Source organism: Oryx dammah, unplaced genomic scaffold (genome assembly GCF_014754425.2).
Source record: "Oryx dammah isolate SB20612 unplaced genomic scaffold, SCBI_Odam_1.1 HiC_scaffold_10, whole genome shotgun sequence".
Classification (NCBI taxonomy): domain Eukaryota; kingdom Metazoa; phylum Chordata; class Mammalia; order Artiodactyla; family Bovidae; genus Oryx; species Oryx dammah.
In genome coordinates, this window is record NW_024070194.1 from 27,672,705 (window position 1) to 27,744,405 (window position 71,701).

Consider the following 71,701-nt stretch of genomic DNA (forward strand, 5'->3'; position numbering starts at 1 on the left):
GAGCAAATTACATCAGATCAGGCAGAAACTGCCTTAAAAGGGAGTTAATATTCTGGCTAAAGTTCCTGCATAAGATGACCACACTAGTCAGGCCAGCTGTACTGAACCAATTTTGTGGGTCAGACAAGTGAGCACATCAGTGGTGGGGTGTCTTTTTCAGAACTGGCCCTGGGAAGTCCTCTCACCTTGCAGCTCTTGGTTTTGATTTCTGGCAGAGGTGAGCTGTCCCCTGGTGGATGGTGAGGGGCTCTGAATGGGTGTGTGTCTGTTCAGAATGTGGAAAACATTGTTTGGGGAGTATTTAACATGGAGGCAATGATTTTTACAGCTAGAAACTGGAAAACTCTCAAAAGCCAATGGGAAGGGGTAGAGAGGCAGATTAGGAGAAGTGAACCAGAAGTGAAGTCGCCATCAGAAATGATGGCTGAAAGGCTTGTGCAGACAACTCCGGGTAGCTGTGGGTACCTGCATGCAGCAGAGTACTGTTCCCACAAACGTGCCCACATCTGAAGGCCCCAAACTTATGAATTTGCCTTCCATGGCAAAAGGGGGCTTTGCAGCTGTGATTAAGACTGTGAACCTTGGGGCTTCCCTGGTGGCTCAGTAGTGAAGAATTTGCCTACTGATGCGGGAGATACAGGTTCCATCCCTGTTCCTGCAAGATTGCACATGCTGAGGAACAACTGCTCTTGTGCACCAGAACTATGGAGCCTGTGCTCTAGAGCCCATGCTCTGCAACAAGAGAAGCCATAACAAGAGAAGCTTTTGCACAGCAGCTAGAGAGTAGCCCCTGCACAGAAACGAAGACCCAGCACAGCCAAAAATAAATAAAATTATTTTTTTAAAACAATTGCAAACCTTGAGCTGGGAGATAATCCTAATTATATGGTGAACCCAAGGTCATGGTTCTTTGAGAGCAGAGCACCAGCCTTCACTGTGGTCGCAGAAAGAGAGACGCCATGATAGAGTGAGTGACAGAGAGACGGTGTGGAAAGACTTGACCCACTGCTGATGGGTGTGAGGTTGGAGAAGGGGACCAGGAACCAAGGAATGCAGGTGCCTTGAGGAGCTGGAAAAGGCCAGGAAGTGGACTCTCCCCTGGAGTCTCCAGGAGGACACAGCTATGTGGACACCTTGATCTTAGCCCCATGAGAACGATATCAGACTTTGACCTCCAGACTGTGAGATAACACATCTCATTGTTCAAAAAAATGTTAGTCGCTCAGTTATGTACGACTCTTTGTGACCCCATGGACTGTTAGCCCACCAGGCTCCTCTGTTCATGGAATTCTCCAGACAAGAATACTGTAGCGAGTTGCCATTTACTCCTCCAGGGGATCTTTCCCACCCAGGGATAGAACCCAGGTCTCCTGCACTGCAGGCAGATTACCATCTGAGCCACCGGGGGAGCATTTGTGGTAATTTTCTCCAGCATCCAGAAGAAAACTAACACAGCTCTGCCATCGGGCTGCCCCAGTAGTTTGGACCGCCCACATTCACTCCTGCAAAGTGGGGGCAGTGGGCGTGTCTACACTGCAGGACTGGAGGGTTAAATGAGATATTGCATGAGAAGTGCTTGCTCCAGTGAGTACTTCCTGTGAGTTAAGCTACAATTTAGAAAGGAAGTTTAAAAAAAAAAAAAACGTAAAAAGTTTTTAAAGGAAGGGTCTATATGCCTCAAAATGCACAATGTAGAATTCATGATACTAGGAAGGCCTTCAGTGCTGATTGTGGAGACAGCAGGCTTATTGCAGAGTTCTCTGTAACAGTTATAGATTTGTGGGTCAGTTATTCCCTGTGAGTGGAGCCGAGGAGAACTTTCTGCCTCAGCCTCTGCACCCCTAGCTTCACTGTAGGTCCTGGGCTCCACCCTGGCTGGATGCTGTGCAGACACAGCCTCACTGATCTCCATGCAGTGCCCGGGGCCTCAGCTGATGGAACAGACACAAAATATACAGAGCAACTGAGTGAGAAAATAGCCTCAGCCCCAATCTGAGGTCAGCCCTCTGCCGTCTCCTGACAATGCTGGAAGCAGCGGTATTGTTCCCTCCACGAGAAGGAAAGATGTTTCATTCCCATGCGCCTGAGCTTTGTGAAACGTGAACTATTCTGTTTTCTTCTCACTTCCTGGAGATAAAAACCAAAGGCCTCGTACTGGGGCTTCACCATCTCTGCACTTTATTTGCCCTTCGCTGCTTTATGCAAGTAAATTCCTTCCTCTGCTCAGTTTCCCTGCAACCTGCGCTTCTGTGCATCTCATGCATCTTCATTTCCTTTGAGAACTTCCTCCTGCCGCCTCCTGTCTGGCCTGACTGGGACCATCTCTGCTGGTCTGATGATGATGCCCAAACTTCTAACCCCCTGCCAGGCCGGGCAACCCCTCCAGACCCGGTCGAACTGCACATATCGCCACTTAGTGGCTGAGAGCCCCCGGCACACCCTGCTGCCCAGTCTGGTGAGGCTCTAGGGCTTGGGGAGGATGTTTTCATTAAGGTCCTGTGTGGCAACCCCAGGGGCTGGGACGAGTCACATCCAGGCTGAATGGACCAGGTCTGGACTGAAGTTATCCCTCTGATGCTGAGTGATTGTGATGCTGTCACTGATTGAGTAGGGTCTCTGGTGAGTGAGGAGCTGGAGCTCAGGTCCGGACTCACCAACAGCCACCTTTCTCACTGCATCACAGGGCAGCATGAACCAAGATTCACAGTAGTGAGCAGTGGGGTGTGTGTGTGCACGTCCCGACTCTCCTGACAGTGAGAAACTCATCACTCATCACTTCCGAGGCAGGTGCCAGGAGGCCCCCCAGCATTTGCCCCCCGGCATGCAGGTCCCCCGGGCTGCCTGCACTTTCAGAGCCTGGGAGTGAGGGCTGCCACACACCTGCACCCTGGGCACCTCCCTGGCCTCACCTGGTCCCAGTCCCAGCCCTCAGTGTTGGACTCATGGCCCTCGGATTCATATTCATCCCAACTGCCCGGGAGGAGCCCCTGGCATCTCCCATGCCCAACCCAAAAGCTCTCCTGAGTACATTCAGAGAAGGTGTGGAGCCCCAGGAGAAACACCAGGTCCAAGAAGTCTCAAGGGAGGGACCTCCCTGGTGCTGCATGGCCACGACCCCATGCCCTCAATGCAGGCGGCCTGAGTTCAATCCCTGATCAGGGAAACTAGATCCCACAACTAAGACCTGGCACAGCCAAACAGATAAGCATATATTTTTAAAGAAGCCTCAAGGGAGACTTGGAGGGAGTGAATGGTCAAACTCAGGCCAAATCCAGGTCAGCTCAGGTCAGTGCAGCCCACACCAGGTCAATTCACTCTGAGTGGCCTCAGCAACTTTGTCATCAAGTGAGTAGATCACTGAATTCCAAAGACAGGGGAAACTGAGGGTGCAGCCCAACTCTATCCTGTCTGAGGATCTCTGACTGCTCATAAAGAGTACATCTTCCCCAACTAAATGCCGCCTGCTGAAGGGTCTGACAGAGATGGGCACCCAGTAAGCACCAAAACAAAGGCCCCGCCAGGCCTGCACCCTCAGAGCTGCTGTTTGACAGCACGTCTGCCGCAGCATCATTACGCTGCCAGCAACTTGACATCACTTTCAAACCACGGCTTTATTTCAATAATTATAAAGTGTTCTGGCCTCTGACAAATAAATGGGAGGCCTTCCTGCATGCCAGCAGAGCGGGGAGAGGCAGTGTTACTAGGGCTGGGCCGCGCTCTACCTCCTACTTTCTGTTCGTCCTAATTTGTATTTGCCCAGAACCACGGGAAACCCAGAGATTGGCAGACTCGTTACTCACTTTTCACCCCCATCAATCTCGGGGAGATTTTACATGATTGGATATGAGTTTGGGGTGAACTATTCAGATCTCATATTTTGATGAATGAGGAAAAAATTGCCCAGAGAGAATACAGAATCCTGTTGAGTTTGCATGTTTCAGGAAAACAAACATCACCTTCGCCAATCCCTATTTTTACCTGCTGTAAGAATTTTCTGCAGATCTTCAGTGTTTGGTGAGCAAAGATCACTGGATGTGTGTCCTGTCTGCCGCGAGCTCACGGAGAGAGACTTGTCCATCTCTGAGCATCATCTGCCTCCTCAGTAGTAAAGAATCCACCTGCCAACACAGGAGACACAGGTTTGATCCATGGGTCAGGAAGATTCCCCGGAGGGCATGGCAACCCACTCCAGTAATCAAGTCTGAAGAATCCCACAGACGGAAGAGCCTGGCAGGGACTACAGTCCATGGGGTCACAAAACAGATACAACCAAGCATGCATGCATGCCCTGAACTGTGGGAAGGTTATTTACAACGTGTCCCCTCAAGGACCCAGGCAGACCATCCACCTGGTGGTGGGGCAGGAGCCTCCCCCAGCACTGTAAGGGTAACAAGGTATTGACGCTGAATGAAGCTGGAGAGCTCCTCAAATCTCACAAAGCTCAAATGTAGCTGTGGACAAGCATCAGACCCCTGAAGGCTACTAGAAGCACAGCTGTGTGGCTGTTCTCAGATGACAGCTCAGGATCACCAGCCCCTCGCATTGTCACTTCTGAGAGGCGGGAGCTGTGCCCATGGACGCCGTGCCTAAGTTTTTCCATCTGTAAATGAGGGGCAGCCTCGTGGTTTCATGTCAGCCTCCTTGGCCAGAAGACAGGATGGAGGGATGCAATTTTGTCTGATAACTTCCCCTCCTGGAAGCATCAACTCAAACTAACCACCTGCAGAGACACTCTCTCCTCTTCCTAGCCAGGTAGCCCCAGGGCATTGGGGTCAATTGGCGGTACAAGGCAGTTGTTAGAAATCTCTGTCTCCTGAAAACTAATCTCTGGTCTCCAAGCTTAGCCGGCTTCAGCGATGTGCTATTACTACACCTCCTCCACCTCGTATTATTAATTTCATTTATAGCAGAACCGATAACTCACACATTCAAGGCAGTTTGTCATGCATACCTGTAAATAGATTGAAAGTCTACTGAAGCATGCTGGGTAAACACGAAGCCAGTCTGCTCGTCTCCTGGCCCCGTGCCAAGTGCTTTAGAGCCAGGCGATATTTTCTGTAATGCGTGTGAATTTATGCCACCCCCAGGCCCCCACCTCCGTCACCCCTGAAATTCCATTTAGTCTTGGCGTTACTGCTCTCACCGGTCTGTTGGAGCCGCACCCTGTGAAGGTGAAAAGTCTCACACGTCATCTTCCTATTGATTTAGAAGAGACACCTCCACACCGCCCTCTCTGCTGGTCGCTGCTCAGTGATCTAAGCTGAAAGCTCTCTGCCCTGTAGGAGGGGCGTGCATGCTGCTGGGCTGCCTGGGCAGAGGGGATGGGGCAGCAGAAGTTGCAGAGCTGGGGGGGGGGGCGGGAGGCGGGGGTGCAACCCTCCACGCTGCCCCAGGGCGGCCTGGAGTCACTGTCACAAGGATGGTCCTCAATGCCGCAGTCTGAATACTTAAACTGGTTCTGGCCAGAGATGCAAGTTGCTTGCTTAAAGCAAGTCTTTTATTTATTTTTTTTCTTTTAGGGCTGCTACTAAAAAGAGCAAAATGGACCTCTAGGTAGTTTATATGGACCTTTTGACCCCTAGAGCCTGTACCCTGACATTTACCCCATAGATATACTCGTATATATACTCACAGCGGACACACCTATGTGGTAAGGGCTGCCTTGGGTTGTGAGGGAAGGACTGAGGCCCAGGCCTGAGCACTTGGGCTCAGAGCTACTGTTCTATGGGTGTCTGGGTCCCCCATTTCCAGCATCTACCCCTCTTCTCCTGGTAACAGACTCTCAGTGTTCACTGGAGGTAATTTTCCCATCAGTGAGATTCAGATACCCCTGCCTCCATGTGGCCATGTGACCCAGACCTGGCCAATCAGAGTACTGAGTCACCCTGGCACAATGACTAGTTCAGGGAGCTAAGATCACCAGCTTGGTCCATTGTGGTTCATCATAGGATTCTTGCTGCTGTATTACTGGAAAGGCAGGGCATACACATTGAGCTGCTAACATAAACAGTAAACATCTTGCTACTAGAAGGAGAAAGCCTCTTTCAGAATGAAGTTGTATGTACAGTACAGAAGGGGACAAAGCCCAGTGGTCAAGCAAAGACTATCCAGCACCTGGATCCAGCCATGCCTGAAGCCATTTATGTCTTGGTTTATGGGTTACCTGAGCCAACACATATTTTTCTTAAACATAAGCCTTGGGATTATGTTTGACTTGGGATTCACTCACTTCTGATTAAAAAATAATACTCTGGTAATACAGCTTAGAATCCAATCACTAAGCATCAGAATTTCCCTAACCCTTTGCTATTGTTTTAATTTCCTTGCAACCATGAGAGTCTGATTCAAAATTCTTATAGTTTTAGGATTCCTTCAAGTGCTATTGTTCGTAAATCCAACCTCTCAGGCAGTCAGATGAAAAAGGATCAGTGTATATGGAAGAAATGCACTATTTTAAAATGAAAAGGGGAAGCAGGTTTTCTCCAAGGTCTTTTCTTTGCAACTGTGATCACCTATTCCTCTCTTATCCCCAACCCACTTTCTCTTGCTTTAGAGGTAACCCAACACTCCAACAGCCTCTGAAAAAAGTCAAAGTGTTGGTTGCTCAATTGTCTCTGACTCTTTGCAACCCCATGGACTGTAGCCTGCCAGGTTCCTCTGTCCATGGGATTCCCTAGGCAAGAATATTAGAATGGGTTGCCATTTCTTTCTCCAAAGCATGGGATCAAATCTGGGTTTTCTGCATTGCAGGCAGATTCTTTACCATTTGAGTCACGGGGGAAGCCCATCCTAGCCTGTAGATTTTATTTCCACCTCTCCCAGCTCCTGACCTTGGATTCAGAGAAACGGGCAGATGACTGAACTCTCAGCCCAGCGGGCTGCCACTGGCCCCATTCTCCCAACAGAGGAAGCATGTACAAATACTATGCGTGAATACACTTAAGTTGAACTATTAATGTTACTCTTTTTTACATAGCTGGAGTCCATGGCGTTTTGAACACAACAGGAAAGTCTATGTAAATAAGCACACATAATTACACAGAAGGCCCACAACATGCCCCTACATGTGGTAGGTTTGTCTCGAATCTCGTGACACAGGAGGCTCCACGCCTGACTCTGTTCTAACCTCAGGGAATCAGCCAGAGCTCAGAAAATATTTGGGTTTCTCATTACAGTAAAAAAATGCCAGCTGGGCTGGAGGCCCATGTCTCCTGATGAATGGAAGATTTCCTTGACTGAGATGAGCCTAGAATGTAAGAGGCCCAGAGTCAGATGGCATGTCCGACTCTTTGCCGCCCCACAGACTGTAGCCCACCAGGCTCCTCTGTCCATGGGATTTCCCAGGCAAGAATGCTGGAGTGGGTTGTCATTTCCTACTCCAGGGCACCTTCTTGACCCAGGGATCGAACCTGCACCTCCTACATCTTCTTCATTGGCAGGCGAATTCTTTACCACTGAGCCACATGGGAAGCCACAATGTCAGCTGAGTGGTTAGTAAACCTGGATTTGGACTTTTAACATATATAAGTGTGGCTTAAACTTTCTGTTTGCCTCTGCCACACTTTTTAATGAGTTTCAGTGCAGCCAGCAACATGGTTTTGCAGAGTCTATTGTTGTCGTTGTGGAAGACACAGGGCAGTCTTTCCTGATGCAGAGACGCCCCGAGGGAGGAGGTCCCTCTGAACATCCATGTGGACCAGGTCTTGTGTCCTCTAGTCTCAGCTGGATTCCCTGAAAGCAGAGCCTGAGACAGAACTAAGATGCAGACAGTTAATTTAAAGATGGTCTCTACTTATTTCTGTATGTTGGGTTTTCTCAACCCTGCAAGTTTACTGAATTATTCATTCTAACATGCTTCATGTGTGTGTGAAGTCTTCAGTTTTCTACAGGTAAAATCATGTTATGTACAAACAGAGATAACTTTACTTCTTCCTCTCCCATTGGGATAGCTTTTCTTTCTTTTCCTTGCCCAGTGGCTCCGGCCAGGACTTCCAGCGCTGTGTTGAATGGAAGTGATGAGAGTGGGCATCTTTGTCTTGTTCCTGATTGTGAAGGAAAAGTTTCAGTCTTTCACCCTTGAGTATGATGTTAGCTGTGTGCTTTTTATATATGGCCTTTATTATGTTGAGAGGGTTTCTTTTTACTCCTAGTTTCCTGGGAATTTTTATCATAAAAGGATCTTGAATTTTGTCAACCACTTTCTCCAAATCTACAGATAATAATCATGTGATTTTTTTTTTTTTACCCTTACTTCTGCTAATGTGGTTTTTGTTGTTGTTCTGTCCCTAAGTCACGTCTGACTCTTTGCAGCCCCATGGACTGCAGTGCACCAGGATTCCCTGTTCTTCACTATCTCCCTGAGTTTGCTCAAACTCATGTACATTGAGTAATGCCATCCAACCATCTAATCCTCTGTTGCCCACTTCCGTCCTCAATTTTTCCCAACGTCAGGGTCTTTTCCAATAAGTTGGCTCTTTGCATCAGGTGGCCAAAGTATTGGAGCTTCAGCTTTATCATCAGTCCTTCCAATGAAAATTCAGGGTTGATTTCCTTTAGGATCAAGTGGTTTGATCTCCTTACTGTCCAAGGGACTCAAGAGTCTTCTCCAGCACCACAGTTCAGAAGCATCAGTTCTTTGGCACTTAGCCCTCTTTATGGTCCAACTCTCACATCTGTACATGACTACTGGAAAAAACCATAGTTTTGACTATAGCTTATAGAGGCAGCTATTGGGACAAACCACCTCCACAAAGTCACGCTTGGAAGGTTTCCTTCCTCAACTGTGCAACTGGACTATTGGGTTGCCAGCCTCCCAGAGGTCGCTCCTTCAATCGGAGGTCACTCCCCAGGGGCTGGGGTCAGTGTCATGGGGTCTGGCCTCTGATGTTGAGGAAGCAGGGCGTTTCAGAAGGATGGAAACACATCCCTGGCTTGGTTCCTACATAAAGACTATGCCCCACTTTCCCCAACAGATTTTCCTCTCTGGAGCACATGTCTGTGCACGGAGCAACAACCAGCAACGAGTGTCCCCAGTTCCCTCTGTGCTTGCTTCAGGCCCCACTCACCACAGCCAGCCCTTGTCTCCCAGGAACCAAAGGACCTCGTCCCAGGCTGCTCAGGGCAGAGTCCCAAGGAGGGACGTGTAACCAGCACTTGTTCTCTTGAAGTGCACCGTTTCGCTCTTTTTTCGGGTCTTTCCCCACCTCCTCCCTGTCTCCTCCTGTGGTTGGAGAAGACATGAGCTAAGATGCACAACTCTCGTTTTGCTTACCCTGCAAACAGGAGTGTGACCAGAATAACGCCTTCCATATGTGAAGGGCAGGTGTGAAAGGGCTGCTGGCATGCTGAGCTGAGGCCTCCTGGGGACGGCCACTTCCTTCCAGCTGCACGAGGAACACAGCCCTCATTAGGGGCACGGTGGGACATCCAGGGTCCAAGTCTTGTGATTATGGCTGAGGGGCCGAGAGGCTGGGCTGACTTGGCTGTCTTGGACTGGCTGTCCTCTGTGGGCTGTCCCCTTCTCCCTCCCCCACAGCACAGCCTGTGAGCTCACGTGCATCATGAGCCGTGGAAGTGTGGGTGTGTCTCACCCACGAGCAGCTAAGTGAGCCAGCACTGGAGGCAGTCTCCCTGCCTCCACAGCAGGTGTGTAACAGTCAGCTAACCACTACTGAGTAACAAGTCACCCACGGCTCAGTGTGTTAAATCATCCACCTCAGATTGTACCTCACAGTTTTGCGGGTCAGGAACTCTGCTCCATGTGACGTCCATGAAGGTCCTTCAGCCATACGATAGAGTGTTGCACACTCAGTTGTGTCTGACTCTTTTGTGACTCCATGGACTGTAGCCCACCAGGCTCCTCTGTCCGTGGGATTTTCCAGACAAGAATACTGGAGGGGGTTGCCATTTCTTCCTCCAGAGGATCTTCCTGAACCAGGGGTCAAACTCACGTCGCCACACTGACAGGCAGATTCTTTACCACCAAACGACCTGGGAAGCCCTAATTTGGTGATAAAAAGATATGGGGGAAACGTGAATGCGAATGCATGTTGCCAAGTGAAAGAAGCCAATCGGAAAGACTACATCCTGCCTGATTCCAGGGCCACCTCCACCAGTGCACCCAGCACCTGCCTCTCCTGTGAACAGCCAGTGACCAGTCCTAGGAGTCTTGTTCCTATGGGTCAAGTCTACAGAGTTTAGCTTTAGAGCTGAGTTGCCTGCTGAGTAGACCCGTGACCATGCCTGTACTATCCCACCCTTTCTTTCTTTTCAGGCCTCTTCCCATTACACACACAGAGCCCAGCAGCCCTGAGATGCTCCCAGTCATTCTGAGAATCCCCTGCCACACCCCACCTGAACAGGTGACCTCCCTGCCACCTCTGGACCCCTGGCCACTTTTCCCTCCCTCAAATCAGGCAGTTGTTTGGCCAACCCATGGGAACCAAATGAAGTCACAGTAAATCATTCAAGATGGAAATATTCGGAAGTGGTCTCACGCCTTACCTAGCTGGGGAAGTGGTGAGCAAAGTACCTGATATTCACTAAAAGGGAATCTCTGGGGCTGGCTGGGGTCCACCCACAACCCATATTTTAAGACTCTTGTCACGAGGTTTGATGGCTTACCTAAAGTGTGAGAATCTGGCTTTATACCAAAGAAGTACGTCTCTAATGGAGGTCATGTTTTTTAGGGGCAGGTGCTTCATCCATCTGCCTCTGCAGCCTCCTCTCCATCAGAGCTTCAGATACAGACTCAGAAAGAAAGACGAGTGGAGGGCTGGCTCCCTGAGGAGAGGACAGTGTCCCTGGTCCCCTACACTCAGCAGGGTGTCTGCAGCGGGGTGGAGGGGCAAGGGGGGTGCCTCCGAGGGACGTCTCCCCACATCTGCGCAGAGTTGACCAGGGCTGTCACCATCCCCACAAGAAATACAGGCACCTTTTGACAGACTTGCTGGTATTCCAGAGACAGTGATCAGTGGTAACCCCTGAAAGTTCAATAATAAAACCAGGTTAAATATAGCTTGAAAGGATCTGACCAGTGACTGTAGGCGGAAGCCAGTCCCCCCGAGAGCCCAGACAGGCTGAAGCCAACAGGACACCCTCCAGTTCAGAGAGGCTCATAACTCCAGGCAGATGCTTTAACTTGTAAAGCCATTTCCCATTTCCTTTCCATTTCCTTGGTCTCTCTTGTGTTTTATTGCCACTCTCAGTCTACTCATATTTCCAACATCTCCCCCGTTTTCTCCTTCCCCTTGAATCTCATATTATCTATTTTACCATTTAATTGGTTTCCTCTCCTCGGACATTTGTTTCTATCATTCTCCCTGCAGCCCCTCCCCCACCCAACCTCCAGACTCCTTGCTGCCTGAACCTTCCTAGCTGGACCATCTCCTCTGGCCCCAATTCTCCTTCTTCTGCCTGGAGTTTATGAGATGAAAGAAATCACCCACATTCGCATTACCAGGAGTCGGTAATGCGAGGGTTCAGGCACAGCATCACGGGAGCCTCCCCTCTCCTCCAAGGTTGCCCAGGAGGAGCAACATCCCTCCCAGATTTCCCATCATCCACTGCGACATTTGCTTATTCAGAAATTTCCTGAAGCTGGTCCAGGGCTGGGGAGAGCCAAGGGTCAGGTAGAGGTGCCCCCACCCCACTGCAGACATGAGATAAATGGAGAATCAGGTGCGAAAGGTCCTGGCTAAGCGGGAGGTGGTTCAAGTCCTCTGCTTGCTCCAGGCCTCAGTTTTCCCCTCTCTCTAATGGGGGCATATAGGAAGGCACCCAGGGGCTCAGGAGAACTGCTGATTCAAGCCAATTGTCATCACTACTTCACTCATCCAAGCCCTGGGGACAGGACCCTGGGCGACATGGGGAGGAGTGACTACATTGGGCCCCTGCCCTCAGGCTCTCAGAGTGCCCTGTGAGTGGGGTGCACACAGAAACAGCTTCATGACAGTGAGACAGCATGAGGTGTGTACGAAGCCAGAGGGGAGCCAAGCCAGCCTCTTACCCCTGAAGAAAGGCTGACTGAGACAGAGAGAGGGGTCACTTCCCACACAAAGGCTGATGGGGTCCAGACAGAGGGCATGGTGGGGACACAGGCCCAGGAGCTTGGAAGGATGCCTGAGCTCTTGGTGGGGCCAGAGACCAGGTTGCTGACGGGGAGGGGGCAGGCGGTAGGCGGGGCGGGGGTTGGCATGACTGAGCCCAAGGCTGGAAAAGGAAGAAGATGGGGTGAGGCTGGAAAGGGACCAAGGGACCTGTGCACCTTTCCTCCTGGGGTTCCTGCCCCGAGAGCGGCCAGATCGTCTCACTGGCTTCTGTCCACTGCCCGGAGCGGAACTGCAGCCTGGCCACCCCACCTCCACCCTCAGCTGTGACCCTGGACAGGCTTGCCCACATCTGTGACAGGTGGGAAAGACCACCTCCTCCATTCGTGAGGATTACAGGAGGTAAAGTTCAAAAGCCCCCATGTGGGCCACCTGGCCCACCCTGAATGTCAACGAGTGTTAAGGGAGAGAGATGACATCAGTGAAAACAAAAGCAGTAATAACAGCAGCCTTCCTCTTTCTTCCCAGTCAGCAGGCTCCAGGGTTAACCTCCGTGGACTTGAAGGTGGAGGTTCCTTGTGCTGGCCTGTCTGTTTCTTGCTTTTTCCTTTACAATTGTTCTGGCTTCCATTCGAGGAGATTTCCTTGAGCAGGTGGCAGGCTGATCGCACTCGTTTCTGTAGCGCCCAAACATCTTCAGTCCTCTGCAAAGATCCTGCTTTATTCTGGGGACCCGCCTTTTGCTAACTTCTCCCTGCTTTCTTTACAAAACAGCTTTTTGTCTAACACTGAAGTGTCTATAAGGATAAATGGAGGAAAATCAAATTAACATTAGATGAAAAGGCAGGGAAACGATCCCCATGCAAGCACTCAATTGGTTTCCGAAGCTGACCTTTCCGCAAGCATCCTCAACAAGTGGGAGAGAGGTGTCTTTGAGAACATCGACAGCCGCACCGCAGTCGGGAGGGGACCATCACTCACAAGCTACCCTCCCCAGGGAATTCTCATAATCTCTCTTAGAAACAAAAGCACGCTCTTCTCCAGGGTTCTTTACCCAGCAGCCTGATGGCATAGCTCTCCTCCAGGTGGGCTGAGCCAGCTGGCCAGAGTGGAGCTGGCTGGAGTGCCCCCTCAAGGCCGGCTGTGTCTCCAACCTCCCCGCTGACCTCCCACCACCGCCCCACTCTGTCCTGTAACGCCCAGATCCAGTAGGTCCAGTGTGCGATCCAGGATGGAGCATTTATACGAGCTTCCAGGAGATACATATGGCTCGTGGGATACATGAGGGTTTCTAAACACTAGGGTTCAAGTAATCCAAGAGGCTGTTAAAAGGCCAGGTCCCCATCCCAGTGGTCCAGTGGTTAAGAATCCGGCTGTTAATGCGGGGGACATGGGTTCAATCTCTGGTCAGGGAAGATCCCACATGGGGCATGAACTAAGCCCAGGCACCTACTGAAGCCCGCATGCCCGAGAGCCTGAGCTCCGCAACAAGTGAGAAGCCCTAGCACCACAACTAGAGAGTAGTCCCTGCATGCCGGAACTAAAGAAAACCTGTAGAGCAACGAAGACCCAGCACGGTCAAAAAAAAAAAAAAAAAAGGCCAGGCCCCAGGCTCCATTCCCCAAAGTTCCAAGTCATCAGTCTCAGGTGGGGCCTGGGGGTGGTTTAGTTGCTAAACTGTGTCCAACTCTTGCCACCCCGTGGTCTGTAGCCCACAAGGCTCCTCTGTCCCTAGGATTCTCTAGGCAAGAATGCTGGAGTGGCTTGCCATTTCCTTCTCTAGTGGATCTTAACAACCCATGGGATCAAACCCAGGTCTTCTGTACTGCAGGCACATTCTTTACCAACTGAGCCACCAGGGAAGCCCTAGGTGGAGCCTAGGAATCAGCATTTTTCATGAGCCTTGCTAGGATGCTGAACCGGATCATCCGAGGACAGGAGGGGTGAGGGGGGGTTTGGTTCCCCTGCAGACTCCCACTCGATGGTCTGGGGTGTGGCTAGAGGGTCTGTAATTCCCACAAGGCCCCACAGGGAGTCGGTGCTGCTGGTTCGAGGATCGTCACCTGGAATTCACTGGCCTGTGCTTCAGCCCATCTTTTCCTCCCTCTCGGTGGATCCTCTCTGCCTCGCTCACAGCAAGTCTGATAAACCAATGCTCTCTGCTGGACCTGCTTCAGCTACTGCAGTGTTTCTGAAACCATACTCCTGAACATGTGAGTTCCCATAAGACATCATATGTTGTGTACCAGAGCTCCTCCAGCAAATGAGTTTGGGGGGGAAATGCTACCCAGGCCAGGTAGGCAGGGCTGGGATGAGAACACTGGATCCTGCCGCCTCCGTCTGGCCTCATCCCACCTCCCCCTGCCTGGGGGAACAACCAGCAGGGATGACAGCAGACCCCACACTGGAGTCAGGATGGCTCTGTGAGTTAATCCACACAGAGCTCCCTGATGTGTGCCTCCCCCAAGGCTGGTTAGAGGCAGGAAGGACCTGCTGGGTCTTCGAGTCAGCACACCCTTCAGCAGACTCAAGACTGAAACACTCGGCAGTAGGAGATGAGGAGGTGTTTCCTCTGGTGTTTGGGCCTCAGGACACCCCCAACCCCTGCCAACATCATTTTCTTTTTTAATTCAAGTTGGCACTTGTGTTGGCACTGAGCAGTTTTGGGAAGCACAGCAGAGCAAGTGCTGGGTTCTGGACCCCTTTTCTGAGAATGAGCTCCATCACACTCTGACCTTCTGAAGACAAAAGCAAATCCTAGGGACAGACATTTCAGAACAATAGCAAGGGCCGCAGCTGGCCTCTGTGAACCACCTGTAGTGATGAAGCACCCTGAGTAAGGGGGGAATTGGTGGGGTGTTTGAGAGGTGTGAGCACAGGGCTGAGGGTGGATCTGTCCATGAAACCTCACTGGCAACAAAGGATTTGTGCTGAGTCTGAGCATAAAGATGAGTTGGGCACACTCGGCACATCCAGAGGCACCCTGGTCCTGTCCCAAGAGGCTGGGGACAGTCGGCTCAGGCCAGGTGTGGCAGGCCAGTACTGATGTGATGTTCCCTTTAACTGCCACACAGGTCCTGGGTAAGAAGCCACAAGTTGACCCGTGCTCTCAGATATAGAACTTGCCTGCCCCTCTCAAGTTGTCTAGAATCTGACTTCCTTTAGTTTAAAGCAGCAAGCTAATAGCAGACTGCCCAGCCCAGGTGCCAGGGTTCAGGAAAGGGGGAGAGCTGTGCGATGACTCTCCTGTCCAAGTCGGCTCTGACCTTGGAGCTCAACTGTGTGCTCTGCTTAGTCGTTCAGTCGTGTCCAACTCTATGACCCCATGAATTGCAGCCCGCCAGGCTCCTCTGTCCATGAGGATTCTCCAGGAAAGATTACTGGAGTGGGTGGCCATGCCCTCCTCCAGGGGATCTTCCCAACCCAGGGATCAAACCCAGGTCTCCCGCAGTGCAAGCAGATTCTTTACCCGCTGAGCCACCAAGGAAGCTTCAACAGTTCACTCCATCTTCTTTCCCCTCCTTGGCAGTGTATTTCTTAAACCAGAGCTAATGTATTCTGGACACAGAGCCCTCCAAACCAAGACAAAGAACATTTGCAATATCTGAGCAAACAAAACCGCTTTTCTTAAAATCTCCAAACCGAAAGGGAATGTGCATAAACATTTACTCACTTTTCAAGCTGTACCTGTTGTTCACTTGATGAGCCCTTAAAGAAAGGTCCCCTCAATTCAGAAATCACCCAAACCGGTCCCGCTGACCGTCCTGACAGCTCTTCTGTGAGGGAATTTCCGCCTTACCTTCTCAAGTCCTCCAATGTCTTTCTTGGCTTCTCAGGCCTAACCGGGTATTTTGATGCACGCACAGGCCCCTTCCTTGGTCCTGATGGGTGTATCGCAACCAGGGCCCGGATCTGAAGCTTTTCCTCACCCTGGGGGTCTATGCAGCCTGGAGCCCCTCCCTCTGTGCTTTTCAAATCCATTTGGGTCTCAAGGCTAAACGCCTGAGAGGCCAAAGACTGCGAGGCCAAGAGGTGGGTCTGGGTTATCGGGAAGACACCGAAAACTACAAGACTGATGGGCGTTCCCAGCCCCCTGTGGGCTCAGGCCTCAAGCTGGATGAGGGCAGCAGAGGGTCCCCGTGCAGATCCAGAAAGCTTTCCCATGGTTTGGGAGCTGGAACGACCCTGCCTTGTTCAGACCTCAGCAGCCTCCCCCGCCCCCACCTTTTTCCCTGTAGACTTTATGTCCTCGGCCCCTGTGGCTGACCGGGGCTCCTAATGCGGTAAACGGGGCTCCTGATGCACTGTCCGAGCTAGGTGGTACCTTGGGGCAGGCGGCTGGGGTGGGCACGTGAGCGGTGCGGGTGAGGCGCCGGGGGCGCGGCGCCTTTAAGGCCCGCGTCAGGCCGAGCGAGCGAGCGCAGGGGCCGGGCGGCGGGGCGGGGCCTCGGCGGGGCTGCCGCGCGGTTTCACCTGCAGTTCCGAGCGCGCGGAACAGAGGCGCGGGCGGCTGCGAGGCCGGCGGACGCACCGGCCCGAGGGAGCGCGCCGCCCGCCGGACTTGGCCTCGCTCCCGGAGCCTGGCGGCGGTCGCGGCGGGCGCAGCCTGGCCGGAGGCTCCCGGCCCGCTCGAACGGCGGCGGCGGCGATCAGAGCAGCGTGATCCGGACGGCTGCGGGGAGCGGGCTCCGGGCGCCGGGCATCGGGCAGGCGCCGGGGCGCGGCGCGGCGGGGAAGATGACCGCGGGCTCGGGCGTGCTCCTCGTGCTGCTCTCGCTCTCCGGCGCGCTCCGGGTAAGTTGTCGCCTCCCGTCCCGGCCGCCCGGAAGCCCAGGCAGCGCGGGGCCACTCCCGGAGCCGGCGGGGCTCGCACTCGCCCGGCGGGGCTCTCCCGGGCTTCCCTGGCCGGCACCGGGCGCCCCTGCCGCGCACACCGCTGCATCCAGCCGGCTCCCGCGCTCCGCGAAGCCGCCTGCCGTAGGCAGGAGCTCGGAGCCGCCGGTGCAGCGGGGAGAGGCGGTGCGGAGCGAGGTGGGAGTATGGGTGAGCGGGGGACGCAGACAGCTCTACCCGAATCGGGACCCGCCGGGCATCCCTCCGCCACCCCAGGTCCGCGGCCGCTGCCCCGGAGCTCGGCTCGCCGGCGCCGGGGCAGGCTGCCCGCTGGCGGAGCCGGCGCGCCCTCCATCGCCGGCTCGCCGCGCTCCTCCGGAGTTGGCGAGCCCAGCCCGGGCCGGGGCTGCGGACGAGGGGGGCTGGCGGTAGCCGGCCGGACATCAGGGTGCTGAGGACACCCGGTCTGGCCGCCCCTGTTGGGGACTGGGTGCTCGAGACGCGGCGCCGCCCCCGTCCTCGTCCTCTGACTGCTGGCAGGGACCATCGATGCGGGTGGGCAACGGATGTGGACCGCTGGGCACCCTAGCCCCGGACTCCCGGCCGCGCCAGCCGCAGCCAGTGTCCGGCGGGGCCCTCGCCGCTCGGAGCCGGGTCGAGGAGCCAGGGGCCAGGCAGGAGCAGGGTGAGGTGTACCGGGAGCGCAGTCCCCGCGCCCGCCTTCCTCCTGCGGAGCCCGCGATCTCTGTCCCCAGCCCAGCTCCGCGTCCGCTGGGTGCAGGGCCGAGGGGGGCGCCGCTCGGGGAAGGCAGCGGGGCCGCGAGAGTTGCAGGAACCCCCTCTCGTGGCCGATCGGCCTCGCTGCTCCTCCCGGGCCGCGCTGTTGTAACCTCGGAAATAAACAAGTGCCCGAGGCCAGAGGCCCGCTCTGAGGTGCACTCGACCCACGCTCGCTCGCTCGGGCGGGTGGAAACTTTACTGGGCCAGTTAGCTTCCCCCCGTCCCCCCTGCCCGCTTTCGGTCCTATTTGGAGCTCGCTTGCCAGGCACGGGGCCGCAGTTTGGAGCTTTACGCGAGGAGTGACCCCGCGCCCTGCTCTTCCTCCCCTCGGTGATTTTCTGTAGGGGCGCCGGGTCCAGGCCCGCGTCAGGGTGCCTGGAGCTCCGGGTCGGGGCGGCCTCCGGAGCCAAGGACTGGCGGGCGGCTGCGCGCCGAGCTGGTGGAGGCGGGCGGCGGGGAGGCGCGTTCCGCTCGGCGGCCCCGCGAAGGCGCGACTGTGGGGTGGGTGCGGGCTGCGCCCCTGCTCCTCGCGCTCCAGGGAGCCGGCGCTGTGGCACTCCTTCTGTCGCAGGGCTGGCTTCCCCGCTGCGCACGCAGTCTCTCCCTCCATTCCCCATCCCTACAGCTGACCTCGCTGCCACTCCCCGCAGCCTGGGAGGGGCCCTTTTCCCACCCTGCCTTCTGGGCGCCCAGGGTTCTAGACCTCCCACTGGGCAGGATACCCCAGAGTGCTGGGATTGGGGGACAGGACAAGAGTACACCCACCTTTTTTCGGTCAATTGCGGGAGCTCTCTAGGCTGGTTAGGCTGGAGATGGGGGCTCCAAGAGTGGACAAGCCTCCAGGAAGTGGGGCGAGAGGACTGGATTGTAGAAACCTCCCCCACCTCCCTGCAGCCTCCCTGAGAGCCAAACTCAGAGCTGAGTCTCTGAGAATCTGCTTTCGTCCCTGCCCCTCTGCCTCCTCTGCGGCACCACAGGGAAGAGAGAGCCTGCTCCAGCTCACCCAAAGCCTGAGCGCTGGGCTGGGAGGGGACATGGTCCTGGCAGGGGCCTGCTCCCTTGGCCTCCCCTCCCCCATATCTTCATTGGCTAACTCCTGGCTCTCTTGCCTCCCTATTATGGACAGTCCTTAGACCTTCCCTTCTGCGACGTGCTGGTGAGGCTCCATCAGGCCCGCTGCCCTGCCATTCACCAGCCTAGCCTCCCTGTTGCATGCCCCTGTCGCTGGTTAATATAGTGACCACAGGGGCAGACCCTGGGTTATGTCTGAGTAGACACTCTGGTGGACCAAGGCTTGGCATAATGGAGCCCTTGAACACAGCAGGCCCTACTAAACTTGGGTTGGATGCAGTTTCTATGAACCTGTGTTTTTTCTAACCTCACTTATTTCCATTCTCAGGCCCACAGTGGGGATCTTACAGCCAGCGAGACCTGCAAGGCTGGATTCTCTGAAGAAGATTACACAGCATTAATCTCCCAGAATATTCTGGAAGGAGAGAAGGTCCTCAAAGGTAAGGCGGATGTGGGAATGAATTCGCATACTGCACTCTGGACTAGGGAGACCTTGCCACCTGCAGAACAAGAGGCAGGACTGGCTTTGAGCCAGGCTGTATGTGAAGCGAAGGTGGAGAGGTCAGTGGACGTGCAGATCAGTCGACCTAAATGGCCTTTTGCATCACAGGTGAATGATTCAGAGTCCCTGTCATTTTTGAGTGAGGTGAATCATTTCCTGGGCAACATTGGAATTCGGATATAGTGTCACCCAAATAATGTGCAGAGAGAGACTTTCTTACCAAGTATTTTTGTGTATGAAATTCTGGATTCTTAAATTATCCCTGCTTTGCAATGCATGATAAAGCAGACGATGTTGTTGGGGATGCGGTAAATAAGCCCACAGACGTTCTGTTCACAGACATGGCATGCGTTCTCATTACTGTCCTACTGACAACACGGAAACACACATGCAGGAGGGAGCTGCCAGTTAGCTTCATTGTCACTGCAGGGCGATACCCACACTCTTGACGGGGAAGTCAGAGGCAGCTTCTGAACTCCAATGACAATAGATCCTCCTGCATAGCGATCTGCTTCCCTCTTAAGACAAACTAGTTAAACTTTTTATTCACATGGGAGGGGGATTAAATCAATTCTTTCTTCCTTGAGGTTTTAAAGTGGCACAGCAAATACCTCGACCCTGTGCCTCCCCTCCCTGCATTAGTTTCCCAGAAGTAGATTTCAGCCAGTTTCAAAGTGATGGAGGGAACGAACTTTAGCAGGGGCATCAAAGCTGAGTTTCAGTATCCATGACTAATCCACACTCAGGCTGCTGACTTTGTCCCCAGTTTTCCGTTTCAGGGAATACAGAATTTCTGCCCACCCCCACCCCCAGCAGATCCTTTGTTGGAAGGGACTCTCACGGAGTGGGGGAATTCTTCAGATCCTCTCTGTGGGGACAGCTCATTGACTTACAAGGTGTGCCTGGTTACATGAATCAAGAGCTTATTTTGCACTCAGTCCAACTTTGCTAACTTATTTGTTGTCATCTGAGTTGACTGTCAAAATAGGGGATGTGATACTATTGGTTCTTTCATTGATTATCAAACAACAAAAAAACAAAACAAAAAAACCCCCAACCTCTTGGCTGTGGGCCTAGAAGCAGGATGGGTATGCTGCAGGAGTGGGCGTCTATGGGAAGAGTTTTCAAGAGATGCTTTGTTAATTGCATGGTGCATGTCATTTTAGAAAGTGTGGACCGCCTTTCAGGATCTGTGGGTTTATGAGAATCCCTATGTATGCACGGAGAAGGCCCAGAAGATTCTCCCACACGTGAATTGTACTGCAGGCAAACAGGAGCAGTTCACTGTGGTCCAGAGGCTGGCATACTTGCCACCTCCCCCATACGGAGCTAACCTTGATAAGATCCTGTAGTATCAACTTTACTCAGGAATGTAAGAAAAATTGCCTCTGTCTCTGTAACAGCAGGTGCTACCACTTGCCATGGAAGAGAATGACACATTCTCATGCTTTTCATAATAAAATGAGAAATTTCCAGCTAGCATCATCCCTCTCTCTTGGTGGACTGCGAAGGTCCGGGCTGACTTGACCCTCTGCCCTTGGCCCCTGTGGTAGGGAAGCCTTAGTTGCTGGCTGGATGCTGGCCTGCCCCGTATGCCCCAGGAGTCCATCGTGGTAGGTAAACTTGGACCAGCTCATGGGCTTCGTGGATACACAACTCATAGTCCAAGCACTTACCCCTGAGATGAGTGGAGAATCACAGAACATCTCCTTCCCCTGTGAGTGCCACCTCCTGTCTGTGCTCAGGGACAGAGAGGTTTCATATCTTAGAAGTAATTTTACACACGTGGAGGCAAAAGCTATCACTGCATACACTTGAGCTAGGGCAGATAAAAATTTATTTACATAGAAAACTTTGCAAATGATGAGACCACAGTGAAGATGCATGTGTCGAAAATAAGTGCCACGATATTTCTGTTATCCTGGCAGAAATCACGCTAAACAGATAATGACTACTTATAATTGAGTTATTCCAATGGAGAGAGCTTAACCTTAATTTGACAAGTGAAGCTTCACGGTGTCACCATTTTATTCGAAATGCACCGTAAGCCGTTAACAACTGCCTCGAGGCTCCTTCTCTCTGCCCCAGTCAGCTCACCAGCAGCCCTGAACATCCACATTCCAGAAGGAGAGATTTGTTACACAGTAATTAACTTGTTTATGATAAATGGATGGAAGAAATGTCGTGGCATTTTGTTTTATGTCTAAATGAAAAGCATTTGCATTTGAAAAATTTCATTCTAATTAGGCTTAAAATAGTTTTCCCCAATAGGGTAGCAAATACTATGGAATTGAGAACCTTTTGAATGGTGGGCTGAGCGCCCCATGTGGCACACGGGGCATTTGTTTAGGTGCTGTGAAATTCCTGGATCCACTCTGCCTCATGGTTCTCATCTGTGCCTTCTCTGGAGAGCACTCAGGTGTCAGTGCAAACACTCTTACTCTGTAGATTCGGCTCCAGGATTGTTCATTGATGGCCATGATCACGGGTGCATGATCGTATCTAAAATAGGATTGTTAAGCCCTTTTCCTTTGGCTTCAAGGAAGTATTCTCCACGCCATAGTTTAGCATGGGGTAGAAGCTAAGCCGGTGTCTTTTTCTCAGCTTTGTTAATAATGAATGGTCAGCCGGGCTCGAGGCTGCAGCTGATGCACTGACCTGCATCGCTCTCTCGTGGCGGGCAGAGTTCTGCAAAAACCCAGACCCCCTTCAAAGCAAAATCCCCCAAGGATGGGAGGGGAAGGGGTGGCTTAGTGAAAACCCAGCACATGTGGGTCATATCTCTCTTTGCTCCTGGAGAAGAAGGCCACGTGTGAGTGAATATGCTGTCTGCTGGGTCGGAGGAGGGGGATCTGGAAATCATCCCATGAATTCAGATAATACAGAAAGAAGAGCTTTGTTTCTGGTGGCTTCATTTAATGCAACTACCTCAGAAAAGCCTTCCCTCTCCCATATCCAGGTCAGTTCATGACCATCCTGTACCTTTAACCATACTCTGCTTCCTTATTAGAGAATGTATGTTATCTGAATTTATATTTTCTCTCTTACTTAAATTGTAAGGCTCATGAGGGCAGCAATCCTGTCACTCCTGTTTAACATTTAGAATGTTCTCAGCAAACATTAGGATAAAACCCAATTAACAGAATCTTGAAGAAGGTTAATTTTTCTCACATAACCATGAAGAGATAGGTAGTCAAGGGATGATCAGATCAATAGTACCAATCTCATGCCTAATGTTTATTCTTATCATCCTACCATCTTAGTAACAGTTTGTCAGTGTGTTGCCTCATCATTGCAACCAGGCTGCTGTGGCTCCAGCCATTGCATTTGCATTTGTAGCAAGCAAGAAAAAGGAAGGAGCAGTAGCACCATCTGCATCTCTTCCCTCTATAAAGAAAGTACACACTTTCTCAGAACCCTTGCAGAAGTTCTCACTGGGGACAACTAGGTCATAGGCCACTCCCCGTGGAAAGAGGTAGGGAGGCTGGGACGCAAAGAACTGCATGGTCTGACTAAGACCTATTATGCCCATCACCTGGCAGATGAGTCAGTTGCTACCTGGAGCATAATTGGGAAGAAAGAAAGGAGAAATGTGTGCCGAGGAGGCAAACGTCAGTGTCTGGCACATGAGGTTTCTCTGGCCTCCCTACACCTTCCCTGAAGCAGAGTGACAAGTGATGCATCGTCAACTGATTGACTCATTTGAGTACCAAGGCACACAGAGGGAGGGATGGCGGAGAAGGGCCCAGATGCATGCAGGAGTCTGGAATGGGTATGTAAGAACTCGCCATGATGTAACTAATGCAGCCAGATGTACCGCTATCTTATCTTCACAAGTATGTTGAAAATAGCCTCTGTATCCTCCTCTGTGAAGACAGGTAACTCTTGCAGGGTGGAAGGCATCACAAGATGGGTGGACCAGATGCTGAGCAAATCTGAGTGGGTACCCATCACCCAGTGCTATGCCTGCATTGTGCAGTGGTGGGTGTGCAACCAGCATTGTCAAATGAAGCCATGAATGAGCCAGAAAACACTGACACTACAATGTTTCTGAGTCCCCTCCATCAACTCAAGACAAGCAGGAGCTGCTCTGAATGTTTGAATAAATGGCACGAATGACAAACCAGCTACCGTGTGCTGAGCATCAATGGACACTGCGAGTCGATGTCCGATACCCATTCTCTCCCTCTTCCTCACTAACCTCTTCTCTCCTCATCCATTTGGCCCACACTGAGACTTGTTTAAAATACTCACACCTCCAGTAAACTCTTAAACCAAAGTGGCAATATGGCCTTTCTGTGGTCAGCAGAATCTACCTATATTATTCTGTTAGATGAGATATGTGAGAAAGCTGGTTTTTTTCTTGAAGAGGAACAGACCACACTGGCCATGCCTTCTGCCTTTTGCCCTTCCTTTTTCTCCTGCCTGGAATATGGACATAATGTCTAGGGCAGAGCAGCCATCTTGTGACTATGAGGATGGTGGAGTGGGGACCGGATCTGAGGTGGCATCCTTGAACAATTGCAGACCTCTGGACTCATTGTGCCGTGAGAGATGAGAAAAATGAGTGAGAGGCCACAGTTGAGTCTTGTGGCATGCAGCCAAATGCATTTCCTACCTCGGGGAGAACAAGAGCTATGCGTGCTAGCAAGGGCCTGTCTTTCACTCTGGAAGCTCATAGCTCGTTTCATACTCTGCCTTGAGCCTCTGCTCATTCTGTGTTCCCTGGGCCTTGTCCTTACTCCTGCTCTAGTGGCCCTTTGTTCCTTTCTAAGTTAGTATCCAGACCCAGCACAGTGGATTGCAGAGACAATGTCTGGGCACTCAGTAAATATTTAACAGATGAAGTCAAGAATCACAACTTCAAACTCTCTCTTTGGCCAGGATATGACTGAATCATTAAATATATTAAGCTAGGGCTGTCTATCTGATCAGCCCATCACAGAATGTGAACTCTCTCCTGTCTCTGTTAGCCACCGTCTTTCAGGAAGCCAGGAGATTATGCCCTGGGAATCTTGGTCTCAACAAAGATGTGGAGAGAGTGGAGGTGAAACAGGACTGAACCCCAGGGGCTGGCCTCCCCTGGCTTGTGGCCAGGACATTCCTTGCTCTTGAAGCCAGAGGAGGCTTCTCTGAGCACCCAGCCCTCACTGCCTTCTGTTATCAATGCCTCTGGGGCCCCTGAGAATGACTTCCAGAGCCTGTGGTGGAGATGCTCAGGCTGTCTTTGGAGCCGGCCTTACCTTTTCAAGGGCCCAGTTTTGGGGGTTTCTCAGCAGCCTTTCCCTGCTGTGATTCTGCCTGGTCACAGAGTTAAGGGATTTAGAAAGGGAAGTTTAGAAAGTGGCTTCTGTCAGATAAGAGGGGAGATCAGCACAGTGATAAAGCATGGAGTCTGCTTTATGCACTGCCCACAGGCCAGAGCTCGTGCAGATGGAGGGCCCTGATAGCTGTGTTTAAAACCAGAAGGAGGCCAAGGTCTGCCGCCCCCTGCCCTTAGCTGCCACACCGCATGCAGGCCTAGCTCTGCTTCCATTGCTCCCCCCACAGCCAGGAGGGAGATGTCCATGCCTGGCCTTCCACTCTAGGTCCAGAAGCCCATAGATCAAGAGCATCCCGCCCATCTCGTCCCTGTCCCTCTCACCCCTGCCCGTCTCCTATCACCCCCCATTAAATAAAAATCTTCATTGCAGAAATGCCCACACCAGTCAGATGTGAGGATGAGTGCCTCAGCCACACTGCAGTTTAAAGATTAACAATTTTGCATTTCAGAAATATGTATTTTAATGGAGTCTTAAGATGAGGGAGTGTGAACCTTCATGTAATTATAATCCTGAGTCCCAGCTGGATCTGTGACTGGATGACTCTGCAAATGTCTTGTGGAATTCTCACAAAAGCCCGTCGGGGAGGTGGAGTTATTCCCATTGTATGGATCAGAAATCGAAAATCCGGAGGTTGAGAGATTGCCCCAAAGGCATGCAACTTGTCTGTCTTCCCTCTTTGTCCAGGCCCAAGCCCACTCTCAGCTCATTTACATCTCCCTCTGTTGTGAATGGGTTGGTTTCTGGAGCATTTGAGTTACAGGCAGACAAGAGAACACCCAAGATGTTCCGGGCACCGGGCACCGTCGTAAAATCAGCAATTATCAGGCATTCAGACATGCTCGGAGAAGGCAATGGCACCCCACTCCAGTACTCTTGCCTGGAAAATCACATGGACGGAGGAGCCTGGTAGGCTGCAGTCCATGGGGTCGCTAAGAGTGGACACAGCTGAGCGACTTCACTTTCACTTTTCACTTTCATGCATTGGAGAAGGAAGTGGCAACCCACTCCAGTGTTCTTGCCTGGAGAATCCCAGGGACGGGGGAGCCTGGTAGGCTGCCGTCTGTGGGGTCGCACAGAGTCGGACACGACTGAAGCGACTTAACAGCAGCAGCAGCAGCAACAGCAGCAGCAGTAGCAGACATACTAATTGTTTCTCATCTTGGATGTTTGGAACAGGCCTGGTACACCCAGAAGTGCTTGATCATGGCTACTGATGTGTGAGGGTCCATCTGAAGTGGATCCAAACTCGGTGGACACCTTGGGCTTGCACAGCTGGCCCTGGGATTAGAAGAGCCAGGGTTATGCAATGCCAGCAGGAATTTTTGATTCCAGGCATGTAGCAAACAGTCCCTGAGCTGCACTGTCATTTGGCTTCCAGACTCTGCCCGCGTCCAGGACACAGCAGAGAGCCGCGAGGAGCCAGGAGCTGAGCTGAGGCTCAGGACTGGCTTCATAAACCACTCTTGCTGCTTCTTGGAGCCTGGGAGACATGGATGGGCCTCCTGAGAAGAACTGAGGACTCTGGTCTGAAGGAGCCATCCACCTGCCCCAGCTGATCTGCCCACACCATCTCCTAGGGGTTGTGCCCTCCATCTGCAGGTGGTCCTTTCTGCCTAGGTCTGGGGTTCTGGGTGTTTGCAGGGGCCTCCAATTCCAGGTTCCTCTCTCCCTCCCTCCCTCCATTCTTCTTTCTTTCCTTCTCTTCTTTGGAGCATGGTTAAGTAGATGCCAGAACTAACCACAAACTGCGAGCAAGCGAGGAAACCAGCACTCATCTTTTCAGAGAATGTTTCTGTTATTCTGACTGTCTGAAGGAGCAATTCTTACTCCGAGTGAATTCCACTATACAAAATAACCATAAGCTGCGTGACTTTCTTTCCATCAAGGCTGGTAAATTTCTCCCCAGTGTGCTCTTGTAAAACCTCTTGGCACTTCCTTTTTCTTTTCATCTTCAGAGGGAGCTGTGCTATATTGTAAGATGGGCTGGTAAAGAGTCTGCTTTTATTTCAAGACTGGTAATTTTGGTAACTTATTGCCCAGATTCTAGGCTGCCCTCTCCTGGTGGCTTCCAGTCCTGTCTTAGTCCACCCCTGTTTTTAAACAAAAGAGAACAAAACAGAACAAAAACCTACTTCTCTTTGACTAGTGTATGCTGCCAAAGGCCCTTTCCCCTCCAGCCTCCATCAGGGCTGGTGTTTATTGAGGACGTACCTATGCTGATGTGGACTTATATTTCATACCATAAAGACACCTGTGGGCTCTGCCAGAGGCCACACCCCAGATCACCAGATCTCTCTTGTCCACATGACTTTCCACTCCCATGTTGCCTTCCGCAGGGAGAAATTTGCTTAGTTTGTGGATTGTAATAGTTTCTTAGTGTGGTACAAAAAATGTAGCAGCTTAAAAGACGCAAATTTATCAGCTTGCTCTTCTGGACATGAGACTCCAACATGGGTCCCCTGGACTAACATCCAGTGTGGGCAGGCTGGGTCCCCCTGGAGGCTCCAGGGAGGGGGGCAGGAAGGAATCCCTTTCCTGCCTTTTCAGCTTCCAGAGGCCCCCCTGCTTTCCCTGGCTCACGGCCCCTCCTCCTCCTCCATACCAGCACCTGGCCAGCATGGACACGCAGACAGCTCCCCACACCTCTTCCTCCCGCATCACGTCACCTTTCCTAACTACTGCATCTTCTGCTCGCACGGCCCCTGAGACAACCTTGCCCCCCACCCCCCAGATAGTCCAGCATCGCCTCCCATCTCAGGTGCTGGACTTGACCGCATCTGCAGAGGCCCTTTTGCCATGAAACTGACAAACTCGCAGGTCCTTGTGCTGAGGACCTGCTGAGTCTCTGGCATCGAGCATATTCTTCACTAAGCTCCTGTGGACCCTCGGTCATTCTCAGGGAGTAAACTGAAGCCCAGAGCGATTCAGTGACCCAGCAGAAGTCCTGGGTTAAGGAGGATGTTTGCACACAAAGCTGCAGCCCTGAGCCCTGGCCTACGTTGCCTTCCTCCCATCCTGCCTCGTCCAGAAGCTCCTGCCTGCGATACCCAATACCCATGTCTTTAACTAGGACCCTGGCTGGCAGCTTCTTCCTGGGTCCTGAGATGGAGATTGGCCACTTTGGAGACTAAAAGGGGAAATGGTGACTGCAGAGCCCGCAATAGCTTCTGATCTGGTGCTTTCACTGCGCCTCGTTCAGCTTCAGTGTGTTTTCTTGCTGACAGCGTGTGGGGATTTAGGAAGGATTAAGGTAAGCCTTCAGTGACAGATAAATACACACGGGGCAGGAGATGGCCACCCCATGCCTTGCTGATAGGAGGAGGGTCCCCTGGATGTGGGAGCTCACCTACCTAGGGAATGGCTTCAGGAGAAGCTGCAGGCTCTCCTGGCCTGGGGCAGGTGCGCTTTCCATTTGGAACAGTTTAGTTCCAGCTCCCAGGATGGGCGTACAGACCCCATGTCCATCCAGGAAGGAGACCTCTCTCTCTGGTCTTTGAGCCAGATGGAAAGGAAGGCTCACAGAGCAGACCACGTTACCCTTTCAGGTGTATGCACCCAAACTTGGTGCAGCTGACTTGGAGAAATGAAGGAGTCTCATTGGGTTTTGCTGCCCAAATGTGAGTTTGAACACTGTTGATCTGCCTGAATCAACAAACACAATTTGATTTTCCTGGAAAGCTGAGAGGGTCCCTTGGTGTGTACTTGTGCTAAGCCAGGGACAGGAGGGGGTGAGGAGTGCAAGTTGAGCCAACCAAGAGGGTAGGGGGTGTTCCTGGGAGAGGTGAAATTCATAGGGGGAGCAGAGGGGAGCATCCTTCTCTGGGCCTCTTGTTTCCTGACCTGCAGTGAGGCAGGGTGTCCAAGTGTAGTCTAGGAACTGCCTGCCTGGGCAACATGGTTAAGCCCCACAGGCCCCTGGGTCCTCTCACACCTACTACAGCTGCTTGGACAGTGGCGCAAAAGATACACCAACCCAGACCTGTGACCGTGACGGTGTCTGGAGAGAGGGTCTTTGCAGGTTCAACTAAATTAGGGATCTCAGGATGGGATCATCCTGGATTACCCCGGCCCCCACGTCAATGACAGGTGTCTTTTTAAGAGACAGAAGAAGAGACGTAGACACTGGGGAGAAGCCATGTGACAATGGAGGCAGAGGGATGTGGCCACAAGCCAAGGATACCTGGGAGACCAGAAGAGGGAAGAGGTAGGACAGACCCTCCCCTGGAGCCTGTGGAGGGGGTATAGCCCTGCAACCTGGATTTCAGACGTCTGGCCTCCAGAACTTCAAGAGAATAAGTTTTTTATTATTATTTTAAGTCTGTGGCCACTTGTTATAGCAGCCTCAGGGAACTCACACATGCTAAGTCACTTCATTTATATCCAACTCTTTGCGACCCAATGGACCCCAGGTCCAACTCTTTGCAACCCCCCGGGGTGGGTTTGTCTCACCCTCCTCCAGGGGATCTGCCTGACCCAGGGATCAAACCCACGTCTCTTATGTCTCCTGTATTGGCAGGAGGGTTCTTTACCACTATCGCCACCTGGGATGCACTGAATCAGAAATCTTGGGGCTGTGGCCTGGGATTCTGCCTGCTTAATTCATCTCCCAAGGAAGCTGATGTTCCTTAAAGCCCGAGGGCTTCCGGTCTACAGCATTTTTAGCTTCCGAATTCCAGTGATCAGCATCCCTCAAGGGAAAGTGTGTTTTCCGTGCCAGCGTCTGCCAGCAGGTAACCTGCATCTTACAGTGCCACTCAGGTCAGCGATGGGAAGGATGCTGTGGTTCCCATCTCCCCAGAACAGTAAATGGGGCACTTCAATACAGAAATGTAGCCTCTCATATTATGAAGCCTGACACAGAACAGTTTCATTGAAATTAAATTCATTGAAATTAAAATGTATGTGAACATTTGTTCTCCCATTATCTTTCCCGATCAAATGGAATCTCAACAAGGATTATAGCTCAGATAATATCTCATAGATATACTGTAAATATTTTGTTAATCTGAAGGTCCACGTTTGGGAGTGGATCGTTTAACTGCTGCTGCTGTGACGTGGAGGCACCCGAGAAGGAGCGGCCGCGCTCCGGCAGGAAAGCATTTATAGAACATGCCTCTTCTCTCCCCAAAACTGCTTTACTCTGCAAATGCAAAAAGGCATTATTTCTGGCTCCCAGCATCTTGTTTCTCTGTTTCAAGCAGGCACATTTTTGCTGCCTGGCCTCTGAGCTCTCCTGCAAGGTGAGCAGGTTTTCCCCAGGAAGCAGAGGAAGGCAGCTGCTCAGCTCGGGTTCCAGGGCGTCCCTCCCCCTGGGGGCCCCCTGCACACTAACCCCCCTGCTCCCTCCCCTGTCCCTGGACCTCTGCGGCTATGTTGCAAGTGGACTCCTCACAACTGGCACTAGACTGTTGCAAACCACCCTGCCTGCTGGGTTTGTGTTGAGGGGGAGCCTGGGGTACCCCGGGGGGCTCCAGGTCTTACTGGGAGTAAGTGGCTGCGGCCATCCTGTCTTTCTGGGCTGCGATGCACAACCAACCCAAAGGCCAGTGACTAGCATGGAAATGGCCCTGGCCCTTCCAGAGCTTGACCACTGCCCTGAGCACCAGGATTCTCAGGCCCCTGCACTGTTTCAGCTGGCCGCTTGGGCGGCATAGGACATGAGAACCTCGGGACGGGCTGAGCAGAGTGGGAGGGGCCCTCAGGTTGGAACATTCTGGATCAGCTGTGTGGTCGCTTTCTGCTGATGCTCCGTCTGTGCTGCTCTGGCTGTGGAAGCTGTAAATGGGGTGAGCTGCTTCACACAACCCCTGCAGTAAGCTCCAGGCTCCCATGGGTGCCCCAACCCATGCCTGTGTCTGGCCCCATTTGAGGAGCTGGTCGGACAGGTGTTCTGTTTTCCAGTCTGTGGGTCAAACCTTCGTCTGGCACTGTACCCAGCACCTCTTTGGTGCCAACTACCACCCTCTAAGGTTGGCACATAGCTAAGCCTCTTTTATGAAGCAGGGGGCGCTGACGGAAGATGGAAGATGACATACGGACGCCTGTTTAATGGGGTAGTCTGTCTCCTGAGGCCCGCCCTTGCTGCATCCTGTTCATCACCTCCGCCCTGACTCCCCCCCAGGGAGACCCAGCACCCCAAGGTGCAGGGTCTGAAAGCTTCGGGAGTGCAGGGCCAAAGTCCTCATCATCAGCTCTGTGGCACTAGACATGTGCCGTGGCCAGTGTGACCTCTGAGGCTGCATCCCCACGGGGAAAAGACAGTTCACTGCCCAGGCTGGTCTTGAGGGCCCGGTGGGATGGACATGTGGCTTTCGGGAAGCCAAGTCTGACTGGTGGAAAGTGACCCACTGCCGGCCTGTACCCTGGTCACTGGTCTTATTAGCAGATAACCCAGACTCTCCTCTCCTTGAGCCCTTCCCCCGAGGTGTGATGATCTGGCCTTTCCAGGAGTGATTTTTCCATTAGACAGCAGCTTGATTGGATATTCTTTATGGCTTTCTTTGGGGACTTTTTCCCTTCTTGACCTTTATATTCTTATGTGTGGCCAGGGACCTTTCGGCAAAAGACATGTTTTTAGAATTGAATAAATAAATGATGGAGAGGCTTATTTAAAGCTTCATAGGCTCGTGGGGGAGGGAGGCCGCCCATGGACATAATTTCACTACCACCGTTTATTAATAGGATTGGGTATGATTGGATTATGTCTTATCACATTTAATAATGTGGCGTGATGAGCTGCTGGAATCACTGGGCAATGAGTGTCCGAAGGTAGCCGTCACCATGCTGCAAGGCTCCTTACTGTTTAAAGCTTTATTTTCATCTTATGTTATTCTTTCCCACCTTCCCTCAGATACAAAGAAGGGATTATACCACTTGTCTTATGTAGTTCTTACTAGCATAAGATAAAAAAATTGAAGACCAGCAAAGGGTTGAAGGCAATAAAATTGTGATCAGAAGTCCAGAAAATTATCAACTATGTTTTCTTAAGAACAGAGAGGCTTCACAATCACTTCTTTTTTTTTTTTTTTTAAGAAATTGGCCCCTTTAAGGATTTATCTGTGGAGAAGTGTAAGATATACTTCCATGTAAGGGAAAAAATACGTTACATGCTTGAAAGGTTAATGACTGGTAAACGTCAATTTTCTACCATCCTGGCTAAAAAAAAATAGCCTGTCAGACATAAGATGTCATGCTGCCAAAATTGCAGAGGCCTCTGAAATCCACTTTGAAGCCTAGGATCCCGTGGGAGTGCCAAGGGCAGGGAGACAGGCTGAACACCAGGCACCTCTCCCTCTTGCTGAGCCATGGCACCTCTGCTAGAAGGGAGAGTGTCTCACAACTGGTGGGAGTGTTTCTCCAGTGTATTTTTGGTTTAAAGATTTAACAAACGCTCTGGATTCCTAGTCCTGGAAACTGCAGATGCTTGACAGCAGATCTGTCCCCCTTGATAAACCTGTATTTGTGGATCTGTGATATGGGCATCCTGGGAATTTACATTTGAAATACTATAAGCATGTTGTTCAATCGCTCAGTCATGCCCAACTCTTTGCAACTCCATGGACTGTAGCACACCAGGCTCCTCTGCCCTTCACCATCTCCCCGAGTTTGCTCAAACTCTTGTCCACTGAGTCGGTGCTGCCATCCGTCTCATCCTCTGTCACCCCCTTCTCCTCCTGCCTTCAATCTTTACCAGCATCAGGGTCTTTTCCAATGAGTCTGTTCTTCGAATCAAGTGGCCAAAATATTTGAGCTTCAGTGTCAGCATCAGTCCTTCCAATAAGTATTCAGAGTTGATTTCCTCTAGGATTGACTGGTTTGATCTCCTTGCAGTCCAAGGGATGCTCAAGAGTCTTTTCCACCACTATAGTTCAAAATCATAAATTCTTAAATTCTTAGGTCTCAGCCTTCTTCATGGTCCAACTGTCACAAATGTACCTGACTACTGGAAAAACCATAGTTTTGACTGTATGGATCTTTCTCAGCAAAGTGATGTGATTTTAAATATGACGATATCGATGGGACTTCCCTGTGGTCCAGTGACTAAGACTCTGCACTCCCAATGCAGAGGGGCCCAGGTTCAGTCCCTGGTCAGGGAACTAGATCCCACATGCTGCAGTAAAGACCCAGCACAGACAAATAAATAAATAGTTAAAAAATAAAATACATTTCTCCTGTAACATTTTGAAAAAAAATTAAAAATACAATGACTGTGACAGGCTTGTGTTGCAGCCCCTGGGATTAGAATGCGGTTGTTTCCACATTTTGGAATTCCAGCACACAGCGATTCTGGAACTTTCTGGAGTTTCACAGGGACAGACTGAGGGATGGGAGGGGAAAACCCTCTGAACTGTACCCCTCCACCTCTCTCCAGGTGTTCTGTGCTGTGTCTGGTAGGCAGGTTTGCGACGGCAGAGCAGACGCCCTGCAGTTAGAGGAAACAAGTAAGGAACCATCCCTTGTGTGCTAATTTCCCAGTGTCCTCTGGGTCCAGCATCTTCTGCTGGATTAAATGCAGCCCTTGATAAGGGTGCTCCTTCGTCCTAAGCGAGGGAAGACTGCCCTCTCGTCCAGCCTGGCTGACTCAGCAAAAGGGAGGGGCCAAGGGCTGTCTTTCTGATTTCTCTGCGAGCAGGATTGAGTTCCCCACGGGCTGGCGTGAAGCCATAGGCCTGCTCCAGCATCTTACATTCTAAGACTCCAGCCTGGAGGGTCGCGTGTCTGCGTTTAAATCCTGAGAATCCTCCGTGCTCGCCTGACACAGCATCGGTAGTGCTCACCTGTCAGCCTCACACGCTGGGCGAGGTTGCCTGAACCTAAAATAGGAATTTGATTTTCCAGCACCATCAGCCTGGAGGTTGTGCCTTTCCGCAAGATGGTTCCGTCATGGCATGAGGGAGTCTTGGTTTTCCTGATTGAAAGATGAAATTGAAGGGTGACAGATCCCGCCTCGATGTGCCCAGGTTTGGTTTAGAAACAGGTGGGGATTTGGGAGGCTGTGTTTAAATCAGGCAGCTGACTGGGGGCAGGGATGGGAAGGGGCGCCAGGCAGAGGGAGAGGGACCCGAAGAGAAGGGACCTGGGGGTGGACTTGAGGACTTGGTGGCTTCCTTCTTCAGTTAAAATTGTGTCCTGAGTGGCCTTTCCTCTCCACACAAAACAGGCACCAAGAGGAGAGCTCTTTCCAAGCTGGGCCTCCGTCCTTCTGGCAGCGCACTGAGGTCTGTGGGAGACATGGTCCATTGTCGGGCTCTAAGAGGCTTCTGGAAAAATAGTATGCACAGACAAAGTCCCCCAGTTGGTCTGAGGTTGCAGCTTCAAGGAGGCACTAATTAATCACTTCCTCCAGCCCCAGGGGAGCAGAGGGGCTGCTCCCTAAATAAGGAGGCTGCAGCTCCCCCCTCATCTAGCTGCTTCGCCCAGTGGGCAGAAAATGGCATTGTTTTCTCACTTTGAAAGGTGGTTATTCTATCAGGAAGGCATCTCTCCTGTAGTTATCTAAGCACTGTCTTACTGCATTTCTCTCCCATCAGTTCTGAAACCTTATTTCCTTCTTGCTTAAATGCCGCACATGTGAGTGGACACTTCTGTTGCTGGGGAGGAGCATTGTGGGTGAGGGTGCTATTTTTTCCCCGAAGTTCCGGGTCTCTCTCGTGGATGGTGGATGCTGAGGGTGAGACCATGGGTGACTCCGGACACTTTCTTGTGTTTTTTTCTGAAGGAGCCCTGAGTTCTGAGTGTCAGCCAGCAGCCAAGGAGGCAAACACTAATCTGTTTATTTCCTACCATGTTGTGCTGTGAATCTCAACTCGCCATCTCCCAGTGGAATGGCCCCTGGTGTGACTATAGCATCTCCCCGGGAAGTTATTTGATTTTTGATGTAACGAAAAGGATTAATGCAATTGGGTTTTGATAAGGCTGGCCGTCTAGTGTGGCACAGACTTGCTTGTCCCGGCCATATCGCTGACAGCCGGATGGTTACGCAGGAGCACTGCAGAGCCATGATATGGGCGTGCGGAGATAATTGTAGTTTTGCTATTTAAAAAATAAGTCTAGTGCTTTACAATGTTACAATGATAACCTGTTTAGGGAAACTCACAGTGCCGGGCTCTTGGCACAGAAAAACCTCTTCTAGCAGCTTGACTTGGATCCTATTAATCTATTTTTATTTTCCCAAGCATAAATTAAAGTCTCATTGCTGATTGAACTCATGAGCTCAGTTCAGTTCAGTCCAGTTGCTCTGCAGAGTCCAGCTCTTTGTGACCCCATGGACTGCAGCACACCAGGCCTCCCTGTCCATCACAACTCAAACTCATGTCCATTGAGTCAGTGATGCCAGCCAACCAATCTCATCCTCTCTTGTCCCCTTCTCCTCCCGCCTTCAATCTTTCCCAGCATCAGGGTCTTTTCCAGTGAGTCAGTGCTTTGCATCAGGTGGCCAAAGTATTGGAGTTTCAGCTTCAGCATCAGTCCTTCCAATGAATATTCAGGACTGATCCCCTTTAGGATGGACTGGTTTGATCTCCTTGCAGTCCAAGGGACTCTCAAGAGTCTTCTCCAATACCATAGTTCAAAAGCATCAATTCTTCAGTGCTCAGCTTTCTTAATGGTCCAACTCTCACATCCATACATGACCACTGGAAAAGCCATAGCTTTGACTAGATGGACCTTTGTCAGCAAAGTGATGTCTCTGCTTTTTACTGTGCTGTCTAGCTTGGCCATAGCTTTTCTTCCAAGGAGCAAGTATCTTTTCATTTCATGGCTGCAGTCATCATCTACAGTGATTTTAAACCCCGAGAAAATAAAGTGTGTCACTGTTTCCATTGTCTCCCTATCTATTTGTCATGAAGTGATGGGACCAAATGCCATGATCTTAGTTTTTTGAATGTTGAGTTTTAAGCCAGCTTTTTAATTCTCCTCTTTCACTTTCATCAAGAGGCTCTTTACTTCCTCTTGGCTTTTTGCCATAAGGGTGGTGTCATCTGCATATTTGAGGTTATTGATATTTCTCCCTGAAATCTTGATTCCAGCTTGTGCTTCATCCAGTCCAGCATTTTGCATGATGTACTCTGCATATAAGTTAAATAAGCAAGGTAACGATATAACAGCCTTGATGTACTCCTTTCCCAGTTTGGAACCAGTCCATTGTTCCATGTCTGGTTCTAATTGTTGCTTCTTGACCTGCATACAGATTTCTCAGGAGGCTGGTAAGGTGGTCTGGTGTCCCCACTTCTTTCAGAATTTTCCAGTTTTTTGTGATCCACACAGTCAAAGGCTTTAGCGTCATCAATGAAACAGAAGTAGATGTTTTTCTGAAATTCTCTTGCTTTTTCTATGATCCAACGGATGTTGGCAATTTGATCTCTGGTTCCTCTGCCTTTTCTAAATCCAGCTTGAATGTCTAGAAGTCCTCAGTTCATGTACTGTTGAAGCCTAGCTTGGAGAATTTTGAGCATTACTTTGCTGGTGTGTAAGATGAGTGCAATTGTGCGATGGTTTGAACATTGTTTGGCATTGTCCTTCTTTGGGACTGGAATGAAAACTGACCTTTTCCAGCCCTGTAGCCACTGCTGAGTTTTCCAAATTTGCTGGCATATTGAATGCAGCACTTTCACAGCATCATCTTTTAGGATCTGAAATAGCTCAGCTGGAACTCCAAGCATAAATTAAAGTCCCATTGCTGATTGAACTCATAAACTAGTGTTGACTTAAAAAAATAGTCACAACCTAAATGTTGAGAGTTATGTTTTATTCCACATAAATTTCTAGGACTTAAGCCCAGGAGACAGTATCTCAAGTGACCCTGAGAGAACACCTCTAAGGAGAAGGAAGGGTCAGGTTATAAAGAAATTTTGCCATAAGGAGCAGGTAGTCTGAACATCAAAGAATTATTGTTCATTAAAGAAAACCAGACATCCCAAGTTAAGGAATTTAGTGCTTTTCTATGTATGGGAAGACACAAGAGTCTGGGCTCAATGAAATCATTCCTTTCATATGAATCTCAGCTATCTGGGGCCAGTGGCCTGTGTTTTTCACATCCTGAGTTGCTCAGTTCTCATCGCAGGGAATGGCTACAGCCTGGTGGCAGCCACATCACGCAGATTTTCTTCTCCTTCCTGGATGCCCTTAGGGCTCAGAAGTCCACATTTGGAGGCCTGGAGTCGCTGGTGACTGAGACATCCTTGTTTATTGATAAGGCAGGAAATGCTCCATTTCTCACTAGAATGAAGACCAGGAGTGCGTATCTCCAGTTTTGAACTAAACATCATTCCATAGATTTTGTATCTGTGATGTGTTTATGCTTTTGCTTTTAAATGATCTGAAGAGCTGAGATTAGATGCGCTTGGTTAGATGGGTGAATACCTTGATCTATGGGGTGATCTTGATCCAGGTGCCCATTCGGTGTTGTACCTGGGGTTTGTGGGGAGAGAGGATTAGCAGCCACAGTAGAGCAGCGTGACCCCACGCTTCTGCCATTTTCCTCTCCCCACCAGGAAAATGACAAAGCTGTGCCCGAGCTCCCGATGCTGTTGTGCTCGATTCAGATGTTTTGATGATGTTGGGGACATCTGTCCGTCCCAGGATGATGGACCTGCTGATCTATCACAGTGGCTGTAAGAAGGCCACAGGGTCAGGGGACCAGCGAGGTGCACACTCGTCACTATGACATCGTGCTGTTCATTTTGCCATTGGTGGTAGGGATTCACTTCGTGAACTCTGTGGGTCTCTGGATTCCTAGATTTCAAAGTGACTGTAGCCATCCTTGACCCATTATCAATGGATTCTAGAGAGTCTTAGGCCCTCCATGCCGTGCTCTCCATGGCTCTTCCCTTCTCCCCAACAGCGCCTACCCTGCCAGGCACCAGCATTGACTCACCTGTCCATATAGCACAACCCTGCCATCCCTTCTTTCCCTGCTCCGTCCCTTTGTTCTGGCTGCCTCCCTTCTCATCTTGCCCTGCATCTAGGGAAATCTTCCAGGGCCTCCTGATCCAAATGTCATCTCTCCACTGGGCTCTCTTTGGCTGTCATCTCCCTCCCTTTCTGCCTGAGCTAAGTGAAATTAATTCCTTCCGCTTCCCTTGTCTCACAGTTTTATTAAAATATGCAATGACATAATGTTTATCGTCCTCTCCTCCAAGGCTGCCCCAGTTGTGGTCTTACTCTGAGTGTGTTTTCTGGGTAACAGAGAAGTGAGGGGAGGGCGTGTATTGGGGGGTGGAGAAAGAAGAACTTGGCCCAGCACACACCCAGGGAGGGATCTTTGCAAGAGGAAGGAGATAGCTCTGCCCACCTCTTGGAGGAGGCAGAGGCTGGAGCTGACAAGCAAGGAAATATGAAAGCGAGATAATTAGAGAAGGAGGGGCATAAAATGGAAAAGCCAAAGTATTTTTCATTTTGCACCTCGGTGTTAGGGCTCACTCAGTTTATTTATTAAGCCGTTATCAAAGTAAAGTGAGACAAGTGGGTCTCAGTCTAATGAAATTGCCCCTCTGTGGGCCGTGTGAGCTTCAGGTATCCTGAGCATAATTGGATAACAATGACAATTATTGCACCGGGAGTTTTAGTGCTGGCTAGCCTCTCCCTTTGTGCTTTTTCTGCACAGCGGCTCACAGGCCTTTTGATGAAGCCAGGGCAGGGCTGACCACTCCAGCTGCGGTCCCCACTGGGAACTGCACACTGGGTGCCCATCAGGCCCACAGACCTTCACATTTCAGCTCCTGGTGCTCTTCTCCATGTTGGAACCTGGATGAAAAAGCCCTTCTTGCTGTCATATGGTGAACTACTGAGCAGGCTGCTCTGCTGGTCTGGGCACCTGTAAGGTTGGCAGTTCCTCACCTGGGGGTCAGGGTGCCAAGGATGCCCACCAAAGACTTCTGCTTTGTTTTTAAAATTATTTGACCCATGCCCCATCCCTACACCTCCATCCCTCTCAGGTAGGCCTGTATCGTTGCACTGCTGAGAAGGGGGCATCTCTGTAAAATTGTTTTGACCTGAGGGGATCAAGCTTCAAGGTGCTTGTGTGCTTAAATGTGTAGGAATCAAACTGCTTGGCTGATAACACGGCATCGATTCATCTCCTTCCCCTGCTTGCTGAGCCTGAGGCCTCCCCAGATGAGGTAGTGGGGGTTGTGGTCATATGGGGAAGTTCTCATTCTCGGTGCCAGAATGATGTGTCAGTGGGCTGAGGACTGGGTCTTCAAGGCTCAGCAGACAGGGACTCCAGCAGCAGCCCGCCTGGCTGGAGGTGTGGGGAGAGGTGGAGAGGAGGGAGCTTGAAGAACCAGAGACTCTATCATTGGGTTCAACCCCCAAAAAGTAGGTCAGGGCTTATAGTTATTGTTCCAGGAGGAGAACAATCAAAGTGCAAGAGAAATAGAGGCAATTTGGGAGGAAGGGAGTGTGGGAGGGGCTGGAGGGGGTCTCCAGGAGCGTTCTGTGTCCTCCAGGAGCATGGAGTCAGAACTCTGCTAGGTCACTACTCGCTCCTCTGAATGTGAGCTTGTGCAATGCCTGAGGTTCTGAGGGAGAAGGCGCACCCGGGGCCTCACCTGCATGCCCACTTTTGCTGTGATCTGGAAGGTGTGAATCTGACCAGCTTCACTTCTTAAGGTCCTGACAGCAAGGATCCATCCACATGGAGGGTGAAGACTGACCTGTGGTCTCTGCTACCTATGGTAGCAGGTGCTGTGGGAGTCCCTGGAGGAGATCAAGGGGTGGTAAGCTTGCTGGGAGCTGCTGGTCCAGGGTGGCTGCCCCGCCTCTCTCATCTGAGCACCTTCCACGGTCCTGTATTTCTAGGGATGAGAAGCACATGACCATGCCCACCCATCCTCGAGCTGCCTTCTAGGTCTCTACCGCAACCAGGAAGCATGGAATGCACATCTGGGAACACTCTCTGGGGTGGGCGGGTGGGGGGTGCCAAGCACCTGGTCCTCCTGCCCAGCTGATGGTTAAGCCCTTGCCCATACCTGGCTGTGTCTCGGTGCTTGCTTTCAAATGCACCCTTTGCCAAAATGCCAGAAGGAGCTGGGGAGGCAGAACTGCAGCCACCCCGAGGCCATGCGCCCCCCTCGTCCTGTCCCCTCTCAAGCTCCTGACTAAGCCACATACCTGCTGCTCCTGGTCCTCCTCTTCACACTTGTCCCGGGGCCTCTGCTGGGACCCTCTGTATCTGCTCTCACTGTGCTTCCTGCCCAGGGCCCTTGGCTCTTGTCCCCTCCCTGGGGGCGTCCCTGCCAGCTGTTGCCCTCCTGGTCTCGCTGCTCCATCTGCCTCGGGGAGCAGCACAGCTGCCCAGAGCCCCTCCCTGTTATCCTCTCACCCATCACACCTGCCCCCGCTGCATCACGGTTCCAGGAGCATCCAGGCCCCAGGGCCTGAGCTGGCCAGGTTCAGAGGGACACTGAGGGCCGGTCACCAAGCAGGTTATGTCCCCACTCTGCTCTGATTCCCCCCCCAACTGATGTCACCCACCACCCCCTTCCCCCCGAGCAGGTTCTCATGACTGTCACCCTCCTTCTTATCCCCTAGTGCAGTTTCCACCCCTGTGGCTGTTATTCTTTGGCCCTTCATCCCTCCCCTCTCTTTTCCCGGGAAGTTCCTATGTCTTTTCACCTCAGGCAGCAAGTCTTGTTGGAGACCCCCTGCCCCTCCCTGGGGTCTGGCCCCCCACCTCTCCCCTGCCCCTTGGCAGGCACTGCTACAGGAACCATCATGTGACTCAGCCCAAGGAGCTCAGCCAGTGGACCTCCCACCCCCCCCAGTGCACCTGCTGGGGCCAGTCTCCCATGGGTGCTGTCCTCCTGGGAGGAGAAGGATCCTGCCCCCAGTGCTGGAAGCTGGGTGCCCTCAAAGCCCCCAGGGGCTGGGGCAGGGGGGAGACAGTAAGGGGCGTAGAGGTTTAGACGCCTCTGAGGACGGTGTACTCATCTGAGTCCTGGGGGACACAGACTCAGACTTGTTTCCAATTCAGACGTGTGGCCAGTTTGGATGCTGCTGAGAAAATTCCCAATGGTCTAATATTCCAGGAGCTAAACACAGCAGAACTCTGGGTGGAATCTCAGGGCAACAGTCCATGACTACAGGTCTGACTCCGCTGTAGATCACATAGCCATGCGTGGAGGCCGCACTCAGGTGAGCCTGTGACACCCCTGGAAGCTGGGCCACTGGAGAGGAGGGGACCTGAACCAGGGCCTATGGCTGCGGAAGAAAACCTCCTTGAGAGGCTGGAGACAGCCCAGCCTGGCATCTTTGGAACAGGGCTCCATGCTGACTGGAGGCCAGAGGAGAGCAGAGTGGACAGCAGTGCCCAGGGCCACCAAGGCAGGACTGGGGACACCCCTGCCTGCCCACCCTCACCTGGCCCCGAGCCTTGGCTGCTGGGGCTGGGTGGGGAGGGGTGTGTGGTCTCAGCCCAAGCCCCCAGGGCTGGGCGTGGTCCAGGAAGGAGCAGGCTGGTGCAGGTAAGCAGTGCCAGTGAGGACAGCTTGTTTTGACCAGAAACTCCCACCAAGGTGGAAAAGTGGATTTTAACTGCACATTGTTCAGACTCTGCAGGTCTGTCAGAGCCCGCAGACCCCCACAGTGCCAGCTCCCCAATGCCCCCCACCCACATGCGGGCTGTGGTGCAGCCAAAAGAACCCTCGGTTTCCTCCTCACTCACTCAGAGGGACACTGAGGGCCAGTTGCTGAGCGGGTCATGTCCCCAATCTGTTCTGGTCCCTGCCACCGACTGGCATCACCTACCGGCCCGTGAGCAGGTTCTCATGACTGTCACCCTCCTTCCCCCCCTCTAGTCCAGCTCCCCACCCTTCCCACTCCCTCCCACCCCCACGGCTGGAATTCCTTGGCCCTTCATCCCTCTCCTCTCTTTCCCCGGGAAGGTCCTATCTCTTGTCACCTCAGGGAGAGTGAGTCCCAGAAAAGCGACCTTTACGTTCTCTTCCAGCATCAAGGCTTCAGGTGGAAGCTGGGATGTCCTTATTCTAGATAATCTCGCTTTTTCACCGAGGGAGCTAGCACCAGACTTGGAGCAAGAGTTGAATGGCATTATTCTGAGTTTAGTGTGCTTATTTACAAGCGAGATATTAGCCAGAGATACAAATTTCCCTTTTAAAGGCACAAGCTTCCATAAAATCACAGAGTCCATCAAAACAAAGGCCTTGGGGTGCCTGCAACTGGGTGACTCCATGGTGTGCACATGTGCAGTGTGCCCTTGCTGCCTTGAAGAGGACTTGGGGATGGGACAGCCTTGGCTGCCATGCAGTCGTGCTGTGCCCTATAGGAGGGCAGCCATGTCCAGGGAAGATCTCATAGCATCGCATCTTCCAATGTTTTGGACAGTTGCTTCTCTTTATGGCAACTTTGTGGGGTTTCCCCGATGGCTCAAATGATGAAGAATCTGCCTGCAGTGTAGGAGACATGGATTCAATCCCTGGGTCGGGACAATCTCCTGGAGGAGGGCATGACAACCCACTCCAGCATTCTTGCCTGGAAAATCCCATGGACAGAGGAGGCTGGCGGGCTACAGTCTGTGGGGTCACAAAGAGTCGACATGACTGAGTGACTAACACTTCCACTTTTCTTTCTCTTTGTGGTAAGTGTTACCAGTTTTCCATTTTCCCTGCTGATGAAATGTGTCCCATGGAAATGATGAATTTTTTTAAAGAAATGGGAAGGAAAATGGTCCACAGACAGGGCCAAGAGCCTGGGCTGGGCCAGCTGTGGATGGAGCTGCACTGGAGTCCAGGACAGTCACGCGTGTGGTCGGGCCTCTCCTCCCTGCCAGCTCCAACATATACCAACCCCCAGCAAGCCCCACATATACCAGACACCCTGGTGGGAGTCCACACAGCCAGCACTGAAGCCTATGAGGAACAGAGCACAGAATGGGCATCTGTCCTGAGGAGACCCAGTCATCTCCTTGTCCACCAGCCTGGCTACTACCATTAAACACAAATAAAACACCAGAACCTGCAGAGTGAGTGTGCTCTGGCCCCGTCTGGGTCTATCTGGATGTTTCATTGAAAATCCCAACTGTTGTAGAGGTAGCCACGCAGAGGAGAAAGACAGCTGAGGAAGAGGCTGATCAGGAGTTGAGTTATGAGGACAGGAAGCAAGAGTTAACCTCTGGGGGCCTTGTCTCCCTCCCCAAACAACCACCTTTAATCAACTGGCGTGTGTGTGCATGTGTGTAACCACGGTGCGTTATCATATGGGAACATGCTTGTGTGACTTCCCTGGTGGCTCAGATGATAAAGAATCTGCCTGCAATACGGGAGACCTGGGTTCAGTCCCTGGGTTGGGAAGATCCTCTGAAGGAGGAAATGGCAACCCACTCTAGTATTCATGCCTGGAGAATCCCATGGACAGAGGAGCCTGGCAGGCTATTATCCATGGGGTCACAAAGAGACACAAGTGAGTGGCTTTCACTTTCACTTCACCACGCATGTGCACAAACATGCAAGTGACCGGTGTGATATGAGCAGGCTGTAGCATGTGTTCATATGTACACACGTGCTGGATGAGAGTGGTGCATACATGCGTATAAGCATGTGAGTGGTGTGTGCATATGTACAGGCATGGATGTTTATACATGTGTGTGGTGTGCACATGTGTGCGGCTTGTGTGCATATCCGGTAAGTGTGGTGTGCCCATCGAGTGGAGGGACAGGACAAGCCTTGTTCTTTACTGCTGAAACAGTGGATGCCATAAAGAAAATCTGTGTAAACCTGTCTCAGGGCTCATCTCTCATTATTTCCTTGTGATGACTCACTAGAGGCAGAACTCAGAGTTTCTGCTTCCTTACATGGGCCTGGATCTATGCACCTAAAGGATATTTCATGCAAGTGGTGGTGGTTTGTGTCCCAGCCAGGACTTAGGAGACCCCCTGTTCCCAGCCTGCTCGCCCTGAGGCCTGTCACATGGCCAGTCTTTTAGAAGTGTTTTGCAGCCTGACAGGTGTAAGATGCTGTCATTTAATCTTGCATTCATTTAATTGGTGATTAGTAGAGCAGTAGGAAACTTTTTAAAAATCTGCTTTTCCTTCCTCCTTTTGCTTTTGCAAATAAAGTGTCTGTGTGTGTCAGATGTTCTCTCAGGGGTGATTAGAGTGGCCCCTACAAACACAGATATTCATTTACGAGAAATCCGACATCTGTCTTCAACCTGTAAGTCATGGAGATCCCTCAGGAAAGTTCTGTAGATTCTTCCAAGTAGTTCTGGTGTCTTCATAGAGTTTGTCCTCAAGTGTAACACGTGTAGATGTGCGAGCAGTGTGTCTGCAAGGTGGAGTTGCTGCTGACGTGTGCTTGATGGAACCCAGTCTAACCAAGGACCGTTATTTACCTTAATAAGCAAGCCAAGTCCATGCAATCTGGAGGAAACCCAGCACGGATTCTTTGCAAGGCAGAGGGGCTTTCTGAGAGCCTGGAGTCCAGGGTTGAAACCTAAGGCTGCCAGGACAAGGCTGGCAAGCTTTCTTTGTAAGGGGCCAGATATTAGTTATTTCAGGCTCTGCAGGATGGGGCCGGCGGGACCTGCCCATCTCTGCTGCTATAGGACAGGCACAGCTGCGGACAGGTCACTGTGAGAGGGGGCTGTGTGTAGGCGAGCTTTATTTGCAGCATCTGGCGCTGGACACCTGTGGCCTCCTGAGGTACTCCTGCTGCCCGGTCTCCTGCACTTCTGGTTCTGCACACTCCATCCAGGTCAGGGGTCAGGGGGGGTGGGTCCAGGCTGGGTCATCAGTAAGAGCACAGGGCGACATTTTAAGCTGAGGAGGCGTTCCTGCCTGTCTCCACCAGGCACAGAGACACTGGAAGGGACACTGGAAGGTGTCCAGTGTTCGGATGGAGGGTGAGTTGACCCCAAAGCATCTTCTCGCCTTCCTTCTGATGCTCCTGTCAGGCTGGAAGCCGGGACCCTGGAGTCCCCTCAGACCAATGAGCAACCCAATCTCACCTGTGACACCTGCAGTGCAAGCCAGGAGGCACTGACTGGGTGCCCTGCACCATGGACCCCAAAAGCACGGCTGTTCTCTGGATATGGCTCCGAGTGAAGCCACCAGATTGGGTGACCTGTCCACCACCAGGCCAGCAGGTCCTGTTCCTCAGTCACCACAGGGCCTGGTCACTCATCCATGAGCAACGTTGGCATCACACCTGCTTCCCTAGAGCTCACGTCCTCCCCGGGATGAACTGGACTCTGTGAGGGATGCTTACTCAAGTTTAAAGTCAAGTGGGTGGAAGACTTAAAAGCCAGAAAACCAACTTGTGGTGTTGAAACTTGTCTGACGTCGGTTTTCCCCGTGGTGCCTCCTGAGCTGTTGGCGACTTCTCATGTTTGGGGGGACCTGGAACCAGAGAATGAACCTGAGACTTGGCAGGCCCCATGCTGGCACCCTCTGCACCTCAGTCTTCTTGTGTGAGAATTGGGTAAAAGTTGCGGCTGCCCCCTAACCCACGTCCTGAAGGGTGAGGCGGGCGTACATGGCCAGTGACCTTGCAGGCAGCTGGCAGACGAGGGTCACTCAGCCTGCGGTGGCTCTTGGGGGAAATAAGCTCAGTGGAGGGCACATGTTGGGTGCGGGAGCCCAGGTGACCTCCCACCTCAGCGAGGAGATCCTCCCAGTTCCTCCCGAGGCTCCCAAGTAGGTCAGAGCCTGAGTCAGGGGGATGGTCAGGGACGCGATACGCAGCGGCTCCAGGGCCCAGCTCATCTGCACAGCCTCCCTGCCCTCATGGGTGGTGGTGAGGAGGCTGCTGAAGGATGCGCTGGGGACCGGCCTCCCTCTGGGTGAGCATCCTAGCATCCAACTGGCTCCTGGGCAGTTGAGGCTGTTGGTCAAACCCCCACGCATGGCATCCCACATGGGGGGCACAGCCGTGACACGGGCCCTGGCTTCTGTGGGGAAAGACGGTCCAAGCCCAGATGTCCGCTGATCACTCTGCCACCAACCTGTGTCTCCTGGGAAGCGAGGCCTTGCTGTACCTCCAGGGAGGGTACGAGTCCATTTGGGGGTAAAATATTGTCAATGATGTGGAGTTTCCCATGATGAAACACAATTATAACCAATAGGATTCTGAGGACATTGATCAGCCTTTAACTTTATTTACCCAAGTCCACTTGATGAGGGAAGTCACTGGCCTACTTCTATCCTCATGGTGTTATTTTTCCCAAATATTCTTCGGTGGATTTCTGTTACATGTTTCCCCGGAAAGTCTCCTTTCTTGCAATGGCCGTACTTCCTGGCTGATCCATAAAAATGGGATTTTCCTGTCTTTGGTTCAGGCCCCTAGTGCTGGACTGTGTAACCTATTTTAGCTGAAAAAATCGCATTTGTCACTCTTTTTTTTCCCCTCACATTTGTTACTCAACTGACAGCCAAACACCCTCACTCCCAGCATTTGCAGGGTGGTTCATCCACCTGTGGGGACAGTGGGCCTCTCCTTGGGGCTGGGGTCCGGGTGGGAGAATAGGCAGGAGCTTGCCTCTTAATGCATGATCTGCTCATGCTATCATGAGACCCAGGAGGGGAGTGGACCCTGAGCAGTCCCTGATGAACGAGCTTGCATGTTCAGCAGCCCTGGGGCCCGGGCTGTGGTGAGTAGGTAGAGCTGTGGTCAGCGGCCAGGACCCTGGCAACCACTGCTGCAGGCGAGGAGACACCACCAATGATGTGTTCATGAGACCCCAGCTCTCCCCCAGCCCAAGTTGGCCCTGCAGGGGCTGCTGCGCAGAGGAGACAGGTGGCCCTACAAAGAAAACATAAGCAGTTTCAGCTTTTCTCTGTGCTTGAGGGTCAAGGTATTCATCATCTTCAGCAGTAATAAAATCATCATGTTCCAAGGTAAAAGTCACAGACTCAGGCTCCTGGCAAGTAAACTGGGCTTAAAGGAAAGAGGCTTTTAGAGATCCTATTAGGAAAGGACAAAAAACATTTAAAAAGCCGGGAATTCATTCTCTCTCTCCAGCCATTATAGTGGGAAAGTGGTTTATGCAGCGCACACCTGCTTCACAACAGAGCAGTTGCTTTTGCCCCCAGGCCAAGTGAAAAATTCAGAGATACTCCCATGTGCATTTCTGGGGAGACGGGGGCCCAGGGAAGGGGTAACTCTACTGCACCCCGCCCTCCTTGGTGTGCCAGCTGTGCTCAGAGCCTCCTGCCCACCTGCCCCACCGTGTGCATGCCCAGGCTCAGGGTCATAGTGACCAGCAAGGAAAGACCCTCTGGCTCTGCAGAGGACCCTCTGCAGCCACCCATCTTCCAGAACAGGTCGACCATGAACTCTGCCTGCTTTGGCTCCCTTGCTTTCCCATGTGGGAGCTGAGCCCCACCAACTAGCAGCACTTAGGAGGCGCCTCCTTGGTATGGGTTGAGGCAGCGGGTGCCTGGCAAGGACAGCCACACCGGCAGCATTCCAGCCTTTGCACAAAACAGGCTCGGTGGCCTCATGTGAAACAGACAGTGACACCAGAATACCCCCAAAGCCAGCAGGGCTCCATGGGTTTAAGTGCCACAGAAACGCAGCTCAACGGATGTGGTCACTGTGACAGGGACAGTGCTGTGCGTTGGCCACGTCCTCTGGCCCTCCCATGGGCACAGGTGCAGAGGGGAGATGGCAGTTAGGAGCTGGAGAGGGGGGATGCTCCTCTAGGCCGATGGAGAGGTGACAGGGTTGCAGATGGACACAGTCTGGTCCCTGCATCACAGAAGGGAGAAGACTGAGCAGCCAGTGTGGGCCAGGGCGTGGGCTGAAGGAAGATGCTTTGTTTTTTGAGATGCAATTAAAGCAGTCCCCTGCTTCGTGGAAAGAGTCTTTAAGTTTGCTTAGGTTGGGGCATGTTTATCGATGTTTTAATGCATGTTTTTCACAGAGACCTGGAGTTGTAAGTCCCCCCATGGGGCTCTGGAGTCCGACAGCCTGGAGGCACACTGATTAAGTCTGTGGCCTCAGACAGGGCGCCAGGCCTGTTGTCTACACGGGAGGGTCATGGTATTTCCCCCTCCCCTCCTAGACTGGTGTGATGATAAGATGCTGTCGTAAATGCAGATGTGTTTGCAGACCCGGAAACCTTCCCTGAAGGTTGCAGAGTGGACCTAACAGCAATGGTCAGAGTGTCCCTTTGGCTTCTGGAGTCTGTGATTTTGATGCTTGAGCTCACAGGACATCAGTACTAATGATAGGAAGTTGCAGATTCTCATGTGGCCTTGGGCACCTCCTGGGGTGCTTCTGTTTACACAGATGAATAGCGTGTGGCCAAGAATAAGGAGACGGTGGTCCAGAAGGCCCCTCACCCTCAATCTAGCCCTTCAGGCTGGGCTCACCATACCTGACATCCACTCGCCCACTCCTCAGAGCTGCAAGCAGTGGTCCTGTGGCCCCTCACGGGGCGGGGAGGGAGGCTGACTCCCTTTATCTTTAGCCTTAGTTGTTGTCCAAACCGCCATGTCTGGATTCCCCACCCCCACCCCAGCCCCTGTTCTTGCTTTGGGCACATCGTCTGCCCATCTGGTGCACAGCTCTCTGGCCACCTTTGCACTAGTATTGGGCTGGACTCAGAAAATAAAGCAATAAGCACAGCACCTGCCCTCCGAGTCCAAAGGGACAGATAAACCAGAGGGCAGTTGTCAAGTGAGAAAGGGTTGTGAGACTGAATGAGTGAGGGCAGTGGGAATTTGTGGGAGGGGGTCTACACCAGAACAGAGGAGGTGGTGGTTGGGGGTGTCCAGGAGGATAGTGGCTACACTGAGACTAAGGGATAAGCCAGAGTCTGAGAGGAGAGAGGAATATGAGCAGCAGGTAGACCAGATGACTTGTCTACTCCATTAACAGGTTACCATGCTGGAATTTTTAGGGGTCATATGAAATAAGGGATGTGTGTGTGTGTGTGTGTGTGTGTGTCCCCATGTCCCACCACCTGCCAAAGTTCCCAGCTCTGGAGCAGTTGGAGATAACAAAGCGATAAGGTTCCTACATTCATGAAATACACAGTTCAGATGAGGTTCTCAAAGCTTTTTGACCATGACTTATAGAAAACAATGACTTTTAAAATGTAACGCAGTAAACAGCTCCCCCATACACACATAAATAAAATCTTATAGAACAGTATTTGCCTTCCTAGTAGAGATATAATTACCATGGATATTTTCCATTCTGTTGTATTTTGTTTTAGAAGCTTCCTCATGCTTATTAGGTTGTTGGCCACAGTTTGTAAAGCACATTTTAAAAGTACAGTCAGGCGTTTATTTATTTATTTATTTATTTGGCCACACCACAAGGCTTGTGAGATTTTAGTTCCCCAACCAGGGATTGAATTTGTGCCCCCTGCCATGGAAGAATGGAGTTTTAACCATGGACTGCCAGGTAATTCCCTGTACAGCAAATGTTGGGGCACAAGCTCTGGGTGGGTATTTGGACAGCATTTAGGAGAGAATAGGTTTGGCTGAAGATCCCTAAACCAGGTATTTCGGGCCAAATCAGATGAAAAGATAAGTGGATGGATGGATAGATGGATACATAGATTCATGGATGGATAGATTGCTGGATGGATGGGTGGATAGGTACCTTCATAGGTGGATGGATAGACTGATAAGTAGATGAATGGATGGGTGTATTCATAGATGGAGGGATGGAGGATAGATGGGTAGGTGGGTGGGTGTGTGTGAGGATGGGTAAAGGGAAGGATGGATGGATTGAGTGTCTTCATAATGGTTATTAGGCAGTAGATTTTTTTCTGGAGCTGTGGGGTGTTTTTGGCAGGACTTGGGGGCTGAGTTAAGCAAGCAGGGCCCGTTTGCCTACAGTATATTATGGTATTCCTAATGTGTGTCCCTCTTTTTAAAAAACATGAAAAAACACTGGCCTTGTCATGCAAAGAGTGTCTGTGTTTGGTATAAAGCAGTGCCATGGGTGGAGGTCTTGCTCACTATAAACATCCATAGATGGTGACTTCTGGTGATCAGCTGGTGCCTTTGAGCTCATGCACAGACAGGCCAGCTCTGCCGGGGTCTGTCTGCCTCCGTCACTGCTCTTCCCAGGGCCAAAGACAGCTCATGGTGCACAGCAGACGCTTGACTACTTGTCCACTGAGTGGAGATTCATGTCTTCCTGCCTTGCTGCGAAGGCTGTGAGCACGTTCTCTGCTCCCCAGGTCTCGTGTGTGATAGAGACATTAGTACATGTCAGACCCTTTAGCGGATTTCCCGTTGTTTTAGTATGTTCCTTTAATCTAATAAATATGTGCCCTTGGCTGAACTTCCCTGAGTCTGTGGGGAGACCAGAGAGAAGGCAGGATGATGGTGTGGCTTGAATGGCAATCAGGAGGCGCTTCTTATGCCGGAGGAGGCACCATCACTGTTGGAAACTGCTCCACTTTCTTCTGGGTTTAGGGGTTCAGACCAGCTCTGGGAGAACACTGTTCTGCTTCGGGGAACCCAAAACGGCTTTGGCTCTCACAGGTGGTGATTTCAATAATCCTGCCATTCAGGGAGCTCTCTTGGTGGGGCTTGGAGAAATGAGAGAAGGTGATGCCATTGAGGTGACCTGTCCGAGAGTGGGGCTCCTGGCTGGTGTTTGGCGGCTGCCTCACGCTGGACACCAGCACAGTGTCTTGGTCCTAGGCCACCCACATTCCTGTTGGCCACAGGCTCTGAACTGGCAAGAGATCAATGAAGTCATGTGTGTATACAATTGCTGGGATTATATTGAAGTCCATGTGCTTTAGCGATCAATCATCCTAGACAACCGAGTCCCCTCTGAGCACCAAGTACACACAGCCTGGCAAGGCCTGGCTCAGTCTCCTCCTCACCCCCTCCTCTCGGCTTCCCTGCCTTCCTCTCTCCCAGGTTCTGTTTCTGGAACGTTCTCACCAGCCAGTCCTCTTCGGTCCTCCAAGTATTGCAGGACAACAGGCTGGCGTTCATTGCTACAAACCATCAGGTTCTGATGTTGACCTGTCAACACCGCTTGTCCTTTGAGAAATAACAGTTTACTTGTGGCAGACACTCAAAGCCTTCTGGCACCCACAGAACCCTCAAATTCTACTACAATCATCACCATCTTCTCTTGCCAAAAAAATAATAAATTTAAAAGAACATGTACTAAAGAAAATCATTTCCAAGTTGGGCTGCAGAGAAGTCTGAAATTCATAGCTGCTGAGTCCCCCTTGCTCACGGGAAAGGCAGAAGTAAGAGCAGGTCTTTGTGTGTGGTGAACATGGTGCTTGTCTAAATTCACGGCCTAGAGATGCTCTGAAAGAATAGAGTTGGTGTCTGAAGACCGTGAATTTGCAGCCCCAGTGGCAGCATTTTGAATATCACTGAATATTCAGGGTTGAATTGTGTGCCCTACAAATATATGTTGAGGTTCTAACTGCTTGGTACTTTGAGTATGGCTTTATTTGGGGGGCGGGAAGGGAGGAGGTCTTTGCAGATGTAATCAAGGTAAGTCGAGGTCACACTGAATTAGGGTGGGCCCTAAATCCCTCGACTGGTATCTTGTAGGGAGGAAGAGGACCTTTAATCCAGTTTTGGGTAAAGACCCACAAAGGTGGGATGGACAGTGCAGGCAGAGTGGGGTGATATGTCCACAGGCAAGGACGGCCTGGGAGGGCAGGAGCCACCCTCCCCACACATGCCAGAGGGAGCCTGGCCCTGTCCACACCCTGAGAGTGACCTCAGTCCTCCAGCCTATGAGAGAGTCAAGTCTGTTGTCTGAAGCCCCCCAGTTGGTGGTCCTTTGTTACGGGAGCCCCGGGACTAGAATACGCTGGAGATACTGCAGTTGTGCAAGGCCCCGAGGAAACCACAGTGGAATGAAAGTGTTGGTTCAGCTGCGTGCTGGTAACTTACCTTCTTGATGACACCCAGGAGTGACTTTTAGGGAGGAACTTGAGCTCTGGGTGAGTTTCCTGTTCCCGGCTCCATTGATGACGGATCAGTGGCATCACTCCAGACACGCAGGGTTGGTGTCCAGAGTCCGGATGTCATTTTCCTGTCATCCCAGTGGCGTGACAGTGGACTCTCTCCTGAAGCCCCTCAGACACTCCCAGCCGCCCACCCACCCTCTCCACATACTGCCCTGTGAGGGTTCAATAGAACCACATTCTCTATGCAGACAATGATGAGGCCTAAAGCCAAAGAAAAGCAGCCTATAAGAGTGCAAGGGGCCCTTTGAAATCATCCATAAACGTCAGCCCATGTCTTCTCTTTGGGGTGGGTGCTTGCAGCAAGCATCCCAGGCTGCTGTTTTGCTGGTGTGATCATTTGAGATGAAGCTTTAGAAGGAGGATCTGGTTTGGGACCAGTTCATATAAAGGAATATTATTAAAAATAGCATTCTATGGAAGCATGTGTGTCTTAATTTGTTCAGCAAACAAGCATGTCCTGTTCTGGATTCTGAACCCCAAGCCTGCCTGTCTCTGTAGTTATTCCCATAACTGGCCCCCTCCAGGTCACTGTTATATGGATGTAGGAGTTGGGGAGCAGCCCGTGTGCAATTTCAAGGGCGCCTATGTCAACACACTTCAAGTACATTGACCCGCGCCACTTGGGAAAACAGCCCCAGGGCCCAGAATCAAATTTGGTTTAATTGAATCATGGTCTGCCCATGCTGGCTGCCTGGAGGGGGTGGGGGATGTTTGTCACCAATGTTGAGGGCAGACCTGCTCTGCTGAGTCCATGCTGTTCCCCACCGCCCCATGCAGACCCCCTCAAGGGAGTCCTCCTGCTTCTCTGCTAGTTTCCAGAAGTGATACTCAGGCAATAAGCTTCGTCTCTAAAAATAGGGCACATCAAGGCCTTGATGTTTTTTCTAATTAGTGTAAGAATTTATTGAATATACATCATACATGTAGATCACAATATTATTAAAATTACTATTAAGACTTTACACATCAAAATATTCCAGGCAGTTGGGGACACAGGAAGCCTGATGCTCCCTGAGAACCGTATCTGCATTAGCAAGATAAAGGACAATTTAGGACGATTACAAAGGCGATGATTTAGAGTACAACATAAAACTCTGCTGAGAACTAATTCGTAATGCCAGCTGCTGCTAAGCTTCTTAATCTTTATCTAGTTCAATTAAAATCTGAATGTTTGGGATTTCATTAACAACTGGGGGTTTGGAAACTACACGCAGTCTTACACTGTGTTCCGTTGCTCACGGACAATACTGGAGCTTTCCCAGAACGTCTTCAGGTAGACTTAGGTATAATTAAAACTTCAGTACTTAAAGGATAACTCAGAGGAAAGCAAAGATTAGTGTAGTTTTTCAGTCAGATCCAAGTGACAAGAATAAGAATCCCCTTCAAAAGCTGTGCAACTTTTGCTGGGGAGAGAAGGGTATCAGAGCCTGACGGAGTTGCTATCTGTGCCCCTTGGCTGCAGGCTGCTTCAGTGTGAGGCCTGGGAGCTGGTCTGGGTGACTTTGACCATGCGGGTTGGGGGCCATGCCAAGTTTCTGCTCCTGCATCGCGCACTGGGTCCACACTCCGCTGCAGGTGGATTTGCTGTCCGTCAACTCATTATGCAGTTTCCAGACCGTTACAAGCAGGTCTTTCTAAAGTCAAACGAGCCAAAGTGATGAGCCAGCCTGGTGTGTAACTTCAGGTCGACGACTGAAAGCAGAAGGAGTGTTTGATGTGTATGTTTCCTCGTGACCTCAGTGTCAAGTCTATGGTCATGAACCTTACTCTCTCAGGATCGGTAGGGTCCCTTTGTCCTCCTGCAGAGTTTCTGACTGAGATCAGGGCAGGGACAGGGGGTCTGCATTATTAGATGCCACCCCCCATGTCATCATGAGACAGATGGTCCCCTCACCAGGCCCTGCGCACCCCTGATGGAGAGTTTAAGGTTTGGGACTCACCTGCTTTCTAGACTCAACCTGGATATCTGTGTGTAAGGGGCTGAATGATGGCCCCAAACATGGCCATGTCCCAATCCCCAGGACCTGCAAATGTCACCTTACATGACAAAAAAGGACTTTGTAGGTGGGATTTGGTTAAGGACATGGAGGTGGGGGATGACCTCCGGAAGACCCCTTCTGACCGGAAGGAGGGCAGAGTTAGTAGTGGGTGTGACATTGGAAGCAGAGGTTGAAGTGATAAGAGGAAGGGGCCATGGGCCAAGGAGTGTGGGCGCCTCTAGGAAGGGGCAGACCCTCCCACCCCCACAGAGTTCTCAACTCTCCTGCCTCCTCCCCTTGGTCTGACAGCATCCCAGGTATTGATGGACACAAATTTGCACCTGCTGAGGAGCCTGGCTTGTTGCTCACCTGCAGCGAAGTGGCCACTTAGCATGTCAAGATGAGAACGAGCTGCCACGATTAGGTGCTCATCATGTCCACTTGTATAGAAGAAGCAGGTGAACGATGCCTCCACATCCCACGTGGATTCAGCCAGTGTCCACTAGGTAGGTGAGCTCAGAGCTCAGGATAACTGGCAGGATGGTGTGTGTCTATACACCTGGATTCGAATGAGAAAATCGGAGCCTCAGATGGATCCTATGGGGCCATAAATATCTATGGCCTATATTGCTCTTGAACTTGATGAGCCTTCTGAAGGCACCCTTACTGTTTTCACTCTAGGCCCTTGAATGTTTTTATGAACAGCGGCCACACTAGCCCAGCTCAGGGAGTGGCCCTGTCTACTCAGTTCCTGGCTATCCCCCATGAAAAACTGGGAAGCTTCCCCACTTCCCTTTGTTATGGAGGATTTTAATTTCATCTGTTGACTTTAAAGGTCTTTCCAAAGTTGTTGGGAAGAATGATGATTGAGAATCTCGACTCAGCAAGTTGCTTTAGATTATCACAGGCAAAACATCCCAGGTTCCTTCAAAACTTCCATTTACACTCCAGGACGTGGTTGATTGGTTTTGTTGCTGCAGTGCCATTAGGCTTTTTAAAAACTTTTTATTGACCACATGCAGAAAAATCACATCAGTTGTGAGCGTTCAGATGGTGAAACTTTTTAAACTAAGCACATGGTGCCACCAACACCAGACTTATTACCAAGGGACTGAGTGGAACCCACACTCCGAGGCCTTTCCTAGTCGTCACTCCTTCCAAAGGGGTTGGCTGCACGTCCTATTTGGCCTGATTTTGGACTTCAGGTCAGTGGAATCCTGTAGCATCTTTCTTCATGCTTCTAGCTTCTTTGGTTAAGCTCTAAGTCATCGGATATTGGCTTCCCCGTGGCTTTTCCACCTCCGTTGTGGCAGAGCTCTCCTTCCTGTGCATGTCCATATTTTATCTGTCCAGTCTACACTGATAAGCACTTGGGTTTTTCTGACGGTGCCATGCCAGATAGTCACATAGGGCCCACCACACAGCCATGTGCTAAGCTTCTGCACTAAATTTCTGGTGCACAGCCCTCCTTGTGTTAGTGTAAGGACAGGAATTCTCATTTACAATGAAAGGTGGAAACGATGGAGTGTGTCAGGTCTGAACTCAGCACCCCAATTGTTGTTCAGTTGCTCAGTTGTGCCTGGCACTTTGCAATTCCATGGACCGCAGCACACGAGACTTTCCTATCCTTCACTGCCTCCCAGAGTTTGCTCAAATTCGTATTCCTTGAGTCAGTGATGTTATCCAGTCATCTTATCCTCCCCCACCCACTTCTCTTCCCGCATTCAATCTTTCCCAGCTTCAGGGCCTTTTCCAGTGAGTCAGTTCTACACACTAGGTGGCCAAAGTATTGGAGCTTCAGCTTCGGGCCTCAGTCCTTCCAATGAATATTCACGACTGATTTCCTATATTATTGACTGGTTTGATGTCCTTGCTGTCCAAGGGACTCTGGAGAGTCTTCTCCAGCACCACAGTTCAAAAGCATCAGTTCTTTGGCACTCAGTCTTCTTTATGGTCCAACTCTCACATCTGTGCATGACTACTGGAAAAACCTTAGCTTTGATTATACAGAACCTTGTCAGCAAAGTGTGTCTCTGTTTTTAATACACTGTCTAGGATTGTCATAGCTTTTCTTCCAAGGAGGAAGTGTCTTTTAATTCCGTGGCTGCAGTCACAATCCGCAGTGATTTTGGAGCCCATGAAAATAAAGTTTGTTACTGTTTCCATTTTTTTTCCCATCTATTTGCCATGATGTGATGGGACCAGAAGTCATGATCTTAGTTTTTTGAATGTTGAGTTTTAAGCCAGCTTTTTCACTCTCTTCTCAGCACCCGGGGTGAAAATGCAAATATTCTTGTATCATTTAGTCCATTCCTAGTGAGCCTCCTGGTTCTAAGTGTACCTAACGTGTTTTCACACAAGTTTGCACTGCCAGGGGCAGTGTGATATTCCAGGGCTCTGCAAATGAGTATTTTGATATTAAACACCATGTGTTTGCACACTTACCCAAAGCTGTCACAGAACTGCCTTGAGCCATGGGGCTGAGTGAGTGGAACTGGTTTTGTGCAGTTGGAACTGGTAGGATCCAGTGTCTTTTGTGGAAACAGGGAGGCAGGGAGCTGTGAAGTCCAGTGGCACCCTCCTTCGAGCTACATTGTGCAAGAAAGCTTTGCAGACAATTAATCTTTGTCCACCTGCGAATCCTGGCAGAAGTCAGACACACCAGCAGCCTCTGAGATTTTTTTCTGCTGAAACGGCTGCTGCTTTTGTTCATCGAAATAATTGCCTATGCTGGGGGCTGGAGGAATGGGGGGAGCTGGGCTTACCATTTGGCACAAACCAGACAAAATGTGAGGTGCCTCCAGTTCTCCAGCACGTGTGGTTTCCCTCTGCTGATGGGGTCTGTTCAGGCACCACCACCCCCACCCCGAGGTCTTGCCTCTGATGATTTCAGGTAAGGAGATTGGGCACCTGGATTCTGGAGCTTAGATTTTGCTGCCAGAAACCTGTCTTGGTACCTGAAATAGCCCTTTCCTGTGCATCTGAAGTTGCTCAGAACACGTTCAAAGGCTGGCCGTGGGAGCAGGGCCTGCAACCCACAGTTGGTGGGAGGATGGATTCCTGGTGATCTGGATCACAGCAGGTGAGCCTGTGCCCAGACTGCTCTGCTCCCACCTGGGTCGCAGCCGGGCTCTGACTGCAGATTTTCGAGGCCCAGTACGTGATGAAAGTGTGGGGCCCCTTGTGCAAAAATCGTGAAGAGTTTCAAAGCGGCGGCAGCGAAGCACTGAGCCAAGCAGAGCCCTTCCCAGTGCCAGGCACCTTGTAACTGTGAGGGTTGCACACCCCAAGGCCAGCCCTGCTCCAGGGCAGCTGTGCCGGAAGATCCTGTGACCTCCTTGGAGCCGGTCCTGAGATCAGCTGAGTGCTGGGGTGGGAGGCCAGGGGGTTCCCCATCCGTGGCAACTCAGGGGAGCACCTCTCCTGAACCCCCTGCTCTCAGAAGGGACCACTCATGCAGAGCTGTCCTCTTCCCTTTCAGCTGCCTTGGTGGACACCGCCTTCTCTGCTCTGGACGTTTATTTGAGGTAGTTTGTGTCAGGCTGGGTGGGTGTTGTAAGCAGATGGCAAAGTAACAAAAGGAAAAACACAGATAAACAGGAAGAAAGAGAAACAGTTGAGATGTCATAAAGCTTCCAGAACCATTTCCCCAAATCATTTTTCATGCCTCTATTGGAAGGAAACACGTGACCTTAATTATAATAGTAGAAGATTTGAGCAGTGGAAGGATTGATTTGTGTACATTCAAATATTTCTTAACTGTGTACTGAGTGCCAGGGCGTGGATGCAGCAGCAAACAGAACAAAGTCCAAGAAAGTTTTAGGGAATTTAGACGTGGTGAATGTCTTCCATGAAGATCTTGGAGTTGAATGTGGCTTCCCTGTGTCAGGAAGATACCCTGGTGAAGGAAATAGCACCCACTCAAGTACTCTTGCCTGGAGAATGCCATGGGACAGAGGAGCCTGGTGGCTACAGTCCATGGGGGTCACAGAGTCAGATATGACTGAGCAACTAACAATTTCACTTTCATCCAGATCAGTTTTGAAAAGTCCTGTGTCTGTGGTGGGGGTGGGGGACCTTCCTCCTGGTCACAGAGATAGCACAGTCATCATCCAGGCTCGTGCCTGTGGGTTGGCTCAGGCCACCTGCCCTCCTCTGCTGACCCCTAACTTTGCCAGCACAGGGCCATCTACAGCTGGCTTGGTCTCAAAACAGCCAGGCCCAGGTGATGGACAGACCCCATGCTCCAGCCACTGGGCGCTTCTTACTCCATTGGGTGGGTCCTCTCCCACCAGCCAGATCAGGAGTCTTCCTATATCCATCTGCTCCGGCCACCCGCTCATCATAACGAAGGACCACAGACCCGATGAGTTTAAACCACAGAAATGTATTTCTCTCAGTTCTGGAGGCTGAAAGCTCAAGACCAGGTGCTCAGAAGTATTGCTTCCTCCTGAGGCCTCTCTCCTGGGTGTGTAGATGGCCATCTTCTTCCTGTATCCTCACCTGGCTGTCCCTCTGTGCGCTGTGTCCTAACCTCCTCCTCTTGACACACACCAGTTCTCTCTTATCAGGACTAATGACCTTATTTTACCTAAACTACTTCTTCAAAGGCCCCTTCTCCAAATGCAGTCACATTCTAAGGTAATGGGGTTGGGACTTCAACAGCTGGATTGGGATGGTAGGTACACTTCATCCCAAGGTGCCGCCACTGGGCTTGGAGAGAGACACATACGGCCCACCCCCACCCCCATCAGAGCTGGGCCAGACACACAAAGGAGGAGGGGGAGGAGGAGGGGTGGCCTCCAGAGGCTTAGGGTCTGACCTTCTGGGTGAGCTGAAGAGCTAGTTGAATCTCAGTTGAGTGGGCAGATACTTAAAGTTAGCCCATTAAAAGACAAAAACTAGATAAAAATGTGAAGGAGTGAGTGTTTATCCGAGCTCTGAATAGCAATGGGAACATGCTTGCTGAACAGAAAAGCAGGAGGTGAAATCAGAAAGGAAAAGATGGCTGGATCTGGAAAAAAAAAAAGATTAAAAAAAAGTTCACGATAAAAGCCAGATTGGGTAGAATCACTTTGATAAATAGGACACAGAATTTCTCACCTTTAAATATAAAGAGGCAATATAGATTGGTGAGACAATCCAAATTAGAAAGGCAGACCAAACCTTAAAGAGAAAAATCACACAACAGCAGATCTTTAATAAACATAGTGAAAAGTGTTCAGTTTCATGAGTAACCAAGGAAATGCCCTGAAAACAGTATTTTGCCACTGTTGTCCTACCAATTCTACAAATATTCTTTTCTTTTAAGCAATATTACTGAAAACTGGCCCAAATCTGTTGAGTTAGCATTTTTTATACTACATCCAGAAATGTTAAATTGAAATAGAAAGGAAATTGACAAAACATGCCAAGAGCCAGAGAAATGGTTTTGAGCTTTTATTCAGTGATTCCAGACCTAGTCAATACAAAAAAAAAAGAGGAGAAATCCATGACTATAGGACCAGCCCCCTGAGCAGGGCGGGGGTGCCTGCAAGCAGCTCAGCACTCTTTGCTCTGCAGTGTCTGTGGTACCTGTCCCACCCCAGCCCGCAGGGTCAGGAAAAGTCACTGTCCCCCAGCTGCACAGTGACTCTTCGAGCCTTGACCTTTCCTTCCTTGTTCTCAGGGCTTCCCTGAGAGCTCAGTTGGTAAAGAATCTGCCTGCAATGCAGGTTCGATTCCTGGGTCTGGAAGATCCCTTGGAGAAGGGATAGGTTACTGGACATGACTGAGCGACTTACACTTTCCTTGTTCTCATGTCTCCCCTTCCACCTGCCCCGTGAGCTGGGAACCCTGGAGGCAGGGCCACGTCCCTTGGTCCTATGCTCTTCCCGTCAAACACAGCAGACACTTGGAGGGATGGACCAAGGGTGGCAGCATGCGACCATCTTCCAGAGTGGACCTCAAGCCCCTGTACTGATGGGACACATGGGGTGGCCGGCACCTCCTGGCCCCTCTCCTCTCCTTCCTCTCAACCCAGCAGTTCCTACCCTTATCCTCTGCCTGCTGTTGACCCCCCAGTGCAGAGAAAGAGCTTAATCCCCAGGCTACGTGGAAGCTGACCAGGCCAGCACTGCCCTCCCTCCTTCAATATTCAATCGGCCGCCCTCCCCCGACATACACACAGCCTCACTCCCCCCGGGAGTTGGGGTGAGCATGGTATTCTCCTGCTGAGGCCCCACCCCTCCACACTACCCAGGGTAGCACCCAACCCCAGGCCTTCCAGAGATGAGACACCAATTCCTGCACAGTGGACACCAGGCTGACAACACAGAGAGGAAGTGCTTACTACAGGCTGGCCCTAATCCAGCATGACTTTCATGTTGTGGCTTATCAGGGCCTAGTCGTGTCTAGAATCTGCTTATTCCTTCCTCCCTAATCCCGTGTACTACACCGGCCTGGTTTAGCCACGAGCAGGGATAACAGTCCTTGCTGCTAGCTGTGGTGACTTTCCCCTTCACCCTCGGGCCCGGGGCACCAGCTTGTGGGGAGAGACCAGGGGCCATCAGGGAAGTGGGCTTAGAGGTGCCCTGGTGTGAACACGATTAGATTCCTGTGGAGGGTGCACGTCTCTCTGGGCTCCAGGCTCCTGCTGTGCTGCCCTCGGCACCTTTGTTTTAGTGCAGACAGGCCTGCTGTGGAGCCAGCAGTCACTTCTCAATGCTGTGTGGACCTTGGGTAAATATGTTTTTAGAACCAAGGGGAGGGAGCTGTTAATTTCACGTGGGAACGGAGGCCCCCTTGTCTCAGCCTGTGTGAGAGGAGATAGGACTGTCCCCCTGCTATAGCCTGGGCATGTCCCAGAAGTGGTTTGTCTCTGTGTTTTTTAAGTAGATCTTTCCTCCCAGGTAGGTCATAGCACAAAGAAGCTGATCACTTGTGTGAGGGAAGGGCCCTCCATCATGGGGACTCCCCAGACCCTCTTCCAAGCACAGTGGTCACCCTGTCATCTCTGCTGATCTGAAGGACAACCTCAGAAGAAGGAATTAACAGTTACCAATGCTTGGGGTCAGGGGCCTCAGGAGGCTGTGCCCTGGGCGCGCAGTGAACTCACCCCTTGGATCTCAGGGGTGTGAGGCAGCCTGGGCAGCAGAGGGATCTGGTTTGTCTATCTGTCCATCCCTCACCCATTCAGGGATCTTTGGTAATAGAACCTCCATTCGTGTCTCGTGTCTGAGAAAACTCCTGTGTGCTCTGCAGAGGGTCCTCCCGGACTTAGCGTATATGGGGGCCATGGAGACCCAGCCTCATCCCCAGGACCTCTCTTACCTGAGTCCACAGTGATGATGTGGGAGTGGGCTTGTGATCAGACAGGGCCAGTGAAACATTTGTGGCTTTCTGGGTTCCTGGGCAAGAGAAACTCTTCCTGGATGCCTTGGAGAAGTCTGGTGTCTGGAAGGAGAAGTGGTGCTCCCAGGGAGCTCAGAGTGGAGGGAGGAAGCTGTCCTTGGGATCAGTGTCCCCACTGATGAGAATATGGTCAGACTGCAGCTGCAAAATCATACAAGTCTCACTCTGACTTAAACTACTCGGAGTCAGGTTTTCCATCTCCTGCTGCAGAAAGGGAAGTAACAGGGACAAGGGCTTGAGAAGGAATGATTCTAAGAACTGGTGGAGGCAGGCAGCAGGGGCAGGATGAGGGGAGAGTGCACTGGACCTGGTCCTTAGGATATCATGCTCTCTCCTCGGGGTGGGTTAGCAGGGAGCAGGTCCAGGGAAAGGTGGGCTTCCTGAGGCCTGGGAAGGTGGCCTTGGCATGCAGGTCATCTCGGGGGAGGGAGATCCAGGCACTTCCCCACCTGTAGGCCCGCACCCAGGTCCTCTGGCCTCCCCACTGCTGGCACGTTTCTTTGGATTGGATCTGCCTGTCTCTGGGAAACCTGTGACACAGGAAACAGAAGCTCATTTTCCAAAGGGAAGGGTGTTTTCAGAGGGGTTTTTTTGATGGATCTGCATTTTTCAAAATCCATTCCATCAGGAGGAGTTAAGAAAAGAAAAATCTGATTTTCTGGAACATTGGAGATGGAAGAGGCCCTGCTCCTCGCAGATGGAGACCAGGCTTAACTAAGTTTATGATCTGAAGGCTCTAACGAGTTTGAAAAAGTCCCCTTTCCCCTTAAATCAGGTTCAGATGGCAAAACCGATATGTTATCCAGCAGAGGTAGAATAAACCTTTGGCTGGAAGGGAGAATAAAGCCATCAACTCCCTCTTATCAGGTTTCTGCCGCTCGCCTCTGCCCATCCACCATATGCCGCATTCTCTAAGCAGGATCACTTTGCCCGTTACAGGAAAAGTGGTTGCTTTTCAGCACAATTAATTTAGTAGGACACAAATGCTGCTGACGGCTGGGAGTAAGGTTTGATCAAACAGATTGGCTAATTGGTAGCAAAGAAGTGTTGACCGTGTAAAAGAGGATGAAAGCGAAGTTGGACTCCACTGTCGTTAGGGTGGCCTTGCCCCACATAGTCTGCAGAGGTGGGGGCGGGTCTCTGAGTGGGTGCCCAGAGCTAGAAACCATCCATCTCTTGTCTTATAACCATTTGTTCAGGATGATAGTCAGAGCTGAGGTGCAGGCCAGGTGGGGAGGTGAACCAGGTGGGCGTGGCCACCTCACCTCTTCTGGCAGGGCAGCCTTCAGAGCACACAGCTTGTTGTGGGACTGTAAGTCTACCATGCTCTCCATTATTTCTGAAACCCAATAAATGAAGGTGCTGGAGCAGCCCGGCCTCCAGGCGCCTGCTCTGTAATTCTGTGGAATCAAGCTTGAATTGAAGTGTTTATTAGCAAGTCCTCGCCACACAATCTGGTGGAGGCGGGAAGGCTGCAGCTGTAGAGCATCCCACTGAGGTCCCACGCGGGGCCAGGGCCTCCTCTGTTTTTGCTCTAGACCAGGTGCTGGGTACCAGCTTGGGCGCCACTGGGTGGTTCTCTGTTTTCAGGTCTGTGCCATGCACTGTCAGATGTCCAGCAGCATCCTTGGCTTCCAGCCACCCCATGCCAGTAGCACCCAACTAAAAGTGCCCCCAGATCACGCCAGCGTCTCCTGGGGGCAGAAGCCTCCTGTTTGAGAACCACAGCTCTAGACAGAGGGCTGAAGTTGATTCAAAAACTGATCCCGCACACAGAGGGCCAGGAATGACCTGAGAATGGGGCAGTCACTCCAGATGGATGGGTGACAGGTTTAACAAGCAGAGAACTTACATACGAGGCTGGACCTGGTGCCACAAGTCGAGTAGATCTCCACCCCACCTGCCAGAATCTTAAAAGTTTATGTAGCAGACTTGACTTGGTTCAGTGAGTCCACTGTCCACAGGGTCTCAACCCTGTCATCACACAGGATGCAGCTTTGCCTTGGGTTTTTTTTTTTTTTTAATATGTGTGTGTTACTTGCTCAGTTGTGTCTGACTCTTGTGACCCCAAGGATTGTAGCCCACCAGGCTCCTCTGTCTATGGGATTCTCCATGCAAGAATACTGAAGTGGGTTGCCATTTCCTTCTTCGAGGGATCTTCCCAACCCAGGGATTAAACCCACATCTTATGTCTCGTGGATTGGCAGACAAGTTCTTTACCACTAGCGCCACCTGGGAAACCCTTTTTTAAAAATATAGCTGTGTTTGTTTTTATTTGTTTGGCTGTGCCGAATCTTAGTTGTGGCATGCAAAATCTTTAGTTTGCCTTGTGCTTGATTTCATCTAGGACCTACTGCTTTGCATGATAAAAGCCTAAGAATGTAAAAATTTCTGAAAGCAATGCTCTTTTTCCCTTCCTTTTTTACCCATTTGTTTGCTCAACATGTTCAGTCATGTCCAACTCTTTGCGATCCACCAGGCTCCTCTGTCCATGGCCTTCTCCAGGCAAGAATACTGGAGTGGGTTGCCATGCCCTCCTCCAGGGGATCTTCCTGACCCAGGGATCAAATCTGCATCTCATATCTCCTGCATTGGTGGGCTCTTTACCATTAGCGCCTCTTGGGTAGCCCACCTGTTTGTTTATTTCTTAGCATTAATATTGACCCTCTCTTAAGGAAGCCTTGTCCACTCAACAGCTTCATTAACAAACCATGAATCAGGACATCTGGGGGGCTGTGATGTGGGTGCATCCTCTACCAGGCACAGTGAGACAAAGGAATTGGAATGATTCGTTCACCCCAGCTTACATGCTCAGCTGAACATTGCCCCTGATGAGAAAACTGTAAGCTCCATGAGGTCAGGAAGCGTGTCCTGTTGGGTTGGCCTTTGGCACAGAGAAGGCACATTGCATGGTCATTGCTTGAACCAATGAGCTAGTCTGCTTCTTGAGCTGTGTTATGCTTCTTATCTGTTCATTCACTCAACAAACATGCTCATATTCCCTGTGCCTGCCACTTGCCCAGGCTCTAAGCGGGGAGGGCTAAGCAGAAGATCCTTCCCCAGCCTCCAGCCAGGGTCTTTGGCCATGGCTGGTTCTGTGTACAGGTGTGGCCGTGGGTGCAGGGTCAACAGGATACATTGACGTTTCTGATACTTTCCAGATTGGAGAATTCAGCTGTCAAAAATTTCCTTCTTTATTGTACCAAGAGGTAGGACTATCTTGCATTTTCACTATTGCAGATTTTAAATTGCCTGTGTCCATTCATCCATCCTTGGACACGTGGGTTGTTTCCGCCTCTTGGCTGTTGTGAACAGGGCTGCACAGACGTGCAGATGTCTCTTTGAGAGGCTGATTTCAGGTCTGTTGGGTGCATACCCAGCAGTGGGCTCACTAGAGCATGTGGTGGGTGGTTGCCGGGCTGGGAGAGTGCAATGGGGATGAAGTGTTGGTTGTGCAAGGTGAGTGTCTCCGAGAACTAGCCATCTACCATACACAGACAGGTGCCGCCAGTTTGTTCAGTGAGACGATCTCCAGTTAAATGCTCTTATTGGTTCAGTGTCTTTGGGCAGGGCTCATGGCTGGATTAAATGCTCCTATTGGTTCAGTGTCTTTGGGGCAGGGCTCATGGCTGGATTACATTCAGGTATGACCTAAATCAAATCCCTCATGATTATACAGTGGAAGTGACAAATAGATTTAAGGGCCTAGATCTGATAGATAGAGTGCCTGATGAACTATGGAATGAGGTTCGTGACGTTGTACAGGAGACAGGGATCAAGACCATCCCCATGGAAAACAAATGCAAAAAAGCAAAATGGCTGTCTGGGGAGGCCTTACAAATAGCTGTGAAAAGAAGAGAGGCAAAAAGCAAAGGAGAAAAGAAAAGATATAAGCATCTGAATGCAGAGTTCCAAAGAATAGCAAGAAGAGATAAGAAAGCCTTCTTCAGAGATCAATGCAAAGAAATAGAGGAAAACAACAGAATGGGAAAGACTAGAGACCTTTTCGAGAAAATTAGAGATACCAAGGGAACATTTCATGCAAAGATGGGCTCGATAAAGGACAGAAATGGTCTGGACCTAACAGAAGCAGAAGATATTAAGAAGAGGTGGCAAGAATACACGGAAGAACTGTACAAAAAAGATCTTCACGACCCAGATAATCATGATGATGTGATCACTAATCTAGAGCCAGACATCTTGGAATGTGAAGTCAAGTGGGCCTTAGAAAGCATCACTACGAACAAAGCTAGTGGAGGTGATGGAATTCCAGTTGAGCTGTTTCAAATCCTGAAAGATGATGCTGTGAAAGTGCTGCACTCAATATGCCAGCCAATTTGGAAAACTCAGCAGTGGCCACAGGACTGGAAAAGTTAGTTTTCATTCCAATTCCAAAGAAAGGCAATGCCAAAGAATGCTCAAACTACCGCACAATTATACTCATCTCACAAGCTAGTAGAGTAATGCTCAAAATTCTCCAAGCCAGACTTCAGCAATACGTGAACCGTGAACTCCCTGATGTTCATGCTGGTTTTAGAAAAGGCCGAGGAACCAGAGATCAAATTGCCAACATCCGCTGGATCATGGAAAAAGCAAGAGAGTTCCAGAAAAACATCTATTTCTGCTTTATTGGCTATGCCAAAGCCTTTGACTGTGTGGATCACAATAAACTGTGGACAATTCTGAAAGAGATGGGAATACCAGACCACCTAACCTGCCTCTTGAGAAATCTGTATGCAGGTCAGGAAGCAACAGTTAGAACTGGACATGGAACAACAGACTGGTTCCAAATAGGAAATGGAGTACGTCAAGGCTGTATATTGTCACCCTGCTTATTTAACTTCTATGCAGAATACATCATGAGAAACGCCAGGCTGGAAGAAACACAAGATGGAATCAAGATTGCCGGGAGAAATATCAATAACCTCAGATATGCAGATGACACCACCCTTATGGCAGAAAGTGAAGAGGAGCTAAAAAGCCTCTTGATGAAAGTGAAAGAGGAGAGTGAAAAAGTTGGCCTAAAGCTGAACATTCAGAAAACGAAGATCATGGCATCTGGTCTCATCGCTTCATGGGAAATAGATGGGGAAACAGTGGAAACAGTGTCAGACTTTATTGGGGGGGAGGGCTCCAAAATCACTGCAGATGGTGACTGCAACCATGAAATTAAAAGACGCTTACTCCTTGGAAGAAATGTTATGACCAACCTAGATAGTATATTCAAAAGCAGAGACATTACTTTGCTGACTAAGGTCCGTCTAGTCAAGGCTAGGTTTTTCCTGTGGTCATGTATGGATGTGAGAGTTGGACTGTGAAGAAGGCTGAGCGCCGAAGAATTGATGCTTTTGAACTGTGGTGTTGGAGAAGACTCTTGAGAGTCCCTTGGATTGCAAGGAGATCCAACCAGTCCATTCTGAAGGAGATCAACCCTGGGATTTCTTTGGAAGGAATGATGCTAAAGCTGAAGCTCCAGTACTTTGGATACTTCATGTGAAGAGCTGACTCATTGGAAAAGACTCTGATGCTGGGAGGGATTGGGGGCAGGAGGAGAAGGGGACGACCCAGGATGAGATGGCTGGATGGCATCACTGACTTGATGGACGTGAGTCTAAGTGAGCTCCGGGAGATGGTGATGGGCAGGGAGGCCTGGCATGCTGCGATTCATGGGGTTGCAAAGAGTCGGACATGACTGAGCGACTGAACTGAACTGAACTGAACTGAATTGGTTCAGTGTCTCTGGGGCAGGGCTCATGCATGGATTAAATGCTCCTATTGGTTCAGTGTCTCTGGGACAAGGCTCATGGCTGGATTGCTCTGGGGCCCCTGTGTTGCTGGTACAGCAGCACCTAAGGGTGTCCAGGCGGTCCGTGAGCAAGTCTCTTCCTGAGCATCTCAGATGTGGACGTGTGTGTGTTCTTCTGGTTCCCTATTTCCTGTTTTTGTTGTGGTCATTCTTTCATTCAGCCAGTATTTGAGGGCATCTACCAGAGGCCAACTGTGTTCGGCACAGGAACTAATGTGCTGGTTCTTGACCCCAGTGGGCCAGTCGAGAACTCCAATCCTGTGACCTTGGAGAAGAAGGCAGGAGCAGCGGTGGAGGCCAGGGAAGCTGGGGTGGATGGGGAAGGACCTCTGCCATGCGAGGTGGTCTCCGGCCAGGGCTCGTCTGCCCCCATGAACCTGGAAACCCTGGAGGCGTTTACATTCACCACAGCTAGAGGACGGGGTGCCGTTCACATCTGATGGGTAGAGGCCAGTGATGCTGATAACCTCCTGCAGTTATCAAGGCGGCCCCCTCAGGACAGAGGATTATCCATCCAGAATGTTCCTACTGCTAGGAAAACCTGGCTTTAGCTGAGATCTGAGCAGTGAGCAGGAGCCAAGAAGACAAAAGAGAGACGAAGATAGGGCAGGAGGAGCAAGGGTGAAGAGGAGCTGGGAGAGGCCAGGGCCACGGGGCTGGCAGGACAGGGCTGGAGAGGGGCGCTGGGGTTGGACGTTGGCCTGGGCCTGGCCCCCTCCGTGGGGCAGGGCAGGCATTGTCTTCCTGCCTGGTGTGGGAAAGTGGCCTGCGGTCTGTCTCTAGCCCCGGAACGCGGCAGTGTTGACCTGTCTAGTCTGGCCTTTGGCCAGTGGTCAAAAAAATGAAACCAGCCCCACTGCACATTTCCAGGGAGACAGGGGCTCCATGGGTCTCGTTAGTAGTCGATTGAGGTCAGAGGGCTCTGGCGGTTATCTAACTCTGCAAATTAGACCAGTTAATTGCCTGGGAAGTGAGTACATGGTCTCATTGATCTAGGAAAGGCGGGTTTCACCTTAGGAGAGTAGGGGAGGGGAGGCAGAGCCGCTCTTGTGGATTCTGAAGGTGAGGTCACCTTTCAACCAAAACCCTTGATCCTCCGTGCTTTTTCTTTTTGTCTTTTTCCTATGCCTCCTAAAATGAGAGCCTTGGAATGCTGAGGCTAAGACTTTTCCTTAAAAAAATGAGGCGTTCATATGCATGTGTATGTATCTCAGTGTGTCCTCATATGTATCTCTGCATGAGTGAGTGCATGTGGGGAGCAGGCTGTGGGGAACAGAGTTCAAGTTCCTGGAGTAAAGGCAAAGCCAGGAGCCCTGGTCTAAGTGGAGGGTTTGACAATATGCTCTGCCCTCAGGTATGTTGTGGGTTTATCTCTGTAAAGGGCTCCATGCTATGAGCTTTGGAGGGCAGCCCCCAGTGACCTTGGCCGTTTTTTTCCTTGGACTCGCGCAGTTGGCCTTGTCAGCACAGCACCCTGTTCCCACACCTCTCAATATCCCTTATTCCACTCCCATCAGGAGATGAGAAATCACCATTCCTAATACAGATCATCCTCAACTTACATGGGATTATGTCCTGACAGATCCATTGTAAACTGAAAATATTTTAAGTGAAAAATGCATTTAATGCACCTGACCTACCCACCTGCCTTACCCACCTTAAATGTGCTCAGAACACTTTGACATCAGCCTATGGTCGGACCAAATCATCTAAATCAAAACCTGTTTTATAGTTGTTGTTCAGTCACTCGGTTGTGTCTCTTTTCGATCCCATGGACTGCAGCATGCCAGGCTTCCCTGTCCTTCACTGTCTCCCAAAGTTTGCTCAAACTCATGTCCACTCAATTGGTCTTATAGTAAAATGTGGCGTATCTCATGTTGACTGAATGCTGTACTGAACTAGGACAGTGGTTGTCTGGGTCCAGAGTGAGTATAAGTGTGTTGCTTGCACACCCTCCTGGTCACGGGACTGTGGCATACTGCCAACCCGGGGGGGTCACAGTTCAAAAGCCTCTGGTTTCTACTGAGGATGTATCCCTTAGCACCATGCTGAAGTCAAAACATCGTAAATTGAACCATTATTCAGTCAGGGGCCGTCTGTACACAGGCTGATCCCAGAGATATTCGAAGTTGATTGGGACTGATTGGAACTGTTTTCCCTTCTGTCTTCAGACACTAACTTAAGGTGACAAATATAGTGAAGGAATGAGGTGATTCTTTTTGAGTTTCCCTCATGGAATCTTTATTTAGGCAGGTAATTCATAGTTACTCTCCACAGACTTCTCCACTTAAGTGACTTGTTTTAGGAAGAGTTTAGCCCAGAGTGGAGTTCACGGTAGGTTTCTGTGAATATATATCGAACGAACAGATGAATGAGTGACATGTTTTGAACTATATTCGCTCACGGCTGCAAAGTTGCATTCATAACAGGAAGCTTGCTTAGGAGGAAGAAAAGGGGTTCTTCTTGTCTTATGAAATACATGATTTTCTCCCCAATGTGCAGTGGGACTCTCCTGAAAATTCACAGCACACGTGTTGTCTGGCCAGCTCAGAGGAGTAGAATTTTGGCTACTCAGATGGGGTAGGGGCCTGAGTTACTATATACACAGTAGATGACCGGTTTTCAGAGACTGAGTATGAGACAGTATTAGTAGCATTAATACTACACTGCTTCATGGATTTCAGTTACTCCTTGACCCAGAAGGCTCACACGCATCGTGCAGGGGTCCCTGGGACCCCGTGTCCTGCATGTTGGAGGGGCTGACTGGCTGCCCAAGAGCAATGGGGGTGAGATTCTACAATTCAGAGGCTTTTCTCTTTTTTCAAACTTTTTATTTTGTGTTAACAATTTTGTGATAGATTCAGGTGGACAGCAAAGGGACTCAGCCATACATATATACATGTACCCATTCTCCCCCAGACGCCCCTCCCATCCAGACTGGCAGGTAACATTGAGCAGAGTTTCCTGTACTATACAGTAGGTTCTTGTTGGTTATCCATTTTAAATATAGCAGTGTGGACAGGCAACCATGAGTTCATTCTCTAAGTCTGTGAACAGAGACTTTTATCTCTCAGGTCACATCCATCTGGAGCACAAAATGAGTTGTTTTTCATTCTCTTAGAGAAAAAAATTTATCTGGTTTTCTGTGGAACAAGGGCACAGGTAAATGCAAGACATGTTCCTTCTTATGACTTTTCATCTCAGTAATCCTGAAGCATCTGAAGAACCAAGATACTACAGCCGTGGAGTTAGCGAGTTACATGAAATAACCATTTCTGGTCTAGCCTTCCTGAATGTCATTTTCAAATAACTTGTTTGCCGGGTGCATTTTCACTGGCTATGAGGTTTAAGAGCTACCCTCATGAGCAGGATTAAGGTGTCCTCTCCATCCTCATTCCCAGAGCAGTCCTGTAGCAGAGGAGGGGGGAGGGGGAGCCCTGGGATTCTGTGAACATCGCCTGAAGTGGTATGCTGGAAGCAAATAATTGCTTTGAAGTTTCATACTTTATCTGAAAAATTCATGTACCCAGAAGCCATATAAGAAAAGACAGCCATGTTTGACCATATAAAAATTAAAGTTCCTGACTGTCAAAAGCATACCATTTAAATTTTATAGGAAAAAATAGAATCCTAGGGAAAATGGTTTTATGTGTTTGACAGTTTTCCTTAATAAATAAAGAGCTCTTTAAAATCAATGGGACAAAGAGCTCAAACTGGTGGGGAAGGGAGGCAGGGGTGTTGAACTAAATTATGTGATTTTATAGCTATGTTATGTGAACAAGCAGCTATGCGGGGGGGAAGGATTTTAGATGATTGAGAAACATTTTGAAGGCATTTGCTCACTTTCATGTAAATGCAAAATAAAAGTCTGACCTGCAATTTCACTGCTCAGATTGGCAAAGATTAAACAACTGGTGCCAGCTCTGGGAGGCTGGGAGGACTCTGGCCACAAGTGGTGATGGGAGATGTGTATTCAATGTTATGGGTGGTCACTTGACCACATCCATCAGACGTAAGGTGGGCACACTGCTGATGCAACAACTTCACTTCTAGATACTTATTCTATATCTCTACAGCCAGGTGTGCAGTTGCATTCACTGAAAGGTTGTTTATTATAGGAAACTGGAAATGACACACTCTTTATCAGTCAAGAACTGTCTCTAGTACAGAACAGAAAATCAGCCAGCCTCTATCAAAGATGAGGTTTAATTCTATGAATGGCCATGGAACTTTGGTTCATAACTGACCTTATGTGATAAACAGCAAATTTGCAAGATGATGAATTCGTTAGGGCCCTGTGTGTGGAAAGTAGGGGACTCTGTTTGACATTTGTGCCTATGTTTTAGTATATCCACAGAACATTTTTGGAAGGGTTGATAGAAAGATAACATGTTCCTCTGGGGAGGCAGGGGGCAAGAGGGAGGGCCTTTTGCTTCCTTTTGTGGATTGTTCATAGTGGACTTGGTTTGGTTTTTAATAGAATTGCTAATTTTTTTTAATATAAATTTATTTTAATTGGAGGCTACTTTATAATATTGTATTGGTTTTGCCATACATCAACATGAATCTGCCACGGGTGTACACATGTTCCCCATCCTGAACACCCCTCCCACCTCCCTCCCCATCCCATCCCTCTGGGTCATCCCAGTGCACCAGCCCCAAGCATCCTGTATCATGCATCGAACCTGGACTGGAGATTCGTTTCACATATGATATTATACATGTTTCAATGCCATTCTCCCAAATCATCCCACCCTCGCCCTCTCCCACAGAGTCCAAAAGACTGTTCTATACATCTGTGTCTCTTTTGCTGTCTTGCATACAGGGTTATCGTTACCATCTTTCTAAATTCCATATGTGTGCGTTAGTATACTGTATTGGTGTTTTTCTTTCTGGCTTACTTCACTCTGTATAATTTAAACATCAGTTTGCTCAAGGAGGAAGCTTACCTTTTCTATTAGGTGTTGATAGTGATCCCATTTCCCATTATATGTTAAAGTAATACAAATATGCACAAGCACTTTGTATGCTAATTC